The sequence below is a fragment of the Nicotiana tomentosiformis genome, chromosome 9, assembly GCF_000390325.3.
Source record: "Nicotiana tomentosiformis chromosome 9, ASM39032v3, whole genome shotgun sequence".
NCBI classification, from domain to species: domain Eukaryota; kingdom Viridiplantae; phylum Streptophyta; class Magnoliopsida; order Solanales; family Solanaceae; genus Nicotiana; species Nicotiana tomentosiformis.
In genome coordinates, this window is record NC_090820.1 from 36094743 (window position 1) to 36166831 (window position 72089).

General features: G+C 39.2%; 3 protein-coding genes across 4 annotated transcripts; all 3 read left to right on the top strand.

Annotated features, from left to right (window-relative positions):
- The first annotated feature begins 7975 nt into the window (after positions 1-7975).
- On the top strand, positions 7976-10854 carry LOC104112239 (uncharacterized). Of its 2 annotated transcripts, XM_070186140.1 has the most exons (3): positions 7976-8200; positions 8339-8458; positions 10495-10854. In XM_070186140.1, exons 1-2 carry the CDS (start codon positions 8053-8055, stop codon positions 8455-8457), a joined length of 267 nt encoding a protein of 88 aa, XP_070042241.1. In that variant the 5' UTR covers positions 7976-8052; the 3' UTR covers position 8458; positions 10495-10854. The 2 variants fall into 2 exon arrangements, with proteins under 2 accessions (XP_070042241.1, XP_009620400.1); XM_009622105.4 differs by lacking the exon at positions 10495-10854 and having other exon boundaries at positions 8339-8700.
- Positions 10855-52704: 41850 nt separating this feature from the next.
- On the top strand, positions 52705-54905 carry LOC104089071 (uncharacterized). Its single transcript, XM_070184677.1, has 2 exons — positions 52705-53161; positions 53485-54905. Exons 1-2 carry the CDS (start codon positions 52705-52707, stop codon positions 54903-54905), a joined length of 1878 nt encoding a protein of 625 aa, XP_070040778.1.
- A 2665-nt stretch (positions 54906-57570) lies between these two features.
- LOC104089070 (uncharacterized) lies at positions 57571-58380 on the top strand. The gene is made up of 2 exons (XM_070184678.1): positions 57571-57599; positions 57684-58380. Exons 1-2 carry the CDS (start codon positions 57571-57573, stop codon positions 58378-58380), a joined length of 726 nt encoding a protein of 241 aa, XP_070040779.1.
- Positions 58381-72089: the final 13709 nt, after the last annotated feature.

The following is a 72089-nucleotide window of genomic DNA, read 5'->3' on the forward strand; positions in this document are numbered from 1 at the left end:
CAGGTGGGTTATCTCTTGCGGAGTAATCTACGTAGGTGTATTCCTTATGATGTGAATAGAGAGTTTCTTTTCTGCCAGCAGGGCATATGTGTTGAGACTCAAATTTGAATCTTGTTGAGAAAGTTAACTTGAGTGTTAAGGGAATGGATGCAAACTTAGCGGACGATTGAGGTATTTTCATGGTTGGCGTGGTATGAGCTTGAGAAGAATTTTCGTTGAACTGATTGCGGTATTAAGGCAGTAATAGAGTATGGGTATTGTGAGATATCGAGTGTTTAAATCTATGGATTTGAGCCAAGTGAGGGAGCCTGCTAGTCACAATTCAATTTCATAGTTATATGTAAAGGTTTAGTTTTGGGTTGAGGCATACTTGTGGGTTAGTTATGACTTACAGAGGTGGAGATCGAGAATGACTCGAATAAGAAAATTTCTGGATACGGGTTATATTGCGCTTTATGAGTATATGAAAGTTGTGGGATGGGTGAGATGTTATTTGTGAATGATGTAGTGCGCACGGAGTATGAATTTGATAGGTGGTATTAAAGTAGAGTTACTTCTTTGAGCGTTATTATACTAATGGGGCACGTGTCTTTTGGCCTATTCGGGCGGTGTAATTTGGATTCGAACAAAGGTGGAGACTCTCGAGAAAGTTCCAATAGGTTCGACGTTTATATATAGCAATTGAGAATTGCTCCAAACTTGTGTATGGATAAAAATCTGAGACTTGCATTTGATGGTGCCTGGACTTGCGAAAATTCCGTATGACTATGTATTCTATATTTTGTATAAGGAAGGTAATAAGAACAATTTTAAATTCACATAAGGTATTTTCAGAGTGAGTGTTACAGTTGTGGTATTTATGAAGGTGCTTAGGAAGAATACAATTGCTTATGGACCGTAGGGCGTCGTGGTTCTATGCTAAGGTTTGTGGGGTGAGTTGTGGTTAAAGATCGTGGCATTTTAGCAAGGAGAAGTATCAATCTGAAGACAAATTTGGAAGGGACTCGGAGAAATAGGACAGCTTGGTAGTAGGTTGGATCAGTATGGTAATGGATATGATCGGTTCTTTGGGTGCTTATGATGTGGGGGATTTTCTACAGGTGCTTTGTGGCAATACTCTTGGGTTTGGCGACCTGCGTGGCTTGGTTGAGTTAGAGAGATTTAAATCTGATGGCTTGATTATGTGCAAATGGATTCCAAGTCATTCTCGAGGATTTCTACCATGGTTTGAGATGGGTATTTTCCTACCGGCCTGAGGAGCATGTTGAGTATTGTGATTTTCTACCTGATGGGATCAAATGGAAGGCTTCTGGCTGATCAGATATATATTTTACTTGTGACTCCGAATGATTATGGGGTTCCCGTATTTTTCATATGAAGGCATGATAGATGTGGTGTGTTGTGTGGGATTAAGGTTTGCGTGTGCCAGGTCCCGGTTTAGTTTTGAAAGGGAGGTCATAAATTCTTAGAGGGCATGGACGGTTTTTGATATTTAGATGAATACTATAACTAATTGGTATTACGTGAGTAGAGTGTACGTTTCAGAAGGCGCACTATGTTTTGAATCATGGATATTTCATAAGTATTGCGACAATGTCCTGGTTGTTAGACTGCTGATATTCAAATTATTGCTATGTGGCACGAAGGAATGGGTGAAGTATTCCTCGTGGGAAGATCGTGTATGAGAGATGTGTTAGATATTCTGGTTGTGGAGATGGAATCAGAAATGGTGATTCGTGTGTTCTATGGATTTGGAGATTGAGAGTTTACAGGAGCAGATTGTTTCATAGTTGCGGACTGTGAAGTCATGGCCGGAGCTAGCCTGATGATAGTATGTATTATGACTCAGTCATTATGGATTTTCGGAGGGTTATTTATCTAGTTGTGGGTAACCATAGTGGATTTGGGGGTCCAGTGGTAGGCCCAATTAGGATGTGTATTCTACACCGAGTCGGATTGGTTGGCTCCATACTGCTATTGTTGAGGGATATGTCATTCGGTTGGCGTTGGACTTATTCGTGTTCTGAATGATCTGTGAGTTACTCTTCTATGCTACGAGGAGTTGTGATACATTGGTTATATGCACACATAGTGCGGTCCTATTGGGGGCCTTATAGCGAAATTCGAGCGAGGTGAGTACATTTGGAATTGTTGCATATTGGTACACGGGTGGTACGATTTGTGGCTCTAAGTTATATTGGTGTGGCATGTGTGTGGGATAGTTGTGTTTAATAATATAAGGTCATTGGACCTAGAATAGGTACTATCAGGTTTGATTACGGTATATTCGGGAGGATAATATTGAAAGTCGGCTTAGAAAGTGATTATGGTTCTGGTTGGGGCGAGAGAGCTCCATGACTTGTTGATCTGATAAGGGGTCATAGGATTTCTACGTGTTTCTTTTATTATCAACAGTGTAGGAAGGTTTTGGAATGAAGTTTGGCTTGATATGGGGTTTAATACTAGTACCGGGTTAGTTGGAGTAGTTACTGTGATCAGGAATGGTGCTGCGAGCATGCGAGATGTGTAGTATATTATGTGAATATGTCCGGGGTCATGGTTATGGTTTGATACAGCTTGTTCGGACTCATTCAGTGTGTAGATATAAGATTCGTGTCTTGAAAAGAAATTCTAAATGTTAGGAATTGAATTCCAAAGTTTTTCGGCCAAGATTAAGTTAATGATTTTTGTTGTGTTGTGATGTCAGGCCTATATAGAATAGGGTGACGTGGGTTCACCCCCGGGTACATACGTGGTAAGATGGAATAGTAATTTGATGACTTGGGAACAACTCTTGTCACGTTCGAGGACGAACATATATTTAAGTGGGGGAAAATTTAACGACTCAATCGATCGTTTTGAGTATTACGGCCCCATTCCCCCATTTACTGCTCTATTTGTGCTTTATAGCTGTATTATGACCTATCAGATTAGTTAGTTCGAGACCGGAAGGATTTCGAAATGAATTGAGACACCTAGTCTCATAATGGAAAACTTAAGTTGGAAAAGTCGACCGGATATTGACTTATGTGTAAACGACCTCGGGTTTGAATTCTGATGATTGCAATAGCTCTGTATGGTAATTTTGGACTTAGGAGCGTGTCCGAAAAATTATTTGGAGGTACGTAGTGGAATTAGACTTGAAATGGCGAAAGTTGAATTTTTGGGATATTTGACTGGGGGGTTGACTTTTTGATATCGGGGTCGAAATCCGATTTTGGAAATTTGAAATAGGTCTGTAATGTGAAATGTGACTTGTGTGCAAAATTTGAAGTCATTTCGGATTGATTTGATGTGTTTCGGCACAAGATATAGAATTTGAAAGTTCAAAGTTCATAGATTTTTGATTTGAGGTGTAATTCATCGTTTTGATTTTATTTGATGTGATTTGAGGCCTCGAGTAGGTCTGTGGTATGTTTTAGGACTTGTTGGTTTATTTGGTAGAGGTTCTGGGGGCCTCGGGTGAGTTTCGGATGGTTAACGGATCAAATTCGAACTTAAAGAAAATGCTGGAACTGCTGCCTCTGATGTGATCGCACCTGCGAGGGTCTTGGCCACAGGTGCGATGCTGCAGGTGCGGAGGGGTTGGCGCAGATGTGGGACTGAGGATGGCCTGGGGTCTTCGCAGGTGCGGCGATTTTTGCACAAAAGCGCAACCACAGATGCGGTCCTATGCATTGCAGAAGCGATCTAGGTTGGCCAAGCTATTCTCGCAGAAGCGAGTTGTTTCCGCAGAAGCGAGGGTCGCAGGTGAGACCTTTTGTCCGCATCTGCGAAAGGGCTGGATAGAACCCTTTAAGTTCGAGGGTTCATGATTTTTCACCATTTTCGGATTTTGGAGCTCGGTTTGGGAGATTTTGGAGAGGAACTTTTCCACACGACTTGGGGTAAGTGTTCTTAACTCCCTTATGATTATATTTTATGAATCTATCTTCATTTTAGCAATTGGTTGATGAATTTAAAGAGGAAATTGGGGGTGTTGGCCTAAAGTTCATAATATGAATTTTCGAGTTTTGAACATCGATTTGGAGAAGGAATTGAGTGAAATTAGTATGGTTGAACTTGTAATTGGATGGGTTATCGGATTTAGTAAGTTTCGTCGGATTCCGAGATGTGGGCCCCACGAGCGATTTTTGGAGTGTAATTTCAGATATTGTGAAAAATATTAGAATTTTGGTATAGAATTAATCCCTATAAATTGTGTGGACTGAATCAAATTTATTGTGGCTAGGTTCGAGCCATTCAGGAGTTGATACGCGTAGAATGGAATTTCTGGAGCATTGTTTAGCTTGCTCGGCATTGGATTCGTCTTGTTTGAGATAAGTAACTCTTCTAATCTTGGAGCTGAGGGTATGAACCCTGATTATACATGTTATGTGTTTGGTATTGAGGTGACGCACATGTTAGGTGAAGGGCGTGTGGGCGTGTGGGCATGCACCATGTGAATTGGGACTCTGTTATTTCCATGGCACTGTATAATGGTCCTACTTTGTTGATGTCCGTATTTTTGCCATGTGATAAAGTAATTGAGCTGTCAATCATGCTAGATATCATGTTTAGGATTTATGACGATACTGCTAGGACCCATAGTGATCATTTCTTACTATCATTTCACTGATTATATTGATATTTCATACTCAGTCATATTCATGCATTCATATCATATCTCAATCTCAATTGTTATTTATTGATACATTATATCATTGTTGTCAGGCTAGTTTCATGACATTATGAGCCCGTGAGTGAGACTAGAGAGATTGATGACTGAGTGAGGCCGGGGGCCTATTTGTGAGGATATTGATACTATAGCACGTGAGTTGTCCGTGCGGATCCAAATATTGATATTATGGCACGTGAGTTATCTGTAAAGCACGTGAGTTATCCGTGCAGATTATAGCGCTTGGGTTGTAGGAGCCCCTCCGGAGTCTGCACACCCCCAGTGAGCGCGATTGATATTATTGAGGGATGGATCTTCCCTGGACATGGATCTTGTCCGAAGCATTATATACCTGGAGATGGATCTTCTCCACGGGCTGGATTGGCCCTACTCGGTATTGAGTGACTAATGATCAGTTGACGTGTATATTCCGAGATAGATATTCCCCGGACCAGATTGGACATATACAGTACCGAGTGATTGGGCATGATGAGTGAAATGTGTGAGAAAGTGAGATTGAGTACTCTGAGAGTGTGAGTACATGAGTTCATCTCTGAGATACATTGCATTGACATGCACACATGACATATAGGCATAGAGATGTATTTTCCTCATGCTGTACGGTATCACATCATTCATGATTTCTCACACATGTTGACAGATGGGCATAGTGATGCATTTGTTTTACACTGGTTATCTGGAAAGAAAATGAATCAACTTATTTATTATTGAAAGAATTTTGGAAAAATTATTGTTTTCAAACTTATTCAGATTTTTGGCAACTTCGGTAAACGATTTGGGTTTTCATTGATGTACTTGAAAGGTAGAACTATTTTCAGAAATCATGTTTTTGTTGAGTATTTGATTGTTGAGTTACTTCTCATATTACTTGTTTTATGTTGTTATGAACTATTGTTGGTTATTGAAGTTGGGACCCGACATTGGTACAATCTCGTCACTACTTTCAACCTAAGGTTAGGTTTGTTACTTATTGAGTACATGAGGTCGGTTGTACTCATACTACACTTTTGCACCTTGCGTGCAGATGTTGGCTGTTGATGTTGCTGTGTTCGTTGGGAGCTGGATCTGAAGATGTACCTATGTTCCGGTTGTAGCTGCCTCTTGTTCATGGTAGCCTTAGATTCATAAAACTCTGTTTATATACTTTTCAAACAGATGATGTATTTACTTCTTACCATCTTTGTATACTCTATTCTTAGAAGTTCATGATTTGTACTACCAGTTCTTGGGGAATATATAAGATTAAGATTTTTTTTTACTTAAATTGCTTTAATAAATGTTATTGGAATTGGATAGTTGATAATTGGCTTACCTAGCGGGTTGGGTTAGGTGTCATCACGACTAGTTGGATTTTGGGTTGTGACAAAAACGAAATGATAAAAATGAAGTCGTTAGATATAAAGCACGACTTGCGGCACAAGGATTTTCGCAAAGGCCTGACATTGATTATATGCAGACATATTCTCCTGTGGTAGATGCAATCACCTTCAAGTATATTATAAATCCGGCAGTCCATAAAAAACTTGATAAGCGTCTGATGGATGTTGTCACAGCCTATTTGTATGGCACATTAGACAACGAAATTTATATGAAAATTCCTGAAGGGTTTAAAGTGCCTGAAGCTTATAAAGGTTTATGGGAAACTTGTTCAATAAATCTTCAAAAATCCTTATATGGATTGAAACAATTAGGGCGAATGTGGTATAATTACTTGAGTGAGTACTTGCTAAAAGAAGGGTATAATAATGATCCAGTTTGTCCTTGTGTCTTTATAAAAAGGTCTGGATCTGAATTTATTATAATCGATGTGTATGTTGATGATCAAAATATCATTGGAGCTCCTGAGGAACTTCCAAAAGCGGTGGACTATTTGAAGAAAGAGTTTGAAATGAAAGATCTTGGAAAGATAAAGCACATCCATTGAGTACACCGATAGTTGTAAGATCACTCAATATAAATAAAGATCTATTCCAACCTTGGTGATGAAACTCCCTATCTTAGTGCAATTGGGGCAGTAACGTATCTTGTAAATAATACTCGACCAGATATAACTTTTGTAGTAAATTTATTAGCAAGATTTAGTTTATTTCCAACAGCAAGACGTTGGAATGGTGTTAAGCATATTATTAAATACCTCCAAGGGACTATTGATATGGGATTATTTTATTCTTATGAATCTGATTCATAAATAATTGGTTATGCAAATACATATTATTTGTCTGACCCACATAAAGTTCGATCTCAAACAGGCTATCTATTTACTTGTAGAGGTATTCATGGCATTCAACGAAACAAACTTTAGCTGCTACATATTCCAATCATGCAAAGATAATAGTTATTCATGAAGCTAGTCGAGAATGTTTATGGTTGAGATCAGTGACTCAACACATTTAACAACTGTGTGGTCTTTCTTTAAAGACGAAGATTCCAACAATATTGTATGAAGATAATGTTGCTTGCATAGCTCAACTAAAAGAAGGATATATCAAAGGAGACAAAACAAAGCATATTTCACCAAAGTTCTTTTTCACACATGATCTTCAACAAAATGGTGAGATAGATGTTCAACAAATCCGTTCAAGTGATAATATGGCAGATTTGTTCACTAAGGCATTACCAACATCAATATTTGAGAACTGAGACATAAGATTGGAATGCATTATCTCCGAGATATCAAATAAAGTTTTCATCAGGGGGAGTACAATACGCGTTGTACTCTTTTTCCCTTAACTAAGGTTTTGTCCCGATTGGATTTTCCTGGTAAGATTTTTAATGAGGCATCACTCAATGCGTATTACAAGATGTGTGTATTCTTTTTCCTTCACTAGGCTTTTTCCCACTAGGTATTTCCTAGTAAGGTTTTAACGAGACACATTATCTTTCAAAAGAACATCCAAGGAGGAGTGTTATAAATAAAGTGATGTATATGGATATTCATTTAATCCATCTATACATCATATATAATGTACTACTTGGATAGATGTATCTATTAATTCCTAGGATGTATCTAGTGAGTTTTGGGTGTATCTTGTATACTATAAATAGGACATTCTTTGCCCAGGGAAGAACACACAAGAAATACACTTGAATAAGATAACTTTTATATATCTTGTCTCCGTTATTCTATTTTGCTTTCATTTCTTAATAGATTTAAATATTTTAAGTATTGAACTAACTGTGGGGCAATGAATTTTCCCTAGATTTAGAATAAACAGAAAAGGAAAAAAATAAAGCAAATCAAACGACGACGTCCTGCAGGTGGTTACTCAGTCTTCTGTCAACGCTTTATGCTTCGCCACGACTGCAATTTTGATATCAAAAGCAGCTATCTCTCTCTCTCTCTCACTCGCGCGCACACAAAAAAAAATCAGAAAATGGCGACGAGCAGAGGGAAGATCACATTCAGAATAGTGATAGGGATTTTGGTACTGTTATTATTGTACTACGTTGGCCGCCCTCTCTACTGGAAAATCTCCGCCACCGTTCACGACATTCGCCACAATAAACAAACCGTCTCCGCAGGTCTCGTCTCAATTTTTATTTTTATTTTCTATTAAAGTGTTATGTTTGACGCTTTTTTGTTAAGCATAAATAAATAAGCGTTGACAGTTATTGTAAAATTGAGTTTTGATATATTGTTACATTGATTTTTTGGTGTAGGATTTTCACAAATTGTTCAAGCAGCGCAGAATTCGGTGGGCTGGTTTCACGACGAGTCCGATTCAGGAGTTCGCAACGATCGCATCGCTGCAGCAAGGAGGATCCTAGCTTCTTCATAAGGTTTTGTAAAAGCTTTGTAGTTTTGATAATTTTTGTTACTTTCATGTATTGAGAGTGTTACAAAGTGATTAACGTTGATCTGGTTGAATAAATTATGTTACTGTTGTGGAGACTTTCACATTTTTGAAATTTTGGCAATCGTAGCTACATATTGTACTAATTAAGTCCATATCAGACTGTGGAATGTTCGAAGTTTCTCTGTTTATTTCGCTTAATATGAGTTTAAATTTCCTTTCTGATCCTACTTGTTTTGATCCCGCTTACTAGATCTTCCTGTCTCTGTGTTAGTTGAACAAGCTCGTACATAAAATTGAATCCAAGTTGCAAACTATATTTTTCGACTCGAGGTATATCTCATGCTAATTTGATTTGCTCTTCCAAGGGTCACAAATGAAAGAGGCTCACGGAATCTACACTTTATTCGAGGGGAAAAAAAAGATATGGCTGCTAGGAATGTTACATTTAGCTTTTCCATTGAGTGTTTATTTTGCTCTACGAATTAAGAAGGGATCAGTAAGAAGTTTACTTGGGGATATGAGATAGAAGATTTCCAGGCTCAAGTTGTTCTAATTCAAGGACATGTAGTTTTTTTAGGGTAAATGTTAAGTTTAAGTCCAGTAATTTACCTAGCCAAACAGATTATTTTAGATGTTCCAATTGGATTTTTCTTTTGAAAGTATAATAACTAGTTAGAACTTAGAAATTGATTGAAAGAACATGCACCAATTACTTTTTATTTGATAGTTTTTCTTGATAGGAATATCTAGCGAATAGCATACCTGGACTTTGGTTGAAAGGATCATTTGTGTGTCAGTGAATCTGGCTGGCGGACATATAATCATGTTATTGTGAAGCAGCAATATCTATTTAATTAACTTAAAAGTGATTGGCTTCTTTCAAGAGAAGTAGGTTATTTGATATATTATCCCCGAAAAATACCACTTATGTGTAGTACTCCTATAATTTTCTAAATGTACAAGTTGGCTCTCGTTTCCCGTTGTTGAGAGATAGTGTGTGCTGTAAATGTTTCTATATTGCCTTACAAGAGCAATTGATGTTATGGTTTTCCCTAGCAAGGGTACAAGAGTGTGGTATCTACTACATTTAAATTGTTTTTTGAGCGTAATATATTAGTGGAATAAGATTTCCTTTTATAAGTTCTCAGTTCCTGAACGTCTTATCTGCATGATTTGTAAATTGATGATAATATTTGTTCTCTCCAAAAGAAGTTGTATATAAAATGTGATTTTCAGCTTTGTTGCCTTGGGCGAACTGGAATATAACTTCCAAAATGACTAGCACTCCCTTTTCTTCATTTTCTTTGACACCATTTGACTGGACATGGAGCTTAGGTATTTCTCTTTTTTATGACGAAAATGTTTCAAGTGATAATTGAAATTTTAGTTTGGCAAAAGTTAACCACTCAACTCAAGTTTTCGCCTGATTTTCTCTTCTTTTTTTTTCTTCATAAAAAAGAGAAATCGGGCGAAAACTTGAGCTGACTGGTTAAATAGATCTGACTTTCAGAAACTTGTGAAAGTTGTATAAGACGATCATTTTTCAGAAGAAAGGTGAAACATTTTGGGACGTTCCAAATGGAGAAGTGCCATATAAATTGGGATGGAGGAGTACTATTTAACAGTTGGCAGTGCTTAAAAGTTCAGTTTACTACTTGGCTTCATAATCACGTATTGTATTTCCTTTATTGTAACTGTGAAGAAATGTGGAGTTGCAAAAAAAGATAATTCAAACAACCTTAGCTACAGACCTACAGTACTCAAGAATTTCAAGTTTTTCTTGTTTTTTAACATTTGATCTTGAGTCAGTTGATTCAGTTATGTTTCTTCTAGCTCCCTCAGTAGTCTGTATGAACCATCTTGATTAATCTTTTAGTAGACAATATCAGATACTTCTTTGTGTCTTTTTCATGACACTTACGTTACAGCTTTCCTAGAGGTGAGCTTTATTTTGGACTCATGACAGCTGATATTTGATTGATTGTTTTGCGGGATCTCAATACTATTGATGTTCTTCAGAAGCTTCTGAAACCAGAACAGGAAAGATTTCGTAGAACTGACATCTCTTACCTGAAGTGTTTGGAAAATAGTAGTGAGTATAGATTTTGAAAGTTGTACGGGTGCATCAACTTGGAAGTATTGGGCGTATTCTAGTGCTCACCTACAATTATACCAGGAAAGCTTGTGACTTGTGAGCCATAACCTCGGCGTATTTTTTAATTTCCTGGAGCATTTCTGCCTTCTCATTGAGAATTAATTACTTTAAGCTTTTTCTTTCCATCTTACATTTTGTACGTCAGTGTCATTTACTTTCCCAGAAAAACAAAAAATGTTGATGCCATTTTGTTACAGTGGAGATACCTGAAACTTTATACGAAATCTTGTCTGAATTTTGGGGGCTCAGTTTGCCAAATGGGCCAACGTAATTGGACACTTTGTTCTAGAATTTGATTTTGGACAAACATTAGAATTGAGTTGTCAGCCCAAAAGGGAGAGAAGCCCCCTTATTGAAATGTCCCTATTTGTGTTTTCCCCAAGATTCAGCCGTGAGCTGAAAATGAATACCAAAAAACGGCTGTGAATTGTAGGATCATATGGTTTTAGCAGGCTCTTGCGTGCTAGTTCATATGACCTAGTATAATAGCCTAGCGATAGCTAACTCAGAATAGGTCTGCTGGAAAGATCAATATGAAATGCTTCAATAATTTCCCTAACATAATCTCTGATTTGTTTGCATATAAGTTCAATAGGTAGACATTTCCTTTTTATTAAACTTAATTTTGCGCTTTCCATGTCCGTTAGAAATATTTTGAAAATATAAGTTTGTAGCAGGCAGACTTCCTGACCCCATTAAAACATAAACCCCCGTCTCCTTTTCTTTATGATATTTTTTTTTTATTTTTTTTTTTCCTCCCTCCAACAACTACCCACCTTGCTCTTGGTGGGTGCAAGAATTACCCACCTTGCTCTTGGGGTGACTCGAACTCACAATCTCTTGATTGGAAGTAGAGGGTGTTCACAACTAGAGCCCCACTTGTCTTTTCTTTATGATATCGACCAACTCCTTTTTTTTTCTTTTTGGCACAAGTCACTCTCACCTTTTTATTTGCAAAATAAGTTGATTTCGTGCCACTGTTTAGGTTTTGACTTCATTTAAATAAGTTTTAAAAATAATCTACGGATCAGAACATGGAGTTTGCGGGTTAGAACTTCGCCACAAATCTTGATGGATTGCTAACTTAATTGGTTGGAAGTCCTAACGGATCGTTAGGATTTTAGTACAAATTGTGTCATCATTTTGGAACAAATTGCAACAAGTTCTGATAGGTAGGTAAAAGTTGTCCTGCCACAAGTCTTGACAGAAGATATTAGTACAAATTGCGTCATGGCTCATAACTCTGAAGCAAATTGTTCACAAGTCCTGATGGTTTGCACAAATTATGTTATAATTTTGGTACAAATTGTAATGGATCATTAGTATTTGCCTATGTAGAAATTTCTCCAACACGTTTTTGCTTCGAATTGATCCAAAGAAGGAGAAATTCCAACAGTATATCCATCTTTAAATAGGCGTCAGGCGTAAGAACATGGTGTGAAATTTCTCGGCTGACCCAACTGCTTCTCTTTAGGAGCGTCTTCATATCAAAAAAATGTAAGCTTGAGGTATCATCCCCTCCAAGCAAGTATTGCATCACGACAACTTTTGACATTAAAGTTCATGCATTTGGAAAATAAAAATGGGCATTTGAGAGATTGTCTCAAGCTAAACAACATATTAGATCTTCTACATTTGATAGTGATTTGGTAAGCTTGAGGTACTTGATAGTACATAAGGAATTGAACCTTAATTCGCCAGCATGACACACTTTCATTTTGGACTAGAGATCAGTGTCACGTATGACATTACTGGAATTTTTTTTTAGTGATCCAAATCATTGTATGTAAGATAATGCGTAATATATATTTTGCTAAGAACAAATTAAGACTCACGAACGACCCCGTCTTTTTATTTTTTTGTCATGTGTTTGTGGGGTGAAATATTAAAAAAGCTTTGACTTGTGCTTTCTTGGGTGGGAATAGCACTATTAGCTTGTGTCACCAATTATTAGTGAGGTTTTGCATAAATAAATTAAAGCTTTTCGCCCTTAATGGAACTAATAAAACTTAGCAGCGATGTCAATGAGCTTCCTTAACAGTGACTTGTTGCATTTAATTTGTTAAGCATTAATTTCATTTTCCATTTCATCACCATCCAATCCATTTACTATCCTTGCATCGATGGTGGGGAGCTCAACACTGATCTGCCTCATGTCCCCCATCCACTTAGTAAATATTCTACCTTCCATCAGCGTTCGACTCAACTTAGTGTGTATTTTAGCTATGTTATTCGGTATATGCTATTTCCTATCAATATAATTCTGTCGATGACAGCTGAAAATATTATCCACATTTTCTATTATAATAGAACAAAAATAATGGTCTCTCATCATTTTTCAAACCCTCTTAATTGATCGCTAAATCATATCCATGAGTTATAGTTTTTCTTAGTGTCATCTAAGCAGAACTTATCTATATTTCACAATTAAGATAAGATGACCCTTACTATAATAGTATAAAGTAAAATATAAGAGAGTTCCACGTAATAAAGGTTAGGTCATGCTGTTTTAGTCACCAAAAAAGTAAAAAAGGGTCAGGTCATACAATATAATAAAGTAGATGATGATTTCAATTTTTCTTTAATCTCCACTATTTGATCAGACTTCCAAAACATATACTCTCCCCATTTGGTTAAATGAACTCATCAATTCGTTTGGTCCTTATACTGCTTGTAATATTCTTAGAAAAACATAAGCCTAGGCTCCTATTCCTATATTATTGGATTCATTATCATCAATTCATCATCATTACAAAACATCACACTTAGCCATAAAAAATGTAATAGTGAGTAGCGCGAAGTGCTTTGACCAATTCATTCCGCACTTAGAGCTGTTTGGCCAAGCTTTATATGAGGCAAAAGCCTTTTTTTTTTTTTTGGTTAAAAGTTCTTTTTTTATTAAAATTAAGGTGTTTGTCCAAATTTTTGAAAGAAAAAAAAAGTGTTTCTGAGGAGAAGCATAAGCAATTTTGGAGAAGCAGAAAAAGTACTTTTTCGAAAAATACTTTTGAGAAAAATACACTTAGAAGTAATTTTTTAAAGCTTGGCCAAACACTAATTGCTGCTTAGAAGTACTTTTCAAATTAATTAGTCAAACACAAACTGCTTCTCACCAAAAATACTTTTGAGAAAAGCACTTTTGAGAAAAAACACCTCTCAAAATAAGTTGATTTTTTGCATGTTGTCCAAACATGCTGTTAGTACTCTACAATGTTAAAATCGAATTGAACATTACTTGTACTTATAGGGTTATGATGGGTACTTGTCATCATTATCTCTAAACCAAAGGATCATTGACTTTGCGGGGGATTTGCAGTCGTACCCTATATTTGTGGCATCTTTTAACATGTACTCTATTTTTAAAAATTATTGATTTGGTAGCCATCTCACAAAAAATCCGTAATAATATGACAATTACACCCCTGACAAAAAATATAAAACGATCTCCTCCTCTCCTCTCAGCAACTTTATAAAAAAAATCAAAAACTTGTCTAGATTCATCTTCAGAATCACACTTGTATGGAGTTGTTTCGCATTGAAGCTAAAACTTCATGCTAATGTAGCATGAAGTTGTTTCATGTTGAAGCTAAAACTTTATGCTAATGCATGCTGAGGTTATTTATCCTGCAGTCTACAGTTTTGTCATGAATTTTATCCGAAACTTCAGTCTAAACATATTAAAGTTATTTAGTTCATTTGCTAAATCTTCAGACTAAACATACTGAAGTTATTTAGTTCATTTGCTAAAATTTCAAACTAAACATGCTTAAGTTATTTAGTTCATTTACTAAAACTTCAGACTAAACATGCTTAAGTTTTTTAGTTCATTTGCTAAAATTTCAGACTAAACATGCTTAAGGTTTTATCTTGTAGTATGTAATTTTCTAATGAGTTTTTGCTAATGCATGCTGAAGTTATTTAGTTCATTTGCTAAAATTTCAGACAAAACATGCTGAAGTTATTTAGTTCATTTGCTAAAATTTCAGACTAAACATGCTGAAATTTTTTAGTTTATTTTCTAAAATTTCAGACTACACATGCTTAAGTTTTTGTCTTGCAGTATGTAATTTTCTAAAGAGTTTTTGCTAATGCATGCTGAAGTTATTTAGTTCATTTGCTAAAATTTCATACCAAAACATGCTGAAATTTTGTAATGCAGTCTACAGTTTTGTCATGAGTTTTATCCGAAACTTCAGTCTAAACAAGCTGAAATTTTTTAGTTTATTTGCTAAAATTTCAACCTAAACATGCTTAAATTTTTGTCCTGCAGTTTGTCAATAGTCTTTTATTAAAGAAGGGCAAAATTATCTTTTTAAAACGCTTTTAACAAAAAAAAAATGGGTACAGATACAAACGAAAAAATAAAATAGATATAAGTTAAAAAAGGCGGATCAAAAAGGGCGCCCATGCAATTTTTACGACTTTGTGTAGCCATGTAGGTTTTTGCTTCTTATTTTTTCTGTCTTCTTTTAAACAATCTCTCTTTTGTTACCTTTGCTTATCTACAGTTACAAGAATAATCGGCCCAACTATATCAAGTCACACCCTCATATTCCATAGATACAGAAGCAAAGAAATTCTACTATTGGACTACCAAAAAAAAAATTAGAATGCACTAGAAATTTCCCGAGCCCTATTACAATATCATACAACAACAATAACAATCCAGTATAATTCTACAAGTGGGATCTAAGGAGGATAGTATATACGCATATTTTACTCCTACCCTGTGGCAGGTAGAGAAACTGTTTTCAATAGACATTCGGCTCAAAAAGATAAAAAGAGACAAAATACAATAGATTTAAAATGAATCATCTGTATATTAAATGAATAGAATAGATATAAAAGATTCATATATGTGACGTCCTAACTAGTTTGGGACATTAGTGTTTGTTATTATTATCTCTTTGTTGCCGGTCGATCTACTTTTTGCTAGTTGTGGGAACTTCTTTCTCAATATTTTTTTTATTATTTTTATAATGGAGAAATTTCCTAACGACATTTCAAGTTTTCCTAAATTAATCTCTTTTCATCACCCGAAAGAACTTGATTTTCTGATTGCATTATCATAAGGAAACTAATTTTTTCCCAAAAAAGGGCCATTTGCGGACAGTTCGTGCCTCTGTACCTTTTTTACTTAAATACCAAACTTTTATTTATGGAAAAGTTCAAACTCATAATATGCATCTAACCTACATATTCATATGTTGTGCTCTTACTATTAAACTGTCTTTCACTCTTTTACGAAGGTCCGTAACATATTGATGTTGTTTGATGCATATATGATTCAAGTTGCTTTTAAATCAAGTAGATAAAATCAATTTCATCGGTCGTTTTAATTAAGTGACAAGCTACTCGTTTATGTTTGTCTGTGCGTGTTTCGAGTGCGAAAATCCCAAAAAATTGTTGTTCAATATATCTGTGTGCTAAAAGTAATAACGCTTTGCATATCAAATATCTCATTAGATTTAGTTTGGTTTTGCTCTGAAGTTTCTTTTTTCTAGGAGGTTGCTGAAACTGAAAGTTTTGATAAAGGCCTTAAAGCTAAAAAGTTGAGTTTTGACCAAAGTGTAAAATATAATTAGTTTCTATAATTATATATTTTGTTGTAGAAAGTAAAGTGAATTTTCATAGTGCCCAAGAAAACAAAACCTAAGAATTTGGGTGGAAGAATTTTTGAAAAGATGTTCTCTAATACTTTTGTGTTCATAGAATAATTCTTTCCTTTAATTAATAATACTTCTTATCCACACTTTTTCATTTTCTTTTTCATTTTTCTGAAAGCGTTTACATGATTTCAACTTCCACCACACTGTGGAAAAGAGATGAAGTGGACTCATTCTCAAACCTTCTATATTTTTATTAATTTTGTATATTAAAAGTTAGTGCTTATATCATATTGTGGTGGAGAATATGGATTTATGGCGTTAGAATTGACATATCAACTAACTCTTTGGAAAAGCTATAGCAAATATTATATTGATACTTCGGTTAATTCGTGCACATCTGACTTTTTACTACTATCTAACACAGGTATCGAACAATTTTACCAATTAAGATTTGGATGGATAAAAAAACTATCTAGTATTTTTTGCCTCAAGTAAAATTTGAACCTTAGACCTCAAAATATTTTGTTGATACTCTAAACAATGTTGTTTAATCTCACAAACGGATAACAATTGAATTTATATGTGATTTTAAGGATATTTGAATTAATTCAATACGAGTAATTAATGACGTTAGATTAAGCAAATGAAAAACGTAACAGATGACCAAACCAATGATAAGGGTGATTCCGAGCTCAGTTGATGGCTCGATGAAGAACTTGCCCTCGATTCCAAGCTTATATTTATGAAGAACTTAAGAACAAGAATAAGAACTTTGAACAATAAAGAGAATTGAAATAAATTTCCTTGATATTCATGTTACAATGTGTGTCTTGAATAATAATCTTTCCCTTTTATATAGTTGGAGAATTTTACCCTAAGTACAATTTTAAAAAAGGTAAAAATATTTTGTATCGCTAATCACTGATTTTCTGTAGATACAGGCCGAGATTCACGCCGTGATATCCGGTTGGGCACATACATCACGCCCCTCTGTTAGTCATGTGTAGCTGTTTGACAAGACCCTCTGAAGTCCTAATCCTCGAACCGGACCCAGAGGACATGGCCCCGATACCCCCAAGGGCAGATGTTTTTCTCGAGACCCGATACGAGGGCTCCTTGCTCTGACTCTGATACATTACGGTCACGTTCCTGCTCCGTTTGGCTTATCGGGAAATCGAGGTGTTCCGTGGGCCCGGTTTTACCCGTATACAGATAGTCCCCTCGTTTCTCAGAGAGTTGGTTTGCCGAAACAATAGAAAACGACAGATGACACCAGTTCCTTCCTTCGTACATTACGACGAGGGAGTCGAAACGTCTCATCAATCGCGTCGTTCTGACTTCGGACACGTGTCGCTCACCGGCAGGTTGCATCCGAATGCGAAGCGTCGGCTGTTTCCCTATAAACGCTTCCTCCTTTTGTCCCTTTTCTACTTTTCTAACAAATCACTACCTTCGAGCTTTCCAGCCATCATCAAACTTTCTTCAAACCTTCATATCTTTATCCCTGTTCTTCAATTTCCATAACAATCTCTAGATTTCTACCCAGATTTCCTTCAATTCTTCATACTCTGTTCTTCATCTCCAAAATCGATTTTTCCAAAACTTCGTGTTCATTTCTCAAATTTTCAAACACTCCCTCAGATGACAATGGCCAAAACATCAAAAATTGTTACTCAACAAGTTGCCTCTTCATCTTCTCAACCGACCGCTGGTACTGAAGTGGTCGCCCCTGAGGTGGTTTCCCTCGAAACGGCCTCCCCCGTTGTGGCTGCTAACAAACCGGCCGTTGAGCCTCCCTTGTCGGCATTCATTCCCGGGGGATACTCTATTGCAGATGACTTCAAGGTCGAGAAGCCTTCGCCCAACCAGGACCGGGGCGAAGGAGTATCGAGATATATATGTTCTGTGATCGAAGACGTTCTTCCCATAGTTCATAAGGACTACAAATGGGAAGGCAAGAACGTAGTAGTTCCCGGGCCCGAGGATGTCGTTACTACCCATGTAGAGGGGTACTTAAGTGTTTACACTTATCCCTTCACGTTGGGATCGATGGATCCGATCGTTCTAGATTTTTGCAAGACGTACGAGGTGTGCCTCGGGCAAATCCACCCATCATTGTGGAGGATTGTGACCCTCCTCCGTTACTTCGTGAACAAGACCGAATCTCGTCGGTTCACGATCGACCACCTGTTTTGATTATTTAGTCCCCGGATTTTCCGAGGGAGACTGATCAAGCTTACACGCCGGGCTGGCAAGGCCCCCTTCTCTAGTATCGACGAAGACCGAGATCGGGGCTGGTAGGGATGCTTTGTCCGAGTGAAGACCGAGGATTTGATCCCCCTATAATACATGACATTCCTTGAGAAATGGAAGGCGTCTCGTAAGTGCAACTCCTTCTTTCAACATCAAAATTTCTTCTTCTTTCATTTATATCTTCGCATTCATGATTGTGGCTGTGCAGCTATTGCCCGGGCTCCGAATGCGGTCCCCCGGTTGAAGGAGTGGATCGAGGGCATCTATACTCAGATGTCCTATTTCAAGCGCACATGGCGCGGACTCTCGTAGGGCCGATGGGAGGCCCGTTCTCATGGTAAGGCCTCTTTCCGAGTAACCAACCACTATGTCTTCACCTTTTATTTTACTAACTCACATTCCCTCTTTATTGTTGCAGGTTTGCATAACACCACTGAACTTAGGCCTTTGGAAGGGGATGAAGATGTGCCCCCGCCTGTTGATCCCTCCGTTGCTGCCACGGAAGGAAAAAAGAAGAGAAAAAGAAAATGCTCGGGCTCCACGGAATCTAAGGTGAAAAAATTAAAGAAACGAGCGCTCCGCAAACCCAGGAGGGGCTCCGGTTCCCAGGTTCTTGACTCCGACTCCCTCCTCCGGCTTAGGGATGAGCCGGAGGATGAATCTATTTTTGTAACCCACGGGACAACCTATCCCGGGGGCTGGGATGGATCCAAGGGGGAGACTCGCGAGATCGACCCCCTCAAACTCAAAAAGCTTATCTGGATACTCGGGGTGAAACTTCTCAGGATGCCGGTTATACACCAAAGGAAGCGCTCGGCGTAATTGAGATCTCGAGGACGCCCTCCTACACCGAGGCTATGCTCGAGGAGGCCCAAGCGAGGAAGGAGAAATCCATTTAGGGGGCTAGGGTGCAAAAGATCCCTTTCACTCCTTTTTTGATGGAGTGGATTCATCCGCTTTGGAAGATTTCTCCGGTCTGGGTGACCTGGAAGTTCTGAAGAAAGACACTTCCTCAGAGGCTGGCGGGCCGAGCTCGATCCTAAAATTAGTCAATCAGTTCCCCGCTCTAAGCGTGGACCCTAGCCGCAAGAGGCTAATTATACTGACCCGTCCCGGAGGATGCCCTGATTTTGTCCACTCCTGTGGGGGTAGCTAGCTATCTCCGATGCCTGGTGACCAAGGAGGACCAGGAAAAAATGAATGTGGTGAACATTCCATTCTTTTTCAATGAGGCGCAACATGCGCTGTACAGGGTAAGGCATCGTTCCCTTTTATCTATCCATAATTATCTGTGTTTGATGTTTCTCATGTTTTCTTTGACTTTTTGCAGACCTCGGTTCTTCACCATGAGAGTTTCCTCCGATATCGGGTTAAAGTCAATCAACTCGAGCTCGAGATCAAGGAGCTTTCCTAGAAAAGGGACATGTACAAGCTTCTTAGCGAGAAGCTGGAAGGGGTCGCCAAGAACCTCCAGGCCGAGCTAGATGCGGCTCAGAACGAGCACGCCGACTTGGTGGAAAAGGTAAAGGTTTTCGAAGTTAGAAACGAAGGTCCGGTCGTAGAGGCTAACAATAATACTTCGCTGGTCCAGCAAAAGATCGACCAGATCGACCAACTCCGCAAGGAGATAGATCAGATCCAAGTGATGGCCGACGGGTGGAAAAACAAGATGGACCTATTAGCCTCGGATAAGGAGACTGCCCAGGCCAAGCTGTATTCAGTGGAAGTTTAGCTTCGAGTGGCGAAGGAGAATGCTGATGCACGGGCTTGACAAAATGAGGACCTCCAAGCCAACTAGGCTCGGCCATTGCTGAACGGGATGCCCTTGTCAAGGAGCTCAAAATAACGAGGTCCAAGTTGGAAGCAACCTCGGTTGATGCTGACGAGATGGTGGCCTAGTACAAGGCTGATGTTGAAGCAGTCGAGGCCCGCCTGAAGACTACCGCTGAGTATGTGAGGCGGCTTTCCCGACGGGAGACCCTCAAGGAAATACATGCCCGAGGCTTCGACCTATCTGCTGAGATCGAAGAGGCAAAAAGACTTGAGGTTGAGGCCAAGAGGCTAGCCGAACCCCGAGGTGAAGAAGGCTCTGAGGGCTCCGAAGAATCCGAAGGTCTTGACGGTTCTGGTGACGAGTCGGGTTCCGGTGAAGACTATGCGGAGATGCCTTAGGATTTATTTTTATTTTTGTATCTTATTTATTTTGTTGAGGCCGTTTTTATTGGCCTTTGTAAAGATATTCCGAAATGTATAAAGTTTTTTTCTTCTTTCGGCAATTTTCAAGTCTATTATCTTCAGCATCTTTTTATAATTGTGAACATTTCTAATGCCTTAGCACAAAATCAAATGTAGTAATAAGTCATTTTTCGGAGGTCTGAACAAGACCTATCCTCGAAGCAACTTTTGCTCGAACTTATTGAAGCTTGGAGTGACCGGGAGCTTTCCCCATGATGCTTGTTTAAATGTTTTTAGACTATATCTTTGCCGAGGGTAACCTTTGAATAGGTTTGGAATTTTGTTGAAGGCCTTATGTTTTGATTACGGGCTTCGGACGTCTCCGAACAGTTTTTACTGTGGTCGTAATCTTTTAAGTTTGGGCACTACCTAATAGGTTTTGTGCACGGGTTTCGATAACCCGATATTATGGAAGAAATTTATAGGTTTTCTAACTAAAATCAGGTGTATTCATATATTAAAGGTGTTAGGAATTAAGATACATTCACACTCAACTTATATTCGTATAATTCATGACATACCAAATAAGGAATGGTTAGAAGAAAGATTCTATAATACTAATTCTTGTTATTTTTATTCTCGCTTATAAGAAATTCTTAATGATCGAGAGTCTTATAGAACACTCTGCATTGAATTACTTTGTGCTGATATCATTTCACTTGAGTATTTAGTGATTCCTTTGGTCATTGAATTTTATAATAATGTTAATAATTGAGGTTATTCTAGTATAAATGCTGTTTTATGTACAAAAAAGCCCAAGACAACCCCCACAATAGATTTGGCCACAAGAACAACTGACCAAATTGTAACACGTGCAGCGATCTCTATAATGACCCTTTATTATTTGTTTAATTTAATTTATTGACGGGACCTTTCTTTTTATATTTCTTTTTTTCTCTAATATCAGATCGCTATCCAATGACTAGGCAAAAGTTGCAACGAATGCTTTATTTCTAAAGAATTTGTATTTCTCTTTTTTCCCAATTGAGACAGAAGTGGATAATTTGATACAGTTCCTTGTGTGATGTTTGATGAAATATTGTAAGATTTTAGCTTGAGAAAATTTGGAAATAAAAGATCAATTTGGCTATTTATCTGATACATATATAATTCTTATTATTAAATATAAAGCAGAACCTCAATCATCTATCTAATCCACTCGATACGATTTAAAAAGAATAAATATCTTATTATATTTTATACCTTGTATAGCAAATTGCAATAACCCAATTTTTTTTATATACTTATTAAATGGTGAGATTTAAGAATTAGTTTAATTTGTAGCTATTGAGTCGAATATTAAATAAGTAAAAGGGAATTTGTTATAATGTTATATAAAATACTATATTAAGTAAGGGATAGTTTATTTTACTTAATATTTTTTTAGAATTTGGGTGCTAACTTATAAGATTTAATGAATAGTACGTATATATTGAGAAATTAAGATATATTTTAATTAAGGTTTAAAATACTAAAATTTCGCTTTAAACTTGAAGTTAGGGAGATTGAGGTTTGACCCCAACTAGTGTAATTGATATTGTTAATTAATATTGTGCATAGATTAAGCCCGTTTGGTTACGCAAATATATAGTATTTAAAAAAAAAAACTAAAATTATTTAATAAGCGATTTGTAGTGTGGTGTGATGTGGTGTTGTAACGATCCGGCCGGTCGTTTTGAGAGTATTAACCCCGAACCCCTAATTATTGCTCCCTCTATTTTATTTTGTGGTTACGTAACTTGTCGGGAGGATTTATTTTTGATTTTCGAGTGAAATAGGACACAGTCCCTAAAAATGGAAGTTTAAGTCGTAAGAATTGACCGTAGTTCGAATTGTATGAAGACGACTCTGAAATGGAATTTCGACGGTTTCAATAGCTCTGTATGGTGATTTTGGTCTTAGAGTGTGTTCGGATGTTGAATTGGAGGTCCGCAGGTCATTTTAGCGTCAATTGACGAAAGTTGGAAAATTGGATGATTTTTGAAATGTTTGACCGGGAGTTGATATCGGGGTCAGATTCAAATTGCGAAAGTTGGAGTAGGTCCGTAATGTCAATTAGGACTTGTGTACAAAATTTGAGGTCAATCAGACTTGATTTGATAGGTTTCGGCGTCGAATGTAGAAGTTCGAATTTTAAAGTTCATTAGGCTTGAATCGATGCGCAATTTGTATTTTTAGCATTATTTGATGTGATTTAAAGGCTCACCAAAGTCCGTATGATATTTTAGGACTTGATGGTACATTCAGGCGGGGTCCCGAAGGTCCCAGGTGTAATTCGGATTGAATCCGAAACAAAATAGACTTGTGAGAATGGTTGAAGTGCACCACTTCTAGTGCAATCGCACCTACGCAAGATTGACCGCATGTGCGAGATCGCAGAAGCAAGCATTTGGGCGCAGATGCGGAGCTGGAGGAGATGGCATGTGGTCACAGGTGCGGTGTGAAGGCCGCAGAAGCGGAGTCGCTTCTGCGGAAGAGTGATCGCAGAAGCGGACGATTGCTTGGGAGGCTTGTCCGCAGAAGCGAACGTATTTGCGCAGATATGCACCCGCAGAAGCGGGCTTTGGACTGCAGAAGCGAAATTGGGCAAGGGAGCTAGGACCGCAGAAGCGTCTTGGAGGCTCGCAAAAGCGGCGTGAGGGGACGCAGGAGCGGAAGAAGACGCAAATGTGGGTGAGAGGTCGTTTCTGCGACGCCGTAGAAGCGGTTAAGTTTTCGCAGAAGCAGAAGTGCTGGACAGAACACTTAAATACAAGGGTTCGCGATTTTGCTTCATCTTAAACATTTTGAGCTTGGGGTCTTGGCGATTTTTGAGAGCATTTCGAGGGATTTCTTGAGGTAAGTCACTTGGGATCATTTTTATTCAATAATATTGTTTCGCCGTTGAATTTTCCACCTAGTTTGTGTGTATTTAAGGTGAAATTTGGGAGTTGGAGGCTAGGGATTTAGAGAGATTAATTTGATGATTTGAGCGGCGATTTGGTGTCGGGTTTTAGTAAATTTGGTATAGTTGGACTCGTGGTCGAATGGATGTTCGTATTTTATGACTTTTACCCGATTTCGAGATATGGGTCCGGGTCGACCTTTTTGGGGCGATTTTTTGATTCTTTGCTAAAGTCGTAGTTTTATTATTTAAATTAATTTTTTATAGTTGTATTTATAATATGAAATTGCTTTTGGCTAGATTTGGGCCGTTCGGAGTCGGAAAATCGAGAGAAATGCATTCTTATTGACCGATTGAGCTTGGTTTGAGGTAAGTGACTTGTCTAACCTTGTGTGGGGGAAATTCCCTTAGGATTTGGTACTGTTTTAACAGTTTGTGATATGTTAGTGCCGTGTACGCGAGGTGACGCTGAGTAGTCGTCTTTTAATTCCTTAACTGAGTTGCCTTAGCATGTGTAATTATCATGTTTAGTCTAGTATCACATGTCTACGTGCCTTAACTCTTACTTGCAAATTGTGCAACATGCTTAGTTAAATTACCTGCTTCCTTAATTTTGTATTCAGTCTTTAACTGTACTATTCCTTGTTGTAAATTTGTTGTTCCTTAAGTTATGAATTGTGTATTTACTTTTGGGACTACGAGGTAGTACCCCGAGAGCTCCCCGTTGCATATTTACTTTTGGGATTATGAGGCGGTACCTCAGGAGCTCCCCTGTTGTGTATTTACTTTTGGGACTATGAGGCGGTACCTCGGGAGCTCCCCTGTTGTGTATTTACTTTTGGGACTACGATGCGATACCTTGGGAGCTCCCCTGTTATGTATTTACTTTTAGGACTACGAGGCGATACCTCGGGAGCTCCCCTATTATGTATTTACATTTGGGACTACGAGGTGGTACCTCGGGAGTGCCCTCTGTTGTTTACCTCTATTTGCTTTGTTGTTACCTTTCTGTAATTCCTCACTGTTAAATTCTCAGTCGTTTCATTATATTATTATATCTTCTGCCTTGTTCCTTTTTATTCTAGTAGGGCCCCGACCTGACCTCGTCACTACTCTACCGAGGTTAGACTTGGCACTTACTGGGTACTGTTGTGGTGTACTCATGCTACTATTTTGCATATCTTTTGTGCAGATCCAGGTTCTTTCTACCATGCCAGATACCAGTGAGATAGCCTTTATGTGGAGACTTCAAGGTACATCTGCCAGCGTCCGCAGACCTGGGAGTCCCCCTCTATCCTTATTATGTTGTTTTTCCTTATTTTCTTTAGACTCTGATGTATAGATACACTTAGTATTTTTCTTAGAATCTTGTGACTTATTTCTACCGAGTTTTGGGAGTTGTGTTTATTTGAATCGCAATTTCTATTTATAGTTCATGTGTTGAGTTTTGAGTTCAGTTTATATTTTTTTGTTCCGCACAAATGTTAGGCTTACCTAGTCATAGAGACTAGGTGTCGTCGCGACATTCTACGGAGGGAAATTTGGGTCGTGACAAGTTGGTATCAGAGCACTAGGTTCATAGGTGTTATGAGTCACTACCAAGTTTAGTAGAGTCTCGTGGATCGGTACGGAGACGTCTGTGCTTATCTTCGGGAGGCTATGAAACTGCTAGGAAAAGCTTCATTTCTTCGATTCCTTATCGTGCAAGATTTTGACTTCGAATTCTAAATTTTTGTCTTTCTATTCTCTCACAGATAGTGAGGACACATACAACCAGATCATATGACCAGACACCCGCGCCTCCTGCTAGAGCCGCGAGAGGCCGGGGCCGTGGTAGAGGCCGAGGACGTCCACGTGGTACATCCAGAGTACCCGCATGAGCTGCTACAGAGGAGTAGCACCTTGGCTCAGGCAAGATTGATACCACTTGCTCCTGTCACATCTCAGGCCGGGGGAGGAGAACAGACTCCCTCCACCCGTACCCTAGAGCAATGATTTTAGGTCAACCAGGTTCTGGAGATCATACCGATTCAGCCAGTAGCTCCCGTTCAGCCCGAGGTTAGAGCAATAGTTTCTGAAGGGGAGCAGCTCAGGCTCGAGAGGTACAAGAAGTACCACCTTCCTACTTTTAGTGTCTTGGCATCAGAGGATGCTCAGGGTTTTCTTGAGGAGTGCCACTGTATCCTCCGTACTATGGGTATTGCAGAGACTAGTGGGGTTTCCTTACGTTCCAGTTTAGAGGAATGACTTATCAGTGGTGGCGAACATATGAGTTGGGTAGTCCGGCCGAGGCAGCTTCACACACTTGGACTCAGTTCTCGGATATGTTCTTGAGGGACTACGTTTCCTAGAGTCTCAGAGATGCATGTCGCGCAGTGTTTGAGCAGTTGCACCGGGGTTCTATGACCGTGTCAGAGTATGCGATCCGATTCAGTGATTTTGCTAGGTATGCACAAGCCTTGGTTGCTATTGTTCAAGAGCGGGTTCGTCGATTTATTGAGGGACTCAACCACAGTATCAGATTTAGCTTGGCCCGAGAGTTGGAGATGGATATTGCATACTAGCAGGTAGTGGAGTGTGATGACCCAAAAGGTCATCTTATGATTTAGAACTCGAATCTACGCTCTTAAGTCTTAAAAATCTCATTTTTACCCACCTCGATTTGCGTGCATAGTCCGGGCATATTTCTTGAAAGCTTTTATGTTGAAAATTGACAAAAATAAGAATTTATGCCTTAAAAGTGAATTTTAGTTGCCTTTGGTCAACATTTTTGGTAAACGAGCCCGGATCCGTGTTTTGACGGTCTCGGTGGGTCCGTATCAAATTATGGGATCTAGGCGTATGCCCGGAATCAAATTCGGAGGTCCCTAGTTCAAGTTATGAATTTTTGATGAAAATTAAAAGTCTAAAAATTAATTATTTTTAAGAATTGATTGATGTTTGGCATTGTTAGTGCCGGTTCCGTATTCTGATTCTGGATCCCGGTACAGATTCATTATGATATTTAAGACTTGTCTGTGAAATTTGGTGAGAAACGGAGTTAATTTGACGTGATTCGGACGTCGAGTTGAGAAAATAGAAATTTTAAAGCGTTCTTGAGAACATCATTTGATTTGGTGCTAAATTCGTAGTTCTAGGTGTTATTTTGGCAATTTGATCGCGCGAGCAAGTTCGTATGATGTTTTTAGACTTGTGTGCATGTTTGGTTTGGATCCCCGAGGGCTCAGGTGAGTTTCAGATAGGCCACGGGATGTTTTGGACTGTGAAAATCTGGTATTTTGCTGCAGCAGGTGCTCTGGCATGTCCTTCTTCGCTTTCGCGAAGGTCCTCTCACGAACGCGAAGAGTAAACTGACGAAGCAGGGATTTCTTCTTCGCGAATGCTAAGGTTTGGTCGCGAATGCGAAGCGATGGGGGCGTTACCCTTCGCGAACGCGACAAGCCCATCGCGAATGCGTAGTGTTAGGCATTGGGGAAGGGGAGTCAGTCGTTCCTTCATCGCGAACGCGAGAAACCTCGTGAATGCGAAGGCCAGGGGGGAGTAACCATCGCGAACGCGAGCTGTGTCTCGCGAATGCGAAGGCTTGGCAGCCAGTACCCTTCGCGAACGCGACAGTGCTCTCGCAAACGCGATGAACACTATCGCCCAGCACTTAACAGAATCTAAAAACGGGATTTTAGCCAAAAACTCATTTTTTTCTCAAAAATGAAACGGTGAGAGGCAATTTTTCAAGAGTCATTTCTTCCCCAAATTGTTGGTAAGTGATTCTAAACCATTTTCTTTCAATTACCCATTATATTTCTTGAATTGTTAACCTAAAATCTAGAGTTTTCATGGTAGACTTAGGGGTTAGGGTAGAAACTAGGGATTTCAGGAATTTGGGGATTTAGACCTCAATTTGAGGTCGGATTCCAAAACCAATTATATATTCGAGCTCGGGGATGAATGGGTAAATGGATTTTGGTCCGAACCTCGGGTTTTGACCAAGCGGGCTCGGGGTCAATTTTTTGACTTTTTGGAGGAAAATTTGGAAAATTTAATTTATGCAATATAATTGATTCCTTTAGCAATATTTGATATTATTGAGTCATTTTTGAATAGATATGAGTGGTTTGGAGGTGAATTCCAAAGAAAAAGCTGTGATTGAGAATTAAGTGGCCTTCAGAGCGAGGTAAGTGTTGTGTCTAACCCTGACTTGAGGGAATTAGGAACCTTAGATTACTTGCTAAATGAAATCCATGTGAGAGGCGTATATGTAAGGTGATGAGTACTTATGCGCCGCCAATTTACTTGTTTTCCATGTTTCTCTGTTTTCCTTATATTGTCTATTTCCTATGCCAAATTTCTACGTGTTATACTAGTGTTGTTCAATTTATTGTTCTTATCATGTTTACGAATTTTCTGGTGATAATTGAGTTTTTATTTCAAAGTTGAGATTGATATTATGGAACCAAATGTTGAAGTAAGGTTTGTACTTGTTAATCTATCTCCTTGTTGTTATTTATGCATTGCATTATGGTAAGGGAGAGTGTTAATGCACGAAGGGTGATGTCGTGCCATATTGTGAGTGTTAATACACGAAAGGTGATGTCGTGCCATATTGTGAGTGTTAATGCACGAAGGGTGATGCCGTTCCATATTATAAGTGTTAATGCACGAAGGTGATGTCGTGCCATATTGTGAGTGTTAATGCACGAAGGGTGATGCCGTGCCGTTTCTATTAATTTTATGGTGAAATTGAGAGTAAAAGAACGAAGGGTGATGCCGTGCATTTTTCCTTAATGTATTCATTATTCCTGTTGATTCATGGTATATTAACTGCTCCGGTGATCATTCTGTTGTAGTTCTTTATCTTGTATTCCCCTCAGTATGTTCCCCTCCCGACATTTCATGTTTAGTTCTTTATCTCTGTTATTTGTATATACACTATTAAATTGTACAGGTTGATTTGTAGGTGCCTTGCCTTAGCCTCGTTACTACTTCATCGAGGTTAGGCTCGACACTTACCAGTACATGAGGTCAGTTGTACTGATACTGCACTCTACACTTTCTGTGCAGATTTTGATACCGGCTCGGGTTGATCGAGATTTTGCTATTGATCTGATGTCCGGAGACTCAAGGTAGATCTGTCGGCATTCACAGACCTTGAAGTCCCCATCTATCTTTTCTGTTCTACTATTTCTTTCATTCAGACAGTTATATTTCTTTCAGACTATTTCTTGTAGTAAATTCTAGAATGCTCGTGAATTGTGACTCCAGATCCGGGGGTAGTAATTAATACAGTTTTATAATATTCCGTACTTATTATATTTTATCTTAGTTAATTATTGTTATTTACTGAATGGAAATAAGGAATTGGTTTAATGATTTTCTAACATTGGCTTTCCTAGCAAGTGAAATGTTAGGCGCCATCACGGTCCCGTCGGTCGGAAATTTTTGGTCATGACAGTTGGTATCAGAGCATTAGGTTGCCTAGGTCTCACGATTCATGAGCAAGTTTAGTAGAGTCTGGAGGATCAGTATGGAGACGACTGTACTTATCTTCCAGAGGCTATGAAGTTTAGGAACACGTTTCACTTCTATTCTTCTTAGTCGTGCGATTTTGCTTTCTCAATACTGATTGAACTCTTCTACTCTTATTCTCTCGCAGATGGCGAGAACACGTACTGCTTCCTCAGCTGAGCAGCAGCCAGAGCCTCCAGTGACATCTCCTACGCGGGGCAGAGGTCGAGGCCGTGCCAGAGGCCGAGGCAGGGGCAGGGCTCAGCCTAGGGCCCGAGCAGCAGCCCCAGCAGTGGAGCCTCAGATAGAGCTTGATGAGGAGGTTCCAGCCCATACTGTTCCTGCCGGACCAGCTCATGTTCCGTAGGGGTTCATTGCCACCCCTAGTACTTCAGGACGTTTTGGTCCGTTTGGTGGGCCTTATGGAAAGTGTGGCCGAGATTGGCACATTTCCCATGGCACCAGCAGTCTCTCAGGCTGGAGGAGGAGCCCAGACTCCCACCACTCCCACTCCGGAGCAGATAGCTCCCCAGTATCAGGCTTCAGCAGCTCAGCTAGTCAGATTAGTTTAGCCAGTTATTGCGACACAGGTCGGAGATGGGCCAGCTATGTCTTCTGAGGCTTTATGGAGGTTGGACAGGTTTACCAAGCTCTTTCCTGTTCACTTCAGTGGTGCTCCTTCAGAGGATCCCCAGGAGTATCTTGACAGCTGCCATGAGGTTCTACGAAACATGGTATAGAGGAGACCAATGGGGTCAATTTTGCGGCATTTCATATGACTGGTTCTGCCAAAAAATGGTGGAGAGATTACTTGTTGACCAGACCAGATGGGTCGCCTGCTCTTACTTGGGACTAGTTCTCTCATCTCTTCATGGAGAAGTTTCTGCCTATCACATTGAGAGAGGAGCGTCGCCGTCAATTTGAGCGTCTTCAGCAGGGCAGTATGACTGTTACTCAGTATGAGACCCGTTTTGTGGATTTGGCCCATCATGCTATTCTTCTGCTTCCCACCGAGAGAGAGAGAGAGAGAGAGAGAGAGAGAGAGAGAGAGAGAGAGAGAGAGAGAGAGGGTGAGGAGGTTTATTGATGGACTTGCTCAGCCTATCAGATTGCAGATGGCTAAGGAGACTGGGAGTGAGATTTCTTTTCAGGCGGCTACTAATGTCGCCAGACGAGTCGAAATGGTTCTTACTCAGGGAGGTTAGGGGTCTGATAAGAGACCTCGATATTCCGGTGAGTTCAGCGGTGCCTCATCTAGAGGCAGGAGTACTTTTGGTAGAGGCCATCCTCCCAGGCCATTTCATTCAGCACTTCAGGCATCCCACGGAGCCTCAGGTGGTCGTGGCCCTCAGATGCATTATTCCGACCAGCTAGCCTATGATGCACAACCAGCTCCTATTAGTGCACCTCCACTCCAGAGTTATCAGGGTGGTTATTCAGGTCGACAGGGTTAGTTTCAGGGTCAACAGTCACAGCAGCCAAGGTTATGTTATACTTGTGGTGATCCGTGGCACATTACTAGATTTTGCCCTCGAGCAACGGGCAGCTCACAGCATCAGAGTTCTCGTGCCATGGTTTCGGCACCAGTTGTTGCACCACCTGCTCAGCCAGCCAGAGGCAGGGGTCAGGCAGCCAGAGGAAGGGGCCAGACAGTTAGAGATAGAGGTCAGGCCGTTAGAGGTGGAGACCAGCCAGCTAGAGGCCGTCCCAGGGACGTAGTTCAGGGTAGTGGGGCCCAGCCCCAGTGTTATGCTTTCCCAGCCAGGCCTGAGGCTGAGTCATCTGACGCTGTTATCACAGGTACTATTTCAGTTTGCAGTAGAGATGCTTTAGTTCTATTTGATCCGGGATCTACTTACTCCTATGTGTCATCCTATTTTTCTTCCTATTTGGTTGTGCTCTGTGATTCTTTGAGTGCTCCTGTGTATGTTTCCATACCAGTGGGAGATGATATTGTTGTAGATCATGTTTATCGTTCGTGTGTGGTCACTATTGGGAGTCTTGAGACTCGTGTAGATCTTCTACTTCTCGACATGGTTGATTTTGATATCATACTGGGTATGGATTGGCTGTCACCTTATCATGCTATATTAGATTGTCATGCCAAGACAGTGACCTTAGCCTTGTAGGGGTTGCCTCGATTAGAGTGGAGAGGAAATCTTGGTCTTTCTGCCAACAAGATTATCTCTTATATGAAGGCTCAGCATATGGTCAAGAAGGGGTGTCTAGCTTATTTGGCTTATGTCTGCAATTCTAGTGGGAATGTTCCTTCCATAGATTCGGTGCCGGTTGTTCGTGAGTTTCCAGAGGTGTTTCCAGCAGACCTGCCGGGGATGCCACCGATAGGGATATTGATTTCTGCATTGATTTGGCTCCGGGCACTCAGCCTATTTCCATTCCGCCATATCGCATGGCCCCGCCAGAGTTGAAAGAATTGAAGGAGCAGTTGCAAGATTTGCTTTATAAGGGCTTCATTAGACCTAGTGTCTCGCCTTTGGGTGCACCTGTGTTGTTTGTGAAGAAGAAAGATGGATCGATGAGGATGTGCATAGATTATCGGCAGCTGAACAAAGTCACCATCAAGAACAAATATCCATTGCCGAGGATTGATGATTTATTTGATCAGCTTCAGGGTGCCAAGGTATTTTCAAAGATTAATTTGAGATCTGGCTACCATCAGTTGAGGATTAGGGCATCCGATGTTCCTAAGATAGCTTTTCAGACTCGGTATGGGTATTATGAGTTTCTAGTGATGTCATTTGGGCTGACAAATGCCCCAGCAGCATTCATGGATTTGATGAACCGGGTGTTCAAACCCTACTTGGATTCCTTTTTGGTTGTGTTTATTGATGATATCTGGATCTACTCCCACAGTCAAGAGGAGCATGAGCAGCACCTTCGGATCGTTCTTCAGACTCTGAAGGACAGCCAGTTATATGCTAAGTTCTCAAAATGCGAGTTTTGGTTGAGTTCAGTTGCTTTCTTAGGTCACGTTGTAACAACAGAGGGTATTCAGGTGGATCCTAAGAAGATTGAGGCAGTCCAGAACTAGCCTAGACCCACATCAGCTACAGAGATCCGTAGTTTCCTGAGTTTGGCGGGCTATTACCATCGATTTGTAGAGGGGTTTTCATCCATAGCAGACCCGTTGACCAGATTAACCTAGAAGGGTGCCCCGTTCAGGTGGTCAGACGAGTGTGAAGCGAGCTTTCAGAAGCTCAAGACTGCTTTGACCACGGCACCGGTATTGGTGTTACCCACATGTTCATGATCTTATACAATATATTGTGACGCATCTCGTATTGGTCTGGTGCGGTATTGATGCAGGGTGGCAAGTTTATTGCATATGTTTCACGGCAGCTGAAGGTTCACGATAAGAATTACCCTGTTCATGATCTAGAGCTGGCAGCCATTGTTCATGTGCTGAAGATTTGGAGGCACTATCTTTACGGCGTGCCATGTGAGGTATTCACTGATCATCGGAACTTGCAGTATTTGTTCAAGCAGAAGGAACTAAATTTGAGGCATAGAAGGTGGCTGGAGCTATTGAAAGACTATGATATCACCATATTGTATCATCCCGGGAAGGCCAATATGGTGGCCAATGCTTTGAGTAGAAAGTCAGTCAGTATAGCTATCCTTGCATATATTCCATTTGGTGAGAGACCGCTTACATTGGATGATCAGGCCTTGGGCAACCAGCTCGTGAGGTTAGATATTTCTGAGCTCAGCCGTGTTCTAGCTTGTACAGTTGCTCGGTCTTCTTTGTTTGAACTCATCAGAGATCGGCAGGATGACGATCCTCATTTACTTGTCCTTAGAGACACAGTGCGGCACGGTGGTGCCAAGCAGGTTACTGTTGGAGATGACGGAGTTTTGAGGATGTAGGGTCATATTTGTGTGCCTAATGTGGATGGACTTCATGAGTTGATCCTTGAGGAATCCCACAGTTCCCAGTACTCTATTCATCTAGGCACCGCCAAGATGTATCAGGACTTGAGGTAACATTATTGGTGGAGGCGAAAGAAGAAGGACATAGTTGCCTATGTAGCTCAGTGCCTAAATTTCCAGCAGGTAAAGTGTGAGCATCAGAGACCTGGTGGTTTACTTCAGAGGTTAGATATTCCTGAGTGGAAGTCAGAGCGTATCACTATGGATTTTGTTGTTGGACTCCCACGGACTCAGAGGAAGTTCGATGCAGTTTGGGTTATTGTGGACATGCTAACTAAGTCAGCGCATTTCATTCATGTGGCAGTTACCTATTCCTTGGAGCGATTGGCAGAGATTTACATTCGTGAAATCGTCCGTCTTCACGGTGTGCCCATGTCTATCATTTCTGATCGAGGTATGCAGTTTACCTCGCACTTTTGGAGGGCAGTCAGCATGAGTTGGGTACACGGGTTGAGTTGAGCACAGCATTCCATTCTCATATGGATGAGCAGTCCGAGCATACTATTCAGATCTTGGAGGATATGCTCCGCGCCTGTGTTATAGACTTCGTAGGATCGTGGGATCAGTTCTTGTCGCTTGTAGAGTTCGCCTATAACAACAGCTACCAGTCGAGCATTCAGATGGCTCCCTATGAGGCATTATATGGTAGGTGGTATCGATCGCCAGTTGGGTGGTTCGAGCCAGGAGAGGCTCGGTTGTTAGGCACATACTTAGTACAGGATGCCTTGGATAAGATCAAGATTATTTAGGATTGACTTTGCACAGCTCAATCCAGGCAGAAGAGTTATGCCGACCGTAGAGTTCATGATGTTGCGTTCATGGTCGGAGAGAGGGTGTTACTTCGGGTATCGCCCATGCAGGGTGCGGTGCAATGAGGTTCGGAAAGAAAGGCAAGTTTAGCCCTAGGTGTATTGGACCTTTTGAGATTCTGGAGAGAGTGGGAGAGGTGGCTTACAAGCTTGCGTTGCCACCTAGTTTAGCAGTTGTTCATCTGGTATTCCATGTGTCCATGCTTCGAAAGTATCACGACGATTCGTCCCATGTTTTAGATTTCATCTCTGTCTAGTTGGACAAGGATTTAACTTACGAGGAGGAGCCGGTGGCAATTCTAGCCCGGCAAGTTAGCTAGTTGAGATCAAAGAGTTACCCTTCAGTTCGAGTGTAGTGGAGTGGTCAGCCTATTAAGGCAGCTACTTGGGAGTCCAAGTCCGATATGCGGAGTAGATATCCCCACCTTTTCACCAGCCCAGGTACTTTTCTATGTCCGTTCGAGGACGAACGGTTGTTTTAGAGGTGGAGAATGTGATGACCCAAAAGGTCATCTTATGATTTAGAACTTGAATCTGCGCTCTTAAGTCTTAAAAATCTCATTTTTATCCACCTCGATTTGCGTGCGTAGTCCGGGCATGTTTCCGGAAAGCTTCTATGTTGAAAATTGACGAAAATAAGAATTTATGCTTTAAAAGTTAATTTTAGTTGATTTCGGTCAACATTTTTGGTAAACAGGACTGGATCCATATTTTGACGGTCCCGGTGGGTCCGTATCGAATTATGGGATCTGGGTGTATGCCCGGAATCGAATTCGGAGGTACCTAGCTCAAGTAATGAATTTTTGATGAAAATTAAAAGCCTAAAAATTAATTATTTTTAAGAATTGATTGATGTTTGGCATTGTTAGTGTCAGGTCCGTATTCTGGTTTCGGAGCCCAGTACAGATTCATTATGATATTTTAAGACTTGTCTGTGAAATTTGGTGAGAAACAGAGTTGATTTGACGTGATTCGGACGTCAAGTTGAGAAAATAGAAATTTTAAAGCGTTCTTGAGAATTTCATTTGATTTGGTACTAAATTCGTAGTTAAGTGTTATTTTGGCGATTTGATCGCGCGAGCAAGTTCGTATGATATTTTTAGACTTGTGTGCATGTTTGGTTTGGATCTCCGGGCTCGGGTAAGTTTTGGATAGGCCACGGGATGTTTTAGACTTTGAAAATCTAGTATTTTGCTACAGCAGGTGTTCTGGCATGTCCTTCTTCGCGTTCGCGAAGGTCCTCTCACGAATGCGAAGAGTAAACTGATGAGGCAAGGATTTCTGCTTCGTGAACGCGAAGGTTTGGTCGCGAACGCGAAGCGATGGAGGCGTTACCCTTCGCAAATGCGACAAGCCCATCGCGAATGCGTAGTGTTAGGCATTGGAGAAGGGGAGTCAGTCGTTCCTTCAACGCGAACGCGAGCAATGCCTCGCGAACGCGAAGGCCAGGGGGAGTAACCATCGCGAACGTGAGCTGTGTCTCGCGAACGTGAAGGCTTGGCAGCCAGTACCCTTCGTGAACGCGACAGTGCTCTCGGGAAGGCGATGAACATTTTCGCCCATCACTTAACAGAATCCAAAAATGGAATTTTAGCCAAAAACTCTTCTTTTTTTTTCTCAAAAACGAAACGGTGAGAGGCAATTTTCCAAGAGCCATTTCTTCCCCAAATTGTTGGTAAGTGATTCTAAACCATTTTCTTTCAATTACCCATTACATTTCTTAAATTTGCAACCTAAAAACTAGAGTTTTCATGGTAGAATTAGGGGTTAGGGTAGAAACTAGGAATTTCGGGAATTTAGGGATTTAGACCTCAATTTGAGGTCGGATTCCAAAACCAATTATATATTCGGGCTCGGGGATGAATGGGTAAATAGATTTTGGCCCGAACCTCGGGTTTTGACCAAGCGGGCCCGGGATCAATTTTTTGACTTTTTGGAGGAAAATTTGGGAAATTTAATTTATGCAATATAATTGATTCCTTTAGCAATATTTGATATTATTGAGTCATTTTTGAATAGATACGAGTGATTTGGAGGTGAATTCCAAAGAAAAAGTTGTGATTGATAATTAAGTGGCCTTCAGAGCGAGGTAAGTGTTGTGTTTAACCCTGACTTGAGGGAATTAAGAACCTTAGATTACTTGCTAAGTGAAATCCATGTGAGCGGCATATATGTGAGGTGACGAGTACTTATGCGCCGCCAATTTACCTGTTTTCCATGTTTCTTTGTTTTTCTTATATTGTCTCTTTCCTATGCCAAATTGCTACGAGTTATACTAGTGTTGTTCAATTTATCGTTCTTATCGTGTTTACAGATTTTCTGGTGATGATTGAGTTTTTATTTCAAAGTTGAGATTGATATTATGGAACCAAATATTGAAGAAAGATTTGTACTTGTTAATCTATCTCCCTGTTGTTATTTATGCATTGCATTATGGTAAGGGGGAGTGTTAATGCACGAAAGATAATGTCGTGCCATATTGTGAGTGTTAATGCACGAAGGGTGATACCGTGCCATATTGTGAGTGTTAATGCACGAAGGGTGATGTCGTGCCATATTGTGAGTGTTAATGCACGAAGGGTGATGCCGTGCCGTTTCTATTAATTTTATGGTGAGATTGAGAGTAAAAGCACGAAGGGTGATGCCGTGCATTTTTCCTTACTGTATTCACTATTCCTGTTGATTCATGGTATATTGACTGCTCCGGTGATCATTCTGTTGTAGTTCTTTATCTTGTATTCCCCTTAGTATGTTTCCCTCCCGACATTTCCTGTTTAGTTCTTCATCTCTATTATTTGTATATACACTGTTAAATTGTACAGATTGATTTGTAGGTGCCTTACTTTAGCCTCGTCACTACTTCGTCGAGGTTAGGCTCGACACTTACCAGTACATGGGGTCGGTTGTACTGATACTGCACTTTACACTTTTTGTGCAAATTTTGATACCGGCTCGGGTTGATTGAGATTTTGCTATTGGTTCGCTGTTCGGAGACTCAAGGTAGATCTTTCGGTGTTCACAGACCTTGAAGTCCCCATCTATCTTTTTTGTTCTACGGTTTCTTTCATTCAGACAATTGTATTTCTTTCAGACTATTTCTTGTAGTAAATTCTAGAATGCTCGTGAATTGTGACTCCAGATCCAGGGGTAGAAATTAATACAGCTTTATAATATTCTGTACTTATTATATTTCATTTTAGTTAATTATTGTTATTTACTGAATGGAAATAAGGAATTGGTTTAACGATTTTCTAACATTGGCTTGCCTAGCAAGTGAAATGTTAGGCGCCATCACGGTCCCGTCGGTGGGAAATTTCGGGTCGTGACATAGGGATTGCTAGGAGGTTGGAGGGTATGATGACTCGGGAGAGAGAGAAGAGAGAGGCCAAGAGGTCTCAATAGTCTGGAACTTATAGTGGTACTCGTGCCCTAGCTACAGCTCGTCCAGGCAGGGGTTATATGGGTCGCCCTATTCAATCAGCACTTCCAGTTGCCAGCAGTGCTCCGGCCACTCCTAGGCCCCGGGATCCCTATTTGCACCGCCAATGTCTAGTGTACCTCCTGTACGGGGTGCTTTCAGCATTTAGTCCAGCCGATCAGGCCCGAGCCAACGACAACAACCATGTCCTCCGAGCATATGGTGAGGGATTGCCCCAGACTTAGGAGGGGTACACCTCCGCAGATTTCTCAGGCACCGAGTGCTCCACCGGGTCCTCAGGCTATAGTTACAGCACCAGCTACCACTCAACCTGCACCGCCAGCTAGAGGTGGAGATCGAGAAAGTAGAGGTCGCCCTATATGGGAAGGCCAGGCTAGATACTATGCTCTTCCTGCTAGGACGGAGGCAGTTGCATCTGACTCTATAATCACAGGTATTGTTCCGGTCTTTCATAGAGATGCATCAGTCTTATTTGATCCAGGCTCCACTTATTCATATGTGTCATCTTATTTTGCTTTGTATTTTGGTGTATCCCGTGATTCTCTGAGTTCTCTTGTCTATGTGTCTACACTTGTGGGTGATTCTATTATTGTTAACCATGTGTATGGGTCATGTTTGATTGTTCTTAGTGGTTTTGAGACCAAAGCCTATTTATTATTGCTTAGTATGGTGGATTTCGATGTTATTCTAGGCATGGACTGGTTGTCGCCCTATCACGCTATCCTTGATTGTCACGCCAATACGGTGACTTTGGCTATGCTAGGTCTATCGTGGCTAGACTGGAGAGGTACCTTAGATTATGTTCCTAGCAGAGTTATTTTATTTTTAAAGGCTCAGCGGATGGTTGAGAAGGGGTGGGATGCGTATCTAGCTTATGTGAGGCATGTCAGTGTTGATACTCCTATCGTTGAGTCAGTTCTAGTAGTGAGGGATTATTTATATGTATTCCCAGCAGATCTTCCGGGCATGCCGCCCGACAGAGATATCAACTTTGGCATTGATTTGTTACCGGACACTCAGCCCATTTCTATTCCACCATATCGTATGGCCCCATCAGGGTTGAAACAATTAAGGGAACAATTGCAAGAGTTGCTCGATAAGGGCTTCATTCGGCCCAGTGTGTTGCCTTGGGGTGCTCCTGTCTTGTTTGTAAAGAAAAGGTGGTTCTATGCGAATGTGTATCGATTATCGCCAGTTGAAAAAAAGTTACAGTGAAGAACATGTATCCATTGCCACGTATTGATGACCTATTTGATCAGCTTCAGGGTGCCATAGTGTTCTCTAAGATCGACTTGCGTTCAGGCTATCATCAGTTGATGATTCGGGAGCCAGACATCCCGAAGACTGCTTTCGGGACTCGGTATGGTCATTACGAGTTCCTGGTGATGTCTTTTGGGCTGACCAATTCCCTGACAATATTCATGCACTTGATGAACAATGTATTTCAATCCTATCTTGACTCTTTCGTCATTGTATTTATTGACGACATCCTAGTGTACTCCTGAAGTCGGGAGGATCATGAGCAGAACCTAAGTACTGTGCTACAGACCTTTAGAGAAAAGAAGTTGCATTCAAAATTTTCGAAGTGTGAATTCTGGCTAGACTTAGTGGCATTTTTGCCCCATGTAGTATCAAGTGAGGGGATCAAGGTATATCCGAAGAAGATTGAAGCAGTGCAGAGTTGGCCCGGACCATCCTCAGCTACGGAGATCCGAAGTTTTCTTGGCTTGGCGGGGTATTACCATCGATTTGTAGAGTGTTTCTCATCTATTGCAGCACCTATGACCAGATTGACCAAGAAAGGTGCTCCGTTTAGATGGACCGAGGAGTGAGAGGAGAGCTTTCAAAATCTCAAGACTACTTTGACTACAGCCCCAGTTTTGGTGTTGCCTACTAGTTTGGGGTCATATATGGTGTATTGTGATGTGTCGCGCATTAGTGTCGGTGCTGTGTTGATGCAGGACGGTAGGGTGATTGCGTACGCATCTAGACAGCTGAAGGTACATAAGAAGAACTATCATGTCCACGACCTCGAGTTAGCAGATATCGTTCATGCCTTGAATATCTAGCGGCACTATTTGTATGGTTTCCCTTGTGAGGTCTACACCGATCACCGAAGTCTACAACATCTGTTTAAACAGAAGGATCTTAACTTGTGGCAGCAAAGGTGGTTAGAGTTGCTTAAGGATTATGATATCACCATTCTCTATCATCCCGATAAGGCCAATGTAGTGGATGATGCCTTGAGTCGCAAGACAGAGAGTTTGGGCAGTTTAGCATATCTACCAGTAGCAGAGAGGCCTTTAGCCTTCGATGTTCAAGCCTTGGCCAACTAGTTTGTCATATTGGATGTTTCCGAGCTGAGCAGGGTTTTGGCTTGTGTGGTTTATCAGTCTTCTCTTTATGATCGTATTAGAGAGTGTTAGTATGATGACCCACATCTGCTTGTCCTTAAGGACACGGTTCAGCACGGTGATGCCAAGGAGGTAACTATTGGAGATGACGGTGTATTACGAATGCAGGTCAGGCTATGTGTGCCCAATGTAGATGGTTACGAGAGTTGATTCTCTAGGAGGATCACAGTTTGCGATATTTCATTCACCCAGGTGTCGCGAAGATGTATCAAGACCTGAGGCAGCTTTATTGGTGGAGGAGGATGAAGAAGGTCATAGTGGAATATGTAGATCGGTGCCTAAATTTTCAGCAGGTGAAGTATGAGAATCAGCGACCGGGTGGATTTTGGGGTGCTTGGGATCAGTTCTTTCCACTTGCAAAGTTTGCCTACAACAACAGTTATCAATCCAGTATTCAGATGGCACCGTATGAGGTTTTGTATGGTAGGCGGTGCCAGTCTCCAGTGGGTTGGTTTGAGCCGGGTGAGGCTATACTATTGGGTACAGATTTGGTTAAGGATGCTTTGGAAAAAGGTTAAATTGATTCAGGATTGACTTTGTATAGCCCAATCCAGGTAGAAGAGTTATGCGGATCGGAAGGCTCGCAATATTGCATTTATGGTTGGGGAGCGGTTCTTGCTTCAGGTTTCGCCCATGAAGGGTGTTATGAGATTCGGGAGGAAGGGCAAGTTGAGCCCTAGGTATATCGGTCCTTTTGAGATTCTTGAAAGGGTTAGAGAGGTGGCTTACAGACTTGCACTACCACCTAGTCTCACTGCAGTTCATCCAGTGTTCTATGTTTCCATTCTCCGGAAGTATCACGACGATCCGTCTTATGTGTTAGACTTCAGCTCAGTTCAGTTGGACGAAGATCTATCTTATGTTAAGGGGCCAGTGGATATTCTGGACACACAGGTTCGAAAGTTGAGGTCGAAGAACATCACTTCAGTTGAAAGTTCAGTGGAGGGGTCATCTGGTCGAGGAGGCGACTTGGGAGATCGAGCATGATATGCGCATCAGTTATCCTCATCTTTTCACCACTTTAGGTATGTCTCTATACTCATTCAAAGACGAACGTTTATTTTAAGAGGGGGAGGATGTAACGACCCGGTCGGTCGTTTTGAGAGTATTAGCCCCAAACCCCTAATTATTGCTTCCTCTATTTCATTTTGTGGTTACGTAACTTGTCAGGAGGAATTATTTTTGATTTCGAAGTGAAATGGGAAACATAGTCCCTAAAAATAGAAGTTTAAGTCGTAAGAATTGACCGTAGTTTGAATTGTATGAAGACGACTCCTGAATGTGGTTTCGACGGTTTCAATAGCTCCGTAGGGTGATTTTGGTCTTAGGAGCATGTTCGGATGTTGAATTGGAGATCCGTAGGTCATTTTAGCGTCAATTGGCGAAAGTTGGAGAATTGGATGATTTTTTGAAAGTTTGACCGGAAGTGGACTTTTGATATCGGCGCCGGATTTTGATTCCAGAAGTTGGAGTAGGTCTGTAATGTCAATTAGGACTTGTGTGAAAAATTTGAGCTCAATCGGACTTGATTTGATAGGTTTCAGCGTCGAATGTAGAAGTTTGAAGTTTTAAAGTTCATTAGGCTTGAATCGATGAACAATTTGTATTTTTAGCGTTGTTTGATTTGATTTAAAGGCTCGCCTAAGTCTGTATGATATTTTAGGACTTAATGGTACATTCGGGCGGGGTCCCTGGGTGTAATTCGGATTGAATCCAGAACAAATTGGACTTGTGAGAATGGCTGAAATGCACCATTCTCGTACAATCGCACCTGCGTAAGATTGACCACAGGTGTGAGCTCGCAGAAGCGAGCATTTGGGTGCAGATGCGGGGCTGGAGGAGATGGCATGTGGTCGTAGGTGCGGTGTGAAGGCCGCAGAAGCGGAGTCGCTTCTGCAAAAGAGTGATCGTAGAAGCAGACGAGTGCATGGGTGGCATGTCCGCAAAAGCGGGCGTGTTTGCGCAGATGTGCACCAGCAGAAGCAGGCTTTGGACAGCAGAAGCGGAATTGGGCAAGGGAGCTGGGACAACAGAAATGTCTTAGAGGCTCGAAGAAGCGAGTCCGCAGATGGGGAGTGAGGGGATGGAGGAGCGAAAGAAGCCACAGATGTGAGTGAGAGGTCGCTTCTGCGATGCCGCAGAAGTGGTTAAGTTTCCGCAGAAGCGGAAGTGCTGGACATAACACTTAAATACAAGGGTTCGCGATTTTGCTTCATCTTAAACATTTTGAGCTCGAGTCTTGGCGATTTTTGAGAGCATTTCGAGGGATTTCTTGAGGTAAGTCACTTAGGATCATTTTTATTCAATAATATTGTTTTCTCATTGAATTTCCCACCTAGTTTTTGTGTATTTAAAGTGGAATTTGAGAGATGGAGGCTAGGGATTTAGAGAGTTTAATTTGGGAATTTGAGTGGCGATTTGGTGTTGAATTTTGGTAAATTTGATATGGTTGGACTCGTGGTCAAATGGGTATTCGTATTTTGTGACTTTTACCTGATTCCAAGACGTGGACCCGGGTCGACCTTTTTGGGACGATTTTTCAATTCTTTGCTAAAGTCGTAGTGTTATTATTTAAATTAGTTTCTTGTAGTTGTAATTATAATATAAAATTGCTTTTGGCTAGATTTGGGTCATCCGGAGTCAAAAAATCGAGGGAAAAGCATTCTTATTGGCTGATTGAGCTTGGTTTAAGGTAAGCGACTTGTGTAACCTTGTGTGGGGAAAATCCCCTTAGGATTTGGTACCATTGTAATAATTTGTGATATGTGAGTGCTCTGTACGCGAGGTGACGAGTACGTACATGGGCTAAATATAAAAATTCCAGTTCTTGCTGAGTAGTCATCTTTTGATTACTTAACTGAGTTTCCTTAGCATGTGTAGTTATCATGTTTAGTCTAGTATCATATGTCTACGTGTCTTTACTCTTACTTGCAAATTGTGCAACATGCTTAGTTGAATTACCTGCTTCCTTGATTTTGTATTCAGTCTTTAACTGTAGGATTCCTTGCTGTAAATTAGGTTTTCCATAAGTTATAAGTTATGTATTTACTTTTGGGTCTACGAGACGGTACCTCGGGAGCTTCCCGTTGCATATTTACTTTTGGGACTACGAGGCGGTACCTCGGGAGCTTCCCTGCTGTGTATTTACTTTTGGGACTACGTGGCGGAACCTCGGGAGTGCCACCTGTTGTTTACCTCTATTTGATGTGTTATTACCTTTCTATAATTCCTTATTGTTAAATTCTCAGTGTTTCATTATATTATTATATTTTCTGCCTTGTTCCTTTTTATTCTAGTGGATCCTCGACCTGACCTCGTCACTACTCTACCAAGGTTAGGTTTGTAACTTACTTGGTACTGTTGTGGTGTACTCATGCTACTCTTCTGCACATCTTTTTGTGCAGATCCAGGTTCTTCCTACCAGGCCAGATACCAGTGAGATAGCCTGTACATGGAGACTTCAAGGTACATTTGCCAGCGTCCACAGATCTCAGAGTCCCACTTTATCCTTATTATGTTATTTTTCCTTATTCTTTTTAGACTCTGATGTATAGAGACACTTAATATTTTCTCTTAGAAGCTCGTGAGTTATTTCTACCAAGTTTTGGGAGTTGTGTTTATTTGAATCGCAGTTTTTTTTATATTTCATGTGTTGAGGTTTGAGTTCAGTTTATTTTGTGTTGTTCCGCACAAATGTTAGGCTTACCTAGTCATAGAGACTAGGTGCCGTCACGACATACTACGGAGGAAAATTTGGATCGTGACAGGCGTAGCCTCGTGCTATGGCGTTGGGGCGTTAGAAATTATTTTTTCACTACTGTAACATATATGGGGCATTGTGTATGCCACTGTATTAGATTTTGGGGCATTGTGTATGTTGTCGTGGAATCGTTGGGGTATTTGGTTAATTTTCTGCACTGTCGTTTATGACAAGTCCTTAGTTTGAATTGTGTTGAGATATAAAGTGTTTCATGTTAAATATTGATGTAAACTAGGGGTGGCATGTAGGCCGGTTCGGGCGCTAAACGGGCCAAGTGGGACGGTCCAAACGGTCTCGGTCCCGGTCCGGTCCCAAACTAAACGGGCCAAACAGTCTCGGGCTAAATGGTCTTTTTCTAGGAACCGGTCTCGGACCGGGCCCACAAACTCATGATCCCGGGCTAAATGGGCTAAGTTGGCCCAACGGCTAAAATATTAATTATTTTAAAAAAAATTAGAATTGAAATTAGAGACAAAAAGATGTAAAAAAAATATCTAAGGCAATGCCTTGTAAATTTTATTATAGAATTGTGACCTAAACTTTTTAATTCAAAATTTAAAGACAAAAATATTGTAAAGAGATATTCAAAGCAATGCCTTGTAATTTTATTATAGCATTTAAAAAATAAGGCAATATCTTTCTTAGTCTTCCTCTCCCCCTATGGAATGAGCACAACAAAGTGCTAATACCACCATTGAGAAGAAAAAGAAACTAATCAAGATGTGCCAAAATACAAGTTACATAATACATACTAATTTTTGTTCATACAAGTTACATGGTATCTCTTACAAACTTCATAAATCGTTCAAAGTATGAAGGAATTTCCGTTAGTGATGGCGAAAAAATAGCTTGGTCATCGTCGCTTCCAATGTCGGGCGAAGCAGCATCGTCTGCAAGTTCAGCTAGCAGTTCTTTGTAAGCTTCGTCTTCCTCTAGTTATGATTCAGCAAATTCAAAATTTCTTCTTTCCGAACGAATCCAATCTCTGAAAGTACAGAAGAAAATTATAGAGAGATTATGATAGATTGAAATTGATTTTGTAAGAAAATATGAAAGAATGGGGGGGTATTTATAGTTGAAAATAGGGGAAAATGTAATTATAAAAAGCTTGGGGTTAAAATAAAGTTTGGGGGGAGGGAGGGGGAAGAGGATTAAATGGCTATTTTTTAAATAGCCAACGGCTATTTTTGACAGCCCAACGGCTGTTTTTAAAATTTTTCAAACTGCTCTTTTTTTTAAAATTTTTTTTACAGTTGGGACTGTTTGGCCCGCCAAGGGACCGGTCCGGTCCCAGTCCTAACGGTTCAAAACCAAGAACCGGCCCACGAGACTGGCCCAAGCCAACATCTACCGGTCCTAGCCCGTTGGGCCCATTTGAACTGCGGTCCCGGGCCCGGACCGGCCCACTTGCCACTCTTAGTTTAAACTTTGTTGAGTATTATATTGTGAAATAATTTATGTTCATATTATTCCTTAGGGCTTGTCTAGTGTGAAGGATAATGAATAATGATTTCGGGATAAATATGTAATTATTTTATCTTATGTTTGGTTGGCTTTTGATTCCCGTATTAATTATTTATATAACAGTTGTAATAACTTTTTTTATACCACATTAAATGTAGGATAACCATCCCAGAATTACTACTCCAAGAATACAACAGCTAAATGATAAGTATGTTTTTCTCTTGAGTTCTTTCCCAAAAGTCTTTTAAGCAAGCAAAAGTTAAAACTAAAAATATATCCAAGTTTATCTAATATAAAATCAAGCATCTATATTATATATTTTCTATTTTTTATCCAATAAACTAAACATATATTAGTAAAAATGCATCTACTAAATAATCCTATCTATTTAATTCATGTAGTATAATCCTCACATTATAATCTCAATATAAGTTGTGATATACCAAATAACCTCTTTATGTGTATGCTATGCAGTTGCATGACAAGTCATGAAATACATTAAGAGCATATTAATCTTTTTGGGGTTCTCGCCTTGGGAAAAAAAGGGATACTATATGGCTATTTAACTAGTACATATATAATTCCTCTTATATTAAATATAGAACAGAACCTCAATCCTCTGCTCGTACAATACAATTCAACAAGTGTGAGCACATAATTTTTTACTATAATTGAATTTTTATCACCTTCTACTATGTAAATAATTTCAGAAATTTAATATATATTTTTTAGCTTTGTTACACTTATATATATATATATATATATATATATATATATATATATATATATATATGTGATAAAAATTAATAATAATTTAAAAGGTCAATTATTACTATTAGTATTATTTTTATTATTATTTTTAGCTTTTTTAATTATAAATAAAAAATAAAAGTAGGAAAAGTAGGTGGAAATTGTTTTTTAATTATAATTAAATAAAAATTAATTTTTTTAAAAACAAAACAAATTTCGGATGGGAATTAAAAAATAGGAAAAGTAGAAATATAAAATTAAAAAATAAAAGTAAAAGTAGGTGGAAATTATTTAGTAAAAAAGTAAAAGAAAGTGGAAAATTAGAAAAAATAAAAGTAAAAGAATTTGAAAATTTAAAAAATTGAAAAGTAAAATAAAGTTGAAATTAAAAAATAAAAGTAAGGGTATCTGAAATTTTTTTAAAAAAAGGTAAAATAAGTGGAAAATAAAAAAAAGAAAAGTAAAATAAGTGAGAAATAAAAAAAGAAAAGTATAAATGTGGGAATTTAAATATAATAAAAGTAAAAAAAAGTAAAAAATTAAAAAATAAAAGTAAAGGAAAGTGGGGAATTATTTTTTTAAAAAAATAAAAAAAATGGGAAGTGAAAATTCTTTTTAATTAAAAAAATAAAAATATCTGAAAATTTTGAAACTTTTTTCTATAAATAGAAGAGAAATTTGTGGAAAAAAAGAGGGAAGAGAGAAAAAAAAGAGGGAGGAAGGAATTGAGAGAAATTTATTTTCTTCTTCTAGGATAAGGAAATTTCTACTCGTGTCATTCTTTCTTTCTTTCTTTCGAAATATCCAGCAAAATCAGCCCCCCAAAAAATAGCTTTAAACCCAGCAAAAACAAGCCACTAAATCACCGGTTTTGCAAGGTCGATCGGAGTTACAAGTCGCAATTTTTTGTTCGAGGTTTCGTGGCCGGTGAAAGCTCTAGTCAACACTCATCGAATTGTTTAGCGCTTTTGTAATTTCAACTCTATTAATTTATATCAAAGGTTCGTTATTTTCCTTTCTTCACTGATTATAATTGTCCATTTACCTTCTTGTCTATTGATGTGATTATTGGGTAGCATAAAGTAGTAGTTCACTCTATTGATATTTGGATCATTTGAATCTGATTGTTTCCTTGTTCATATGTTTATTGGACCATGATGTTAATTTTAGAGTTGTAAATTTTTATTTTGAGTTGATTTAACCGGATAAAGGGTCTATTGAATCACTGTAATTTGGCTTGTTTACTAATTCTGTTCATGAGATTGTGGTGTCATTAGTTTTGTTTAAGAAATGTACAGAATATGAGATATTGGGTTGGATAATTTGCTTGGGACACGATTTGTTTCTAAGGAAATTGGTTTTTGGGCTGTTGGAGAAGAAAAGATTTTGGGCCAAAAGATTTAGTCTCATGAGGCCCAAAGTAATAAATAACATAGATGACTCATCTTTCTCTAAATTAGCCCACTTTTCTATAAATAATAAATCAAATTCTTCCACAAATAATTCCATACCTCATGACCTTACAATAATCTCAAAATTAGTAATTGAATAATATTCGAACATCATAGTTTGCTATAGGCGCGATTAATAATAAATTATCGTGATTGTGAGTACGGTTCCCGTAGCATGGTCACGATACGTAATCCCCAATTCGAGTGTGCGTTTCACGTGACTCGACCACAACTTCAAATAATAATAAATAAAATTAAACACGTTGTAGATTGCGGGTGCGTTTCACGTGACGCGATTTGCAATGTGTATAAACAACGAGTGTACGACAACGTAACTCGTCTCATATTAATTCCATAAAAGTTTAAAATGCAGTAATGTAATAAAAGCGGTAAAAGGAATAAAAATGCACATATAGGTTTAAAACATGTATTAAATCAGATAACTAGGGCAATGATTAATAGTTGAGCGACCGTGCTAAAACTACGGAACTCGGGAGTGCCTCACACCTTCTCTCGTTTAACAGAATTCCTTACCCGGTCTTCTGTATTCGCAGACCATAAATAAGAGTCAATTTTCCTCGATTTGGGATTCTAAAATAAATCGGTGACTTGGGACACCATAAATTATTTCAAGTGGCAACTCTAAATAAATAAATAATCCCATTTCGAATAATGTCATTTAAATTGGAATAAACTCCCTATCTCATATTCCCTCGGGAAAAAAGAGGTGTGACAGCTCTGGCGACTCTGCTGGGGAATAAGAATCCAAAATCTTTGGTTCAGGGTTCAGAATTAGAGCTTAGAATAACTGTTATACTTAGATTTTATTTATTATCTGATTGTTATGTGTTTGAGCCTAATGTGCTAAATACCGCTTTTTACTGCTTTGATATTGCTTGAACTGTATATAAACTGTTATGACACCCTCTTCTCTTTGAGTCTTCTAAATCTTCTGGGAAGCGTGCGCTTCGCATGACTTCTTTTCTGCTAGAATCATACCCCTAATTTTAGAACGAGGATCGGACAAGTTGCAAAGCTGGTGAAGCTTCTGTATTCCCGATACGCTGCCCCCCCCCCCCCACCCCAGCTCGAGTTGTCTTCTCGGGTAAGCCATGTCTAGAACAACACACCCAGGATCTAAACCTAAAATAACATAGCCTCATGCCGGATCCCTAGTAGGAACGTTTATTTGCATCACGTGCATTTGACTTTGGAGACTCAACACAGGAGTTGGGTCCATCTAAGACAGGTGTACCCAATATAAAGGACCATCCTGATGCATTTTACGTGCTACTTGTGCATATGTTTTTTTCGGCTTGCATGTTGATCGGCTTCTAAAATAGGGAAAGGGAACCAAGAAAAACCAAAAAGTGAGGTAGGAGAAAAAAAAATTACCCGATTTTGAAAATCCAGGTATTTGAAAAGTACTGAAACTCTGTCGAAATTTTGAAAAAAAAAACGTCATTTTCAAAATAAGTCGTGTTTTCCTATTGCGCCAAAACCTACCGAACTACGCGGGTCTGATTCTCACCGGATGTGAGATACGTAGGCAACCCCTATCAGGCCCGACCATATTTTTTCAAAACTAACCAAAATAAGAACCTTTTGAAACATGATCATCACCCGGCGCCGTTCTTGTCAAAACAGCCTTAAAACATTCTCCTGGAGCGCCGGAAGGCTGTTTTCACAAGAATAGTCACAATGTAAACCCAAGTCAGTTTTGTCTCCTATAACTAACCCCAGTTGGAAGAAACAACCCTAAAAACTTTTCTCAAGTGCTGAAGGGCCGTATTTGCCCAAAAACAAAAACCTTTTTGTTACGAAATTTACTGATTTGGATTTTTAAAATTAACCACTTTGTGTTTTTGGAAAGTATGTCGGTTTTGATCTTTGTCCTCAATTTGTGTGTAGAATGAGCACCGTTGAGAATGTACCTTTTCGGGTCGTAGATAAGATTCCACTGGGACTCCACATGTGGTGGAATGACCTGGGGTAGGTCAGCAAGCGTTATGTGACAAAGGCTTTAGGTGGGCTCACCGGGCTTCTGAAAATTAAACCAAGGGTTGATATAATTGAAGCTTTGATATCGTTTTGGGACCCGACGCACAATGTTTTTCACTTCTCTGATTTTGAGTTGACCCCTTTGCTAGAGGAGATGGCAGGTTATGTTGGTCTTGACGGGAATCTCAGGCACTGATATCCAGTAGCACCAAGACCTGTAACCCCTCATAAGTTTTTGGACCTTCTGAGCATTAGCCGGCAAGTTAAAGATTGATATTTGGCCAAAGGATTTTGCACATTCCACTTCTTATATAGCCGGTATGGGGATCCCCGAGGATTTGAGGCTCTGGACACTGGTTTGAGTCATCAGGGAAATAAAAACAAATGGGAAACACACAGAGGTTTAGCTTTCGGAGTTGCATTTTTAGGCACTCTGATATGCCCAAGGAGTGACGGACATATAGAGCTGGGACTTGCAGGAATGGCCGACTTTATGGTCAAAAAGGCCAACGGCACTCTTATACCGATGATTCTCGCAGAAATCTATTGAGCTCTAACCGCCTGTCGAGCTGGGACAAAGTTCTTTGAGGGTTGCAACTTGCTTTTGCAAATGTGGCTAGTGGAACATCTTTGCCATCGCCCGAGGTACATGAATTACGGTCTGACCAGACTCGATTGCATTGAAGAATATGAAAACTGGGTAAACGGTCATGAGTTACCGGAGGGTACTGAGGCTTTGTTCGCGTATTTGGATTTTTTGACCGCAAACCGAATTGAGTGGACTTTCAGCTGGCTCACGGTCAATGAGGTTATTTACATGTTTGTCGGAGTGTGCTTTCTTTTATTGATGGGACTTCGGAGTATTCAGCCATATGCTCCGCATCGAGTCCTACGCCAATTGGAAAGATACCAAACAGTCCCTTATGATGAAGATTTGAGTCCATAGGTTATTGAATTATGCCCAAAAGCCGCATTCCCAGAAGAAAAGGTTCGCCAGATTTGGCACCAATGTAGGTTTCTGGAGCCACAGACTAAAGTACGGGATTGTTCCTTGGGTGAAGTAGAATCTAACTATACAGCCTGGTATGGTAAGATAGTTCGAGTCGATCAAGAAAAAGAACAGCCCGCCAAAAGACCCCATGTCTAACAATTCACCGATGGAGCGCGAGAAAAGTGGATTTGGTTAGCTAAAGAGAAGGAATACCGGGCCACCATAAGCAAGCTAGAGGATCAAATCAAAAACCTCAAATTCAACAGTAATTTGCAGGCTGCCGAGGATGAAGGAGAAAAGAAAAAATTGGCTCGAGAAAATGAAGCCCTCCGAGCTCAGATTCAGAAAATGAAAATAGTTCTGAAAACCCGGTAAGAAGTGAAAAAGATGAAAGACTCATAAGCAATCTGAGGCGAAAAGGTCATGATTATGGGTTTGATTTGACAAAGGCCGAGGAAGAATTGGCAAAAGCTCGGGCAAAATTGGCGAATAATGCAGAAGAACGGGCAAGGTGTGTTCAACATTTAAAGCAAAAGTATGATAGAGGGGTCGCGATCTTAGGGGAAAAACTAACTAATCTCGAAAATAAAATAATCGAACAGACAAAGGATTTCAAAGCTGAAAGAGAGAATTGCTATACATTGATTTCTCGATTGGAAGAAGATATACAACAATTGCAAGACCAAAACCATACCGCCACGCAGATGTTGGAGGCCCGGTCTCAGCAAATTGGATGCTTGCTCCAAGAAAAGGACGTCATTAGAATGAGGGTTAAAGAAATCGCTGATTATGTCACAATGAAATGCCATGAATGCAAAGATATGACCAGGTCCGTGTTCTTTCCTTCTGTAATGACTTTTTTCCGTCAGGTGATGGATGATTTAGAGTACCTTCAAGAAGAGATTGCACGCAGGCTCGCGTCGAGACCGACTGATGTACCACGGGACCCCGGAGTAGTATTGGAGGCTATTATGTATTTCTGATTTTTTTTTATTTATTATTTTTGGTTTTGAGTCTGTATTTTACCTTTTCGAGTCTGTTTTTTTCCGTTTTGAGTATGTATGTTTAATCGTCAGTATTTCCAAAGTCTTGGTAATAGAAAAACCAAAAAAAAATTATTTAATGAAATATTGGAAAAAAAAAAAACCAAAATTTTCTTTTCTTTTATTCTGCATTTATTTCCTGAACTGCGTAATGATCTGATTCATGCGGCGTCATGATACGTAGGCAATCCCCATTGGATTCGATCGTAGCTATAGACAATCTGAGTGAAAAATAAAGAGAAAAAGAGAAAAGGAAGGAAAATTGAGTGAACAAGAAAGAAAAAAGAGTGAAAAATAAAAGAGCGAAAACAGTAATAAGGGAAGGAAAAAGAAATCAGGATTCGAAATTTGAGAAAGGAGATAGTAAAGCCGGGATGAAACATACAGTCATTGCAAAGACATTTAGAAACATTTAACTGTTTAAGTGCATTGCATCCCCAATATGCAATTCTTTATCTGTTAAATATCTCAAACTAACCAGATTGTTGTGTGTGCAAATATCAAAGGTCCTGTTTAGGTGGTTGGTTTTGTGGTAATCTGGCTTCCCATCCTTACTTCACGAGATATAAAGGCAGTGTTCTCCCCAATATGCGATTCTTTATCTGTTAAATATCTCAAACTAACCAGATTGTTGTGTGTGCAAATATCAAAGGTTCTGTTTAGGTGGTTGGTTTTGTGGTAATCTGGCTTCCCATCCTTACTTCACGAGATATAAAGGCAATGTTCCTATGGCCTCCGAAAGTCATCTACCAATTATTGAGCCTGAGGATAGTCCGATATCGGCTATTCCACAGTCAGAGCCCGCAGCCGCCGAAGAAAATAGGAGGTTGCGCGTCTGCATGTTAGAAATGTGGGACGCTTGGTCTAATGGCAAAGAACCGCCCAGTATAATCCCCGGATTTCCTGAACTGCTTCCTAGGACGAGTGGAACCTCCAATGTCCCCATCCCCGTAACTAACCCATTTATCCCGTTTGGGTACCCCACTATATCGGCCAATTTCACCGGTATGCCTTCTGAGGTTCGCCCCCAGGCACCATTTTCAGAGGCACCTTCTACATTATTCACCGCACCACCAGTCTCTACTACGGCACAGCCAACAGTTACCAGGTCATGCTTCGAGCCTTCAGCTTTCACTTTTCAAGTCCCGCAATTTTAGCTAGACAATGCTCATGTTACCCCAAACTCTTACCCTCAGCACCCGCAGTTTGAGTCTCCTATGGAACAGGAAAGAGCTGTGAGAAACCCCAAGCAAGAAGAGATGGTTCGGAAGATGAAAAGCCTCGAACAAACTCTGAAGAACATGCAAGACCTGAGTGGCCAAAATAGTGTCTCATACTCCGATCTGTGCATGTTTCCTCCTGTTCATTTGCCCGTTGGCTTTAAAATGCCAAAATTCAAAAAGTACGACTGGCACGGAGACCCGATCGCTCATTTGAAAAGATATTGCAATCAGCTGAAAGGGGAAGGTGGAAAAGAAGAATTTTTGATGGCCTATTTCGGGGGAGAGCTTGACGGGAATGGCGTCAGAATGGTACATAGACGAGGACATCTCCCATTGGCATATATGGGATGACTTGGCCCGAGATTTCGTCAGGCAATTTCAATACAATATTGATATAGCTCTAGATAGGAATTCTCTGACCAATTTCAAGAAGAAAACTGCGGAAAGCTTCCGTGAATATGCTATCAAGTGGCGTGAGCAAGTAGCCAGAGTGAAACCGCCTATGGATGAGACAGAAATGGTCAATGTTTTCTTACAGGCCCAAGAGGCCGATTACTTTCAGAACATGATGTCTGTCATGGGCAAACCTTTTGCAGAGGCCATAAAAATCGGAGAAATGGTAGAAAATGGCCTGAAAACTGGCCGAATCATAAGTCAATCTGCTTTGAGAGCCACCTCCCAAGCCATCCAGAACGGCTCGGGAGGTTTAGCAAATCGAAAGAAGAGGGAAGAAGGAGCCATGATGGCTTCAGGTTTGAGAGGCCCCCATCGATCCCGCGATCATTCTTACCTGCCTTCCAGAACCCCACAACACTACTACCTCCATCAAGATGCGGCATATACCGTGGCACCGCCTCCCTATGCGGTGATGAATGACAAACCTTATACATGGCCACAACAACACTACAACCAACACCGAGCTCCACCTCCAGAAATAACCATCCGTACCAAGCTCCATATAACTCTCGTCCCCCACAAATCAATTACCAACATAATACACGCCCTCGTAAGCATCCTAGGAAAAATGACTTCACCCCTATTGGTAAGTCCTACTCTAGCCTGTTTCCAAAATTAGTCCAGATGGGTCTATTGCAACTTGTGCCTCCAAATTGGCAAAATCCAAAATCTCCATCATACCGGCCCGGTACCAGGTGTGCCTATCATTCGGGGGCAGAGGTGCATGATACGGAGGATTGTTGGACTATCAAGAGGGCCGTTGAGAATTTGATAGAACAAAAACGAGTGGTGCTGAGAGACGAGGAAGTCCACAATGTGACTAACAATCCATTACCGGCCCACAACAATGGGCCGGTCATTGGAATGATTTGTGATGATAAAGAGTTTTATCCAGCTTTGAAAGTTATCATCGCCATTGCTGATTCAGAGGCAAGACCTAAAGCGGCGGCGAAACAAGCCAGAAATGAGAAGAAAATCACTCCAACTCCTCAAGTTGCAGAAAAGGCTGTGGAAACAAATACTGGGGCAGCACCTGCTAAGGACGCAATTCTCTATGTTCCTAGAGCCCCAAGGAAAGAACAACTCATATTGAACACTCCCAAAAGATTTGAGCAGAGGAAAGTCACGTTAAATGTGCCGAAGTTGTATGTGCCAAAAGGGACTTATGTGGCGCGGGGGCCGATAATTTTACCAAGGCTGACTGAGCCCGTGGTTATTAGTCGTGCACCACAGAGCCCTATGAGAGGCCCCACTGCAGTCCCCTGGAATTATAGCAAAATAATGGTTACTTATAAGGGGAAAGAGATTATGGGAGAGGTGAACGAAATGAACCAACCTAGGAATTACCACAACCTAGAAGAGCAAAAGATGTTAAAACTGAGCAAGGATAAATGGTTTCCGCCTAAGAAGCCTGTGTGCGCTGAGGAAGCAGAAGAGTTTTTCCGAAAAATGAAAACTTTGAAATATGCAATAATTGACCAGCTCAGGAATACTCCTTCCCAGGTTTCATTTTTATCTCTATTTTTTAGCTCAAATGAACATCAGAAGGTACTCCTGAAGACATTGAATGAGGCATATGTCCCGGTTGAAAATTTAGTTGAACAACTGGAGAGAATGGCTGAACGATTCTTCGAAGTTAATAGGATTTGCTTCAGCCGTGATGATTTGCCCCAAGAGGGAGCCGCCCACAACAAATCCCTTCACTTGACTGTCAAATGCGAAGGTTATTATATGAAGAGAGTCATGCTAGATGGCGGGTTTGGGGTCGACATTTGCCCTCTCTCAACGCTCCAGAGGATGAAAATTGGAACAGAAAGAATTCGGCCAAACAATGTCTGTGTGCGCACTTTTGATGGTGTCAAGCGAGACACAATAGGGGAAATTGATTTGATTTTGACCATTGGCCCAGTGGATTTCGAAGTAACTTTCCAGCATCTGGACATGGATACTTCATATAATTTTCTCCTAGGAAGACCATGGATTCACGCTGCAAGAGCTGTGCCCTCCACTCTTCATCAAATGGTCAAATTTGAACATTAAAACCAAGAAATTGTTGTCCACGGGGAGGATGAACAATCCATTTACAGGGACTCTTCAGTCCCATGTCTCGAAGCTAGAGAAGGAAGTGAGCACATTGTCTACCAAGCCTTCGAAATTGTGATCCCGACCAATGCGAAGAAAGGCCCCCGTTCCCTCAACCTTGCTTATCTAATACCTCGGTCATGGTTGCCACTAAAATGATTAAACATGGGTACAAGCCCGGAAAGGGGCTCGGGGTATCTCTACTAGGCATCATAGAGCCCGTTACTTCAACCGCCAATGAGAAGTTCTTCGGCGTAGGTTTCCGAGCTATAAAGGCCGATAGAAAATGGGCTGATGAGCGCAAGAAAAATGGGTGGGTCTTGCCTCAGCCCGTTCCGCATCGAGCCAAGTCATTTATTGATCCCAAATATGTAGAAGAAGAAGAAGAAGAAGAGGCCTTCACGACCGAAGAGATTGAGGATATTTGTGAAGCCATGAAACAAATTTTGTATGAGTCCCACATGGTCCAGCCGGGGGAAGGAATGAGCACTGCTGAGGTGTTATACATAGGACCAAATGCCAAGCTTCAGAATTGGAAAGCTACCCCATTCCCTGTCAGACGGGAATCCCGGTAGTCCAGTCTTGCCATTTTTTCTACATTACGAGTTATTTCAGGTTGTAACTCGAATGTTTTTATTTTATTGTCTTTTGATTTCGATGTATACCCTCGTATCTTCAATTCAATGAAATGAAATCAATATTTCATCGTCAATGGATTTTTCCTTTTTCTTTATTCTAATTTTGCTATTTTTCTTATCTTTTCCTTTTCAGTTCTAATAATGCGGACTTAAATAACATGACATACTTGCGGACTTCATGTCCAGATCCTAAAATATTGTCTAACTGTGAAATAATGAATCAAGATCCAGAATATGATGAAGATGAGGCTTTTAGGGAAATAAATCGAGAATTGAAACAATTTGAGAATAAGCCTAAGCCAAACTTAAATAAAACCGAGCCAGTTAATTTGGGCAGTCCAGAAGAGGTCCGAGAAACCATGATAAGCATTCACGCCGATGAAAGAACTAGGGATGCATTGATCCAATTTTTGTTTGAATTCAAGGATGTGTTTGCATGGTCCTATGATGATATGCCAGGTTTGAGCGTTGATTTGGTAGTACATAAATTGCCAACTTATCCCGGTTACCCACACGTACAACAAAAGCAAAGAAAGTTTAAAACGAAAATTAGTGATAAGATCAAAGAAGAAGTCACCAAACAATTAAAAGCTGGTGTGATTCGGGTGGTCCGATACACCACGTGGTCGGCTAATGTGGTCCCAGTGCCGAAGAAAGATGGGAAAACCCGAGTGTGTGTTGATTATCGGGATTTGAACAAAGCAAGTCCCAAGGACAACTTTCCACTTCCAAACATTCATATTTTTGTTGACAACTGTGCCAAAAATAAGATACAGTCTTTCGTGGATTGTTATGTTGGGTACCACCAGGTTCTGATGAAGATGCAGAAAAGACGGCTTTCACCATGCCGTGGGGCACTTATTGTTACAGAGTTATGCCATTCGGTTTGAAAAATGCCGGGGCAACTTACATGAGAGCCATGACTGCCATCTTCCATGACATGATGCACCGGGAAATTGAGGTGTATGTGGATGATGTGATCATTAAATCCAGAACACAAGAAGGCCATGTGCGAGATCTGAGAACGTTCTTTGAGCGTCTGTGCAAGTATGAATTGAAATTAAATCCAGCCAAATGTGCATTCGGAGTTCCATCTGGGAAACTTCTGGGGTTTATAGTCAGCCAGAGGGGTATTGAGTTAGATCCGACAAAGATAAAGTCTATTCGGGATTTTCCACCTCCGAGAACCAAGAAATAGGTCATGAGTCTACTAGGGAGATTGAATTACATCAGCAAGTTCATTGCCCAGCTTACTACCACGTGTGAGCCCATATTTAAGTTGCTGAAGAAAGATGCAACGATCAAATGGACAGATGAATGTCAAGAGGCTTTTGCCAGTGTTGGTTCCACCCGAGCCAGGAAGACCTTTGTTCTTTTATTTGATAGTCTTGGAAAATTCCTTTGGATGTGTCCTGGGGCAACATGATGTGACCGGGAAGAGAGAGAAGGACATATACTAGTTGAGCAAGAAGTTTACCATTTATGAAGCCAAGTATACTTTGTTGGAAAGAACTTGTTTCGCCCTAACTTGGGTCGCCCAGAAGCTCAGACATTATCTTTTGGCCTACACCACATATCTCATAACTAGAATGGATCCTCTGAAGTACATATTCCAGAAACCAATGCCTACGGGAAGGTTAGCAAAATGGCAAATCCTGCTCACTGAGTTCGACATTGTCTATGTCAACCGTATAGCAATGAAAGCTCAAGCCTTGGCGGATCATCTAGCTGAGAACCCGGTTGATGATGAATACCAACCCCTAAGTACTTACTTTCCGGACGAGGAAGTAAATTCAGTTGAAGTAATTCCAGAAGACACCAATGCTTGAAAAATGTTCTTTGATAGAGCTGTAAATGCAAAAGGTGTCGGGATTGGGGCAATTTTGGTTTTGCCCACCGGTCAGCACTATTCGACCACAGCCCGTCTTTGGTTCTTCTGTACCAACAACACCGCTGAGTATGAAGCCTGAATTATGGAAATGAATATGGCAGTTGATCTGGATGTGGAAGAATTGTTAATCATGGGAGATTCAAATTTGATCATTCGGCAAGCCCAAGGTGAATAGGAAACTCGAGATATCAAGCTTATCCCATATAGGCAACATGTGGAAGATCTTAGCAAACGATTCAAGTCCGTCGAGTTCAGGTATATTCCTCGATTCCACAACGAGTTAGCTGATGCATTAGCTACTTTAGCCTCAATGTTACCGTATCCGGGCAATGTCCATATTGACCCGTTGGAAATCCAAATTCGAGAAAGGCATGGTTATTGTAATACAATTGAAATAGAACCAGATGTACAACCATGGTATCATGATATCAAAAGGTTTTTGAAAACAAAGAAATATCCTGAGCAGGCTAGTAGAGACCAAAAGAGAACCATTAGAAGGCTTGCCAGTGGTTTCTTCTTGAGCGGAGAAATCTTGTACAAAATAACTCCAGATCTGAATCTTTTGAGGTGTATAGATGGCCTAGAAGCTAAAAAGATCATGAATGAAATGCATTCGGGAGTATGTGGACCTCACATGAACGGATATGTCCTTGCAAAGAAAATCTTCCGGGCAGGTTATTACTGGATGACCATGGAAAAGGATTGCTTCAGTGTTGTCCGGAAGTGTCATCAGTGTCAGATACACGGTGACCTGATTCATGCATCGCCTTTAGAGTTGCATTCTATGTTAGCACCTTGGCCGTTTGTTACCTGGGGAATGGATGTCATTGGGCCAATCGAGCCGAAAGCTTCAAATGGGCATAGATTCATCTTATCGGATCTAATGAGAGAGTCTTATCGGTGAAAACCCTCACGGGCACCGTAAGGCGATGGTAAGCAGAAAAATTCAAAAATGAGAGTCTTGTTAGTGAAAACTCGCAAATAGCACTATAAGGCGATGGTAAGAAGAGAAATGAGAGAGGCCAGCTGGTGAAAACCCGCAAAGGGTGCCACTGATCAAAAAGAGGATCCTCATAGTCACTGGCATCGACACAGTCCTGGGCAAAGTTTCTCAGTCTCAAAGCAAGAGTTGTGATGAATTTCTGAGAGTTGTACGGTTTACACAGATCAGGCATCTAGTCCAAGAGGCATGTCATGTTCATTGAAGTCTGTATACACTCCAGATAAGTCCTTCTTTCTTTTCCCCAAAAGGGATACCTCTTGTCTAAATTCATTTGTCCATTCCATTATTTTCTTTTCTTTGAATCCTTTTCGATTTAACTCTGTTCCAAAACTAAGACAAAGAAGGGAAGGCAGGACTGATTTACAGAGTTCTCACTTGATACAAGCCAATATGCAAAAGAAAAGGCACCCAATCTCGGTAGGGGTATCAAGTTGACTCCAACTGGCCATGTTGGCCGATGTTTCGAAATCAAAAACTGTTGAAAAAGGAAATTCAAAGTCAAATGCCCACAAGGGCAAAATAAAAGTTGAAAAGGTTAAGTCTCACGTGACTAACCATCATGGCAAAGTCCGAAAAATCCAGAGGTTCTCCGAGGTTAGAAATGCAATTGATATTCAGGAAATAACCAGTTGCAACTGAAAGGACCGAGACCAAGTGACTGAAACAATCAAGGCCACAAAACCAACCACCGTTTCAAACTGACAAATTGTTCTTTGTTTGAAAAAATAGGGAAACAGGTGCAATCCAAAAGCAACCTTGCAAGAAGCAGGTGCAACCAAAATGAAATTACGCAAAGGCTAGGAACAGTTTTGCAGCAACTACTCCAAAAGGGAAGTCTTCTCCAAACTCTTTCCCGCATTTTACTCATTATCTTAAAAAAAATATATGAAATTAAAAAGAAAGAAAAAAAAAAACAAATCATGGTAGTATAGGGTCTCCAATCCCTAGCTGTGTTTTCCAACATAGGATTTCCACTCCCTAGTTAAAATTATTTTAGACATAGGGTCTCCACTCCCTAGTGTTTTTTCCAACATAGGGTCTCCACTCCCTAGTTGATTTTATTTTAGACATAGGGTCTCCACTCCCTAGTCGCGTTCCAACATAGAGTCTCCACTCCCTAGTTGAAGTAATTTTGGACATAGGGTCTCCACTCCCTAGTTGATGTTTTTAGACATAGGATCTCCACTCCCTAGTCGCTTTTGCAACATAAGGTCTCCACTCCCTAGTTAATGTTATTTTAGACATAGGGACTCCACTCCCTAGTCGCCTTTTTCAACATAGGGTCTCCACTCCCTAGTCGCTTTTTCCAACATAGGGTCTCCACTCCCTAGTTGATTTTATTTTTAGACATAGGGTCTTCACTCCCTAGTCGCCTTTTCCAACATAGGGTCTCCACTCCCTAGTCGTTTTTCCAACATAGGGTCTCCACTCCCTATTTGATTAATATTTTAGACATAGGGTCTCCACTCCCTAGTTGATGATTTTCCAACATAAGGTATCCACTCCCTAGTTGATGATATTTTAGACATAGGGTCTCCACCCCCTAGTCTCTTTTCCAACATATGGTCTCCACTCCCTAGTTGATGATTTTCCAACATTAGGGTCTCCATTCCCTAGTTGATGATTTTTAGACATAGGGTCTCCAATCCCTAGTCTTTTTTCCAACATAGGGTCTCCACTCCCTAGTTGATATTTTTAGACATAGGGTCTCCACTCCCTAGTCGCTTTTGCAACATAGGGTCTCCACTCCCTAGTTGATGTTATTTTAGACATAGGGTCTCCACTCCCTAGTCGCCTTTTCCAACATAGGGTCTCCACTCCCTAGTTGATATTATTTTAGACATAGGCTCTCCACTCCCTAGTCGCTTTTCCAACATAGGGTCTCCACTCCCTAATTGATATTTTTAGACATAGGGTCTCCACTCCCTAGTTTGTTTTTCCAACATGGGGTCTCCAGTCCCTAGTTGATTTGATCTTAAATGCAGGGTACACCACTCCCCGATATCTTTGCCAATATAACTATTCCCTGGCCACATTTTCCCAATATAAGGTACACCAATTCTTAGTTGGGACATCCTTTGACAATAAAAGAACACCATCCAAAAACAAAAATATGACTTTTTCAGGGTACACCACTCCCGACCTTTTATTGCTTTCAATAAAGAAGTAGTTTAGAATTTTGTTACAATAACTCACGAAATCTTCCTAGTGCAAACTGGGGCAGAAAAATTTCGGTCGTTTGTTTGTTTTGGTGTCTGAGTAGGTTTTACCTCGAGGCACAGGGTTCGAGATGACCAAAAGAAGAAGTCTCAATTCAGAATAAAAGAAAAGAAAAAATAAGTGAATCCAAAATGCAAAAACAATTGAAAATATGTGGAATGCTCAAGACATGACTGAAGCCACGGGCATTGGAGTCCCGTTTTGATTAGAAGAAGTTATAGAACAATGAACTAGAATCTACAGCTAGTGAGCATCAAGGTTTAGATCAGAGTCTGCATGAAGAACCAGTCAAGACTCAAGATCAAGTTTCTAAAAACTCATAGATAAGAATCTTATAGCTCATAACTGATAGGCTTGTTTAGTTTTTTTTTTTTTAATTTTGATATAATGGCAGGACCGCGGACCGGAGCCTCGACGGAACCTCACTCGACTCCTCAACTCATCATTCCACCATTCTTCTTGAACTACACGCGACCCGATTCTTCTATAATTTGGGATATGTAGGTTGTCCAAAACCAGGACTCGGTTGCACCCTATCTTTTATTTCTTTTCCTTTTGAATAATGGTTTGGTCACAAATTAGTCGCATGGCTCACCTAGTCTTTGCCTGAAAACTCTTCATGTTTCCAAGCAAAGAGGGGCAGCTCTCAGCACCTAATTTTTGACTATATTTAAATTTTTATCACCTTCTACTATGTAAATATTTTCAGAAATTTAATATATTTTTTAGCTTTGTTATATATATATATATATATATATATATATATATATATGTATTCCTATTAGTATTATTTTTATTATTATTTTTATCTTTATTTTTAATAAGATGAATTAAAAACCGAAAATAAATAAAAATTAATTATTATTATTTTTAAAACAAATTTCGGATGGGAATTAAAAAATAGAAAAAGTAAAAATATAAAATTAAAAAGTAAAAGTAGGTAGAAATTGTTTAATAAAAAAGTAAAAGAAAGTAGAAAATTAAAAAAAATAAAAGTAAAAGAATGTGAAAATTTTAAAAAATGAAAAGTAAAATAAAGTTGGAATTAAAAAATAAAAGTAAGGGTAGCTGAAATTTTGTTTTTAAAAAAAGTAAAATAAGTGAGAAATAAAAAAACAAAAAAAATAAAAAGTGGGAAATAAAAAAAAGAAAAGTATAAAAGTAGAAATTTAAATATAATAAAATAAAAAAAGTAAGAAATTAAAGAATAAAAGTAAAGGAATGTGGGGAATCATTTTTTAAAAAAAATAAGAAAAATGGGAAGTGGAAATTCTTTTTAATTAAAATTAAAAAAAATAAATTAAAAATAAATTTAAAAAATCTGAAAATTCCGAAAATCTTTTCTATAAATAGAAGAGAAATATGAGGAAAAAAAGAGGAAAGAGAGAAAAAAAACAAAGAGGGAGGAAGGAATTGAGAGAAATTTATTTTTTCTTCTAGGATAAGGAAATTTCTACTCGTGTCATTCATTCTTTCTTTCTTCCGAAAAATCCAGCAAAATCACCACCCCAAAAAATAGCTTTAAACTCAGCAAAAATAAGCCACTAAATCACCGATTTTGCAAGGTCGATCGGGGTCGCAAGTCGCAATTTTTTGTTCGAGGTTTCGTGGCCGGTGAAAGCTCTAGTCCACACTCGTCGAATTGTTTAGTGCTCTTGTAATTTCAACTCTGTTAATTTCTATCAAAGGTTCGTTATTTCCCTTTCTTCATTGATTATAATTGTCCATTCACCTTCTTGTCTATTGATGTGATTATTGGGTAGCATAAAGTAGTAGTTCACTCTATTGATATTTGGATCATTTGAATCTGATTGTTTCCTTGTTCATATGTTTATTGGACCATGATGTTAATTTTAGAGTTGCAAAGTTTTTTTTGAGTTGATTTAACCGGATAAAGGGTCTATTGAATCACTGTAATTTGGCTTGTTTACTAATTCTGTTCATGAGATTGTGGTGTCATTAGTTTTGTTTAAGAAATGTACAGAATATGAGATATTGGGTTGGATAATTTGCTTGGGCCACGATTTGTTTCTAAGGAAATTGGTTTTTGGGCTGTTGGAGAAGAAAAGATTTTGGGCCAAAAGATTTAGTCTCATGAGGCCCAAAGTAATAAATAACATAGATGGCTCATCTTTCTCTAAACTAGCCCACTTTTCTATAAATAATAAATTTAATTCTTCCACAAATAATTCAATACCTCATGACCTTACAATAATCTCAAAATTAGTAATAGAATAATATTCGAACATCATAGTTTGCTTTAGGTGCGATTAATAATAAATCATCGTGATTGTGGGTATGGTTCTCGTGGCATGGTCACGATACGTAATCCCCAATTCGAGTGTGCGTTTCACGTGACTCGACCACAAGTTCAAATAATAATAAATAAAATTAAACACGTTGTAGATTGCGGGTGCGTTTCACGTGACGCGATTTGCGATGTGTATAAACAAGAGTGTACGACAACGTAACTCGTCTCATATTAATTTCATAAAAGTTTAAAATGCAGTAATGTAATAAAAGCGGTAAAAGGAATAAAAATGCACATATAGGTTTAAAACATATATTAAATGAGATAACTAGGCCAATTATTAATAGTTGAGCGACCGTGCTAAAACCACGGAACTCGGGAGTGCCTTACACCTTCTCTCGGGTTAACAGAATTCCTTACCCGGTCTTCTGTGTTCGCAGACCATAAATAAGAGTCAATTTTCCTCGATTTGGGTTTCTAAAATAAATCGGTGACTTGGGACACCATAAATTATTCCAAGTGGCAATTGTGAATAAATAAATAATCTCATTTCGAATAATGTTACTTAAATTGGAATAAACTCCCTATCCTCTCGGGAAAAAGGAGGTGTGACAACAAGGAATAAATATCTCATTCTATTTTATACCTTTAGCTTATAGGAAACGTCTAGAATATTTGGTCAAGTATTTGTTTTTGGGCCAAAAGTGCGTTTTTGGCCAAAAGTGTTTTCGGCATTGAGGTCTTTGGCCAAACTTTTAGAAGAAAAAAAATACTTTTGAGGAAAAATAGAAAAAGTTTTTTAGAAGCAGAAAAAAATAGCTTCTTTCCAAAAACACTTTTCTGAGAAGCACTTTTGAGAAAAATACACTTAGAAATAATTTTTAAAAGTTTGGTCAAACACTAATTACTGTTCAAAAGTATTTTTTAAATTAATTAGCCAAACACAAATTGTTTCTCACCAAAAGCACTTTTTTTAAAAGTTCTTTTTAGAAAATCACTTCTCAAAATAAGCTGATTTTAGAAGTTTGGCCAAACAGGCTAGTCGTTTGTTTGATAGCGATAAAGGATAATATTTCGGGATAAAATATGTGATTATGGTACCCGACGTTGGGTTGAATTTTTATTTGCTTATAAATAATCTTGAGATTATTTATACCATTATTATAAAATTATTTTTATATCATATTCAGTGTGGAATAATCATCCGGAGATAAAATAACAAAAAGTAAATATGACATCCTCCAAAGCTCTTCTTCCAAAGTCATTAAAAATAAAGTTAAAATTAAAAATAAAAGTTTATCTAACATAAAACTAAATCATGTTTTATTATTCGGTATATCTCATTTTTGTTGAATAAACTAAATATCTGTTAATAAAAATAAATCTATTGAATAATTCCATCATTTCATTCATATATTATAATCCTCACATTATAACACATAATAATTTCAATATAATTTGTTTACAAATCAGACAACTCAATAGGTTAATGATATGCAGTTGAATGACAAAACATGTACTCCAATAAATGAAGAGCATAATAATCTTTTTGAGGTTTTCAAAGTTGATTACACTTTAGGTCAAACAAATTAATTCAGTTAGGATTCTTTTATCTTGAAAAAGTAGTATTAGTTGTAGGCTAATTAGACGACAAAGAATCTCAGAGATGTTACATCATAGGATTACAAAATAGTGTAAATTCGTTGGAATGTTCCTTTTTCTTTTTCTTCCTTACGAAAATTACTTTAGTAATTGTCTTTTCTTTTACCTAGTATATCTTTTGTTTGGTAAATGTGCAAGTATCTCATTATTGAAGAAATCACGATCATTCTCAATGGTTTTTGAAGTCAAATAGATTGAATTCTAATCTAAATTAAAACTGTAGAAGTCAAATACATGTAGTAGTTGTTTGCGGACAACTACGGCCATGTTTGATATGGAAAAAATAGGAAAAATTATCTTGTATAACTTAACTTATACACTATATTTATGATAAACAAATACGCTTTAAAATAATTATAATACATAGTTACACTTTAGGTTTTATAGCAAATACTCTTTCTTTGGGGTTTTCTAACCCTACCTTAGATATGATTTCTCCAACTTCGTCGACTCTGAGTCCATCAATAACCCTGCTGCCGCCGACAATTCCCCAATTTTTACTTCTTCTAAACAGTCGATCCATGTCCCCAATCTATACGAATTCTTCGGTTTCTCTTCTGAAGTTTGTGGGACATTAGATGGACCAATTCTGCTGCCCCGACGGAGATGCAACCGAAAATGAAACATCTGGCGATAAAATCACCGTTGAATTACCCGACTAAATGTTTCAATTATTCTCTAGTAATTACTCTCGCAAATCACTGCTAAGTGCTTCGGCATCACATCAATTTATGTTCGAGCAAATTCTCTTGCTTCAAAAATTACCCACAGTGATATGGATCATTTTCTCCAATTGAGATTTGAAATTCTTTTCTTTTCACAGATCTGAGTCATCTTTACAGATCTGGGTCATCTTCTCCATTGATATAACTTTTTTATCAAAACTGTATTCATTGATACATTCATTACGCACGAACGAACGAATACAATTGATACAACTTATATACAGTATATTTTTTATTATTTGTATCTTTGTATACACTTCTGTTTTTTTATATTTTGTCTTGATTGTATTCATTGTGCGAATGAATACAATTGATACAGGTTGTATTAGTTGCACGAACGAATACAATTAACATAGGTTATATTTGTTGCATGAATGAATGCAGCGAATACAGATTCCTTGCAAAGGAAATTTTTACTACGAATAGTAAATACTAAAACAATAGCTGCGAATTATAATTAGTTATGAATTGTAGTGCTTTCTGTAAGTTGCTTACAAAATTTTTAACAATTTCAATTTTTTTCATAATTAGTTAGTCAAGATATTTTGAAAATTATTATTTTTAAAAGACTTTCCGGGTAGGAATAGGAAAACAAGTTTTATAAATAACTCAAGATCCTATAATTTCTATGAAGACATTTCAATCATCTCAATCCACTTTCACGACTACCCACAGCTACCGTCGTCGCCACTATTAACTAGCACCACTTACGACCACCATCTTTAACTACAACTACCATCACCATCAGTAGCCACAATCAACTGTCATCACCACTAGCAATAATCACCATCAACCACCAATACCCATAACTTCCTGCCAATTAGCACTTACAATCACCACCATTAGGCGCTGTCATATATCAACAATCATAGCTATTGGTGGCTACCACCATTAACTATGACCATCAACTATCACCTGTTATTATCAATTACCACCATCACTATTAACCACTATTGTCAGCTACCATCACCACTAGTTATTATGTACTCACAATGACCACAACTACCGCTATCTGTCACCACTAATGTTAGTCAGCATTCATCACCACCAACCACCAACCATCATTTACATTTATTTTTTCTAAAATTATGTTGATATAGTATTATTTTTTCTAATATTATGTTGATTGTATTAAGACTGAGTAGTATTGTATTTAAATTTTCTATTTTATTCATTACATTCAAATGTTGAGAAAATAAATGATATCAAATATTTAATATTCACATCTTAGTACACTATCTTAAAATTCAGATTCAAGAAAAAAATAGGGCCTTTATTTATTACATATAAATATTTGCAATTGATTTGTAAGTAATTTGACAATGTAATATTTTTATGCAATTAGTATATATAGAATTAAAGCATAAAATATACTCCATCCGTTTTAATTTAGATGAGATAGTTTGATTCAGCACGGAGTTTAAGAAAAAAAGATCGACTTTTGAAACTTGTGGTCTTAAAAACTTCAGGAGTAAAGCTTTGTGGGGCCATGACATTTGTGTAGTTATAAAAATTTCTCATTCGGGGTAAAATAGGTAAAATGAAGAGTTTAAAGTTGAATTATTTCCAATTGTAAAAATGTGTCATTCTTTTTTGAACGGACTAATAAGAAAAATGTGTCATCCAAATTAAAATAGAGGGAATACATTGTTACCTTGACTCTTGAATTCACCCTTGAAACATTGGCCCAGCTATAGTCCTTCTATCAAGATCTTATTGAAGATTTGTTTTGTGAAGATTATGGTTTAATGCCCCATTATATTGTCGGCATTCCTTTTGGAAAAACAATCTAAAAGTAGACTTCATATTTGTCAGCAGTCACTCATAAGATGCTACTCTCCAATTTGCAGCCTCTGAATTCCATTTTAATGACTAAACAGGAATTGGCCACAATCTCACTTTTCTTCCGGACATCCCATTATCGTTTGCCATTTGCCATAATATTCAACAGAGTTGTAGTGCTATACAAGAACTTAACCATATAAGATGTTTGAAGCATGATAAACGTTTCCAAATTACAATATTTAAGATTTTAAGTCAATGAATATTTGAACAAATGATTATTTTTTCTTGTGATAATGCATGCAGTTTAGTAAAAATATGTGCATTCCTAAAACTGTTTAATTTCTATATATAGTTCGAGTTGAAGAATGAGAGTGCGTTTTAGTAAAAATATGTGCATTTCTAAAACTGTTCAATTTCTATATATAGTTCGAGTTGAAGAATGAGAGTGCAACCACACTTATTCTTACAAACTTCAAATTCAGTGGCGAAACCATATACATTAAAAAGTGGTCAATTGAACACCCTTTATCAAAATAGTATACTCTGTATAAAAAAAACTTATATTGCATATATTGGTAAAGATATTATTTTTATATGCGTAAATCTTGAATACCCTTCACGAAATTTCTGACTTCGTGTTAAATTGAGTGCCCCTATCGATTACTAAAGAACTTTACTATGTTCCTTAAGCGTAAAGTAAATAAGCAATAAAATGAACACAACGATTTTTACGTGAAAAATCACCCGGCTCAAAAGGTGCAAAAATCACGACCTACCACGTAGGATTTTCAAGTCCAACTCCACTAGAACAATGAGCCAAAATGTATCAATTACAAGACTATAATTAAATACTCTCTAGTACTCCTACTACTCCTATTTGATTCATAAGTTACTCTAACTTGTAAAGCAAAATACTCACTCCAACTCACTAATTGTTTATGACACTTGATTACAAATGAATTTCCTAAAACACATTCACTAAACTGACTCGAGAAGAATACAAGGCAAGTACTCAACACAAGTAAACAACTTATGACTCTTTAGTTGATATGTAAAAGGATAGTTCAAAAATCAAAAGTTGATCCTATTTAAAACACAACTTGAGATCTTCTAGGAGTCCTATTCATAGTCAGCTTCCTCTTTGATAGGACTCCTATTGTTCCAAGTATTCCACAAGCTTTGGGACTTTAAACTCTGACTGAATTATCTATATTTGTTTGAGCAACGACCCTTATCACTTATAGTAGCCATATTCCACCAAACTCGAACCTGAGTAACTTTGAGATAAAGTTTATGCCTTGTACATACGTACAAGTATCACTCATGAGGAACTGATTCTTTCTCTTGAGTAGCTGGTTCTTCAGAACAGTTAAGCTGCTATGTTGAGGACCTGGTTCTTTGAAAATTTAGTCATACTTTGTTAATCATAAAAACTTCAATACTCAACAAATTCCCCTTTTTTTATGATGACAAACTTCGTACACAGCAGAACCATATAATCACATCAAATAATCAGATCAAAGAACCATATAATCACAACAAGTACGATTGACAGACATGTATGTTCACAACACCTTCCAACCTTATCATTCCCCCTTTTGCCATCATCGAAAACACACAAAAAAATGTTAGACACTAAGCACAGATAATGTAAGATTCAAGGCCAAATAGGCTACAACACAAGCTTAAGAAAGGGCAAATAAACTAGGTTGATGATCCAATATAGTACAAAGAAGTAAAGCAGAGCAATAAGAGACATTAAGTAGTGCCAAAAGAAGCCCAGGGCCTTGTCTTCATCATTAAAACAAAATAAACTAAGCATATTGCATACTACTCAAACTAAGACAAAAAGAACAAAAGAAAAGGCAACACTGGAATAGAAAAAAGAACTAAGGACATAATATATGGCATAGGTAAGGCAATATTGAGCTTGTCAAACAACTCAGTCAGCATGAAACCATATGGCATAACATACTTGGGTTTGGAAGTATCTGCAGCTCTTGCCATATGCTGAATCATCAGGCTAGGAAGATTGATAGGTCTACTAGTGTCAAGCAGCTCCATCACAGCCATGTCCAACATAGTAGCTTTATGCCTTCTCAAGAATGCAGAAGTTGACAAAATGAAACAATAACTTGTGGAAGGGAGTCATATCAGTCATGTACACTTTTTGGGGAGCATCTAGTTCAAACTTTTGGGAGAACTTCTTGGTGACCACAATGCCAGTGTCAACATTATTGTCTATGGCTGACCACTCCTTTTTCAAGTAATTGTCAAATCCCAAAGAAGAGATATTCAGAAGCATCTCTAGCTCCTCAGCATCAAACTCCATGTCAAAGCCCCTACCTTACTCTTGACTACCTTCCCATCAAATGTGAAATTTACATAGAACTCCACCACAACAAGAACACATACTGGGGGGAAAAGCTTTGACAAACATGTGCTTCCACCCCTGTAGCTCAAGTTTTTCAACTAGTTGAACCATCCCCTTCTCATCAGTATTCGCAAGAATCTTCCCATTTAGTACTTTTCTGTTCTTGAACTCTATGAGTCGATCAGCTGCCGTTGGCACATTCTTTCTTGTCATACCCTTACTGGCCCTTGCAGAAGAGGTAGCAGACTTGATGACTTTGACACCCTTTTTCTTTGATGTGGTAGCTTTTGCTGGCAAGGCAGAGTCAGATTCATCTTCTCCATCCACCTCAACAACATGTTCCACAATTAAAACTTTCTTCTTTGGCTTCTTTGCACTTGTAGTCTCCTTAATGATTTGTGCATCAACAACCTTTTTTTTTATTCCTCGTGAGGGGAATTATGGCAGAAGGAACCACTTCTTTCCTTGTTGAGAGTACTGACTTTGTAGCTTTCATAGGGGTCTTCCTGGATTTCTTCCCTACCTTAGATAGTGGCACATCATCATCATCACTGCTAACTTCTTCATCTCCAGTAAAAGGAGTCAACAGAGACCCAGGTTCTTGAGCCCTTGCCTCTTCACCAATTACTTCTGAAGGGGCTATGACAGCGTTTCCAATTGTCATGGAACCTTTAGATTCCTCACTCACATTCCCCTATTCTTTGTCACTCTCTCCATCACCTCCTTCACTCTCGCTTACCTTTTCTTGATCATCACCGTCACTTTTAGAAACCTCCTCTTCTTCACTCTAATTTTCTTCTTTTGCAGAATCATTAGCATGTTCACTTGTCTTATCCTTTGTATCACTCTCCTTATCATCTCCGGATGCTCCCTCATTCTCACTCTTTTCTTCTTCATTGGCTATGTTTTGAGCATCATGTTTTTCATGACTGTTCACAGCTTCTTCTTTTTCACCCCATCATCTTCCTCATCCTCAATCCAACTAAAGGAAAGACCATGAGAAGCCCCCCTTTTGCACAGGTTCTTTACTTGCTTCCCCCTCAACTACAGGCTCCCCGACCGTTGTATCTACCTCATTCCCCAGATCCCATGCACCCTTTTCTACAGTGAATTTCTCCACTGGTGGCTTCTTGCTCGTGGGTGGGAGAGTATTTAGGGAATGCTCTAAGGTAGATGACATCATGTGATGCTCCATTATAGCGGAATGTGTTAATAATTTTGTCAAAGTCCATCAAATGGTGGTTGGGATTTTCATTGGGTTTGCCTCTGAATATGCAGTTGTTCTGAATGGTCTGGATGACTCCATGCTTGAGTTCAAAAGTATAGGCATCAATGGGTGGGGGACTCACACTAGATTGCTACTAGTTGTACACTAGTCTGACATAATCTCCTAGAGACCTCCCAGGCCTGGGAGCTGTATTTTCAAATTCATCTTCGACCATGGTTCGTTTGAGATTGAACCTTCAATACTCGTCGATTGTTTCATCAGCAACTCTATGGACTGCTTCATCTGCTAACCGTGCATCCTATTCTTGAGATGCCTCTCTCGCAGCTAGGTTCACGTCCTTTTCGTTTTTCACCATTTTATTTTGAATCGAAGTCTCACCCAATAATGATCCGCTCGATTCTTTCCCCCTTCTCAACTACCGCAGGTGCTTTTCTAATTCTAGATTGTATGGCACCAATTTCTTGGAAGACGATCGAGTCATACACCACTGAACTTAACATGTTGCTTGCACGCAGATAACAAGAGCGTCAATCCCCGACAACTGCGCAAAAATTTGACGAGCGCAAAACCGGTGTATAAAACTTAGGCTCGCTAGTCAACAATAGTATAGTATTAAATCGTCTCCACAAGGATTTGTTTAAATAATGTTCTAATAAATCTTCAGCTTAACACTATCCAGGAAAATAAACCTTTGATTTAAGTTATTACCGACTAATAATAAAAACTAAGATTATCGATTGTGAGAAAATAATGAAAATTTAGTGACTAAGTAGCAACGATTGAATATCAAGGTGAGAAGTAAGGGTTGTGACAAGATATGTGATCAACTATTATTCTGGATAACTTTGTGCTAAGTTTCACTCTTAACTTCTATTGACTCTTTCGATTTCAAATTATATTTAGACTATCTCAAGGATTCAAATTTTTCTTCCGAATGAATGAGAGTCTGTTAACCAACCTAATGATAGGTTCTATGAACATATGCAAAAAAAACATTGAATGAATGATCTTACGAAGAACGTCTCTCGACTATTCCTACAAATTGGGTCAATTGATAACTCTCCAAGCTCTTTCGACTACCTATGAGAGGCACAAAATCAACCCAAACAAGATAACATAATGTGAATTGCAGCAACACTTCTTTTTCGATTAAAGTAAAACCACAATTGGACTTGCCATAATTAATAACTCATTCAACGAATCCAGGCAACTAACAGAAAGCAAACCCCAAAACAATAGTCAAATCACAATATCCATCAATAACCCTAAGAAAGATTACTCCATAGTGGATAAGTTGTTTATTACAAGAGTATTAAAGAACAAGAAGACATTACAATTTTCAAAATCAAATAAACTTCCGTATTA

What these genes read in the sequence shown, in the direction of transcription:
- LOC104112239 (XM_070186140.1), top strand. Translation starts at nt 8,053, where the DNA reads ATGGCGACGAGCAGAGGGAAGATCACATTCAGAATAGTGATAGGGATT. An exon ending in TAAACAAACCGTCTCCGCAG is followed by an intron (nt 8,201 to 8,338) that starts GTCTCGTCTCAA and finishes TTTTTGGTGTAG; the next exon opens with GATTTTCACAAATTGTTCAA.
- LOC104089071 (XM_070184677.1), top strand. Translation starts at nt 52,705, where the DNA reads ATGGCGTCAGAATGGTACATAGACGAGGACATCTCCCATTGGCATATA. An exon ending in AGGAGCCATGATGGCTTCAG is followed by an intron (nt 53,162 to 53,484) that starts GTTTGAGAGGCC and finishes TTCCAAAATTAG; the next exon opens with TCCAGATGGGTCTATTGCAA.
- LOC104089070 (XM_070184678.1), top strand. Translation starts at nt 57,571, where the DNA reads ATGGCAGTTGATCTGGATGTGGAAGAATT. An exon ending in GATCTGGATGTGGAAGAATT is followed by an intron (nt 57,600 to 57,683) that starts GTTAATCATGGG and finishes TATCCCATATAG; the next exon opens with GCAACATGTGGAAGATCTTA.